At 52.4% G+C, this 62175-nt stretch overlaps 1 protein-coding gene and 1 pseudogene across 1 annotated transcript; both read right to left on the bottom strand.

Moving 5' to 3' along the window:
* Positions 1 to 3695: 3695 nt before the first annotated feature.
* LOC111153731 (transmembrane protein 123) lies at positions 3696 to 50901 on the bottom strand. Its single transcript, XM_022512920.1, has 5 exons — positions 50713 to 50901; positions 46321 to 46377; positions 7917 to 8183; positions 6797 to 6950; positions 3696 to 5392 (listed from the first exon to the last, which is right to left on the bottom strand). The coding sequence occupies exons 1-5, from the start codon at positions 50810 to 50812 to the stop codon at positions 5368 to 5370; spliced, it is 603 nt and encodes a 200-aa protein (XP_022368628.1). The 5' UTR covers positions 50813 to 50901; the 3' UTR covers positions 3696 to 5367.
* On the bottom strand, positions 28079 to 29416 carry LOC111153975 (annotated as a pseudogene).
* Positions 50902 to 62175: the final 11274 nt, after the last annotated feature.

The raw sequence follows: 62175 nt of genomic DNA, 5'->3' as shown, positions 1-62175 counted from the left end.
CTCTGCATTTCCAAGTCCGTAGGTAAATACCTGAGGGTTTTTCTCTGAAAACTCATGACAGCAGTTGCACAGTTCCACAGAGACTAAAGCCTTCTCTGTCCTCACCGGGCACGGAACCTGTATGGCACTTGCCGTGACCATGCGCACGGCCGTGTCCCCAGCGGAATTCTAGCTCTCCACGACGCTCTTCCGTTTGCAGGTGTCGGGATTGCTGGGGTCACCCGTGCTCTAGCCTGCTGCGAAGGGATTGGGGTGTGTTGTACAGAGACTAAAGGGGAGAAGGCACGAGGGCAGGCATGGAAAGGAGTGATGGGTTTGCAGGGCACAGCGGCGCCAGGAATACGCGTTGTCGCATGGGGAGCAGCTCCTGAACGAAAGCCCCCGAGCGCCGGCGTGGGGTGCGCAGGCTCTGCGGACAGATGCCAGTCCAGACAGCGGCGAGCTTCCCGGTCAGCGCTGTGGGGAGTTCTTCGCTTCACGTTAGGGAAGGGAGGAGTCAGTCATTTTGTTTTTAATTCATTAGTTAACACGATGGAGTATCAGCTTCTGGCGGACAGGACCGGGACTCCGTTCTTCCAGACACGTCCCGGGGCTCAGCACGACAGGCGCCCTCCTCCGTCCCCACCCCGGCCCACGTCCCCTCTGGTGACCGTCAGCGTGTTCTCTGTAGGTCAGTCAGTTTCTTGGTTTGCCTCTTGGTTTCTTTTCTTTTTTTTCCTTTGCTCGTGTGTTTTGTTTCCTAAATTCCACATGAGTGAAATCATACGGTACTTGTCTTTCTCTGACTTGACTTTGCCTGGGATAGACTCTCCAGCTCCGGCCGGCCGGCTGCGGGAGCTCGTGCTTTTTGATGGCGGATACTCCACCGTGTGCATACAGACCGCGTCTCTGCCCGCTTGTCTGTCGATGGACATTCGGGCGCTCTCCGTGATTTAGGTCTTGTTGATAATGCTGCTATAAACTCTGGGGTGCACATTTTTGAGTTAGGATTTTTATGTTCTTCAGGTAAATGCCCAATAGTGCAATTGCTGGGTCGTAGGGTAGTTCTATTTTCAACTTCTTGAGGAACCTCCATGCTGTTTTCCAGAGTGGCTGCACCAGCTTGCGTTCCTGCCAACAGTGTGGGAGGTTCCCCTTTCTCCGCATCCTCGCCAGCATCTGTCATTTCCCGACTTGTTAATTTTAGCCATCCTGACTGGTGTGAGGTGGGATCTCATTGTGGTTTTGATTGGTATTTCCCTGATGCCCAGTGATGTGGAGCACTTTTTCATGTGTCTGTTGGCCATCTGGATGTCTTCTTTGCAGAAATGTCTGTTCACGTCCTCTGCCCATTTTTTAATTGGATTATTCATTTTGGAGGGGGTTGAGTTTTGTAAGATCTTTACGGATTTTGGATACTAGCCCTTTATCTGATATGTCATTTGAGAATATCTTCTCCCATTCTGTCAGTCGTCTTTTGGTTTTGTTGACTGTTTCCTTTGCTGTGCAGAAGCTTTCTACCTCGATGAAGTCCCGATAGTTCATTTTGGCCCTTGTTCCCTTGCCTTTCGCGATGTTTCTAGGAAGAAGTTGCTGCGGCTGAGGTCGAAGAGGTTGCTGCCTGTGTTCTCTAGGACCGTGATGGATTCCTTTCTCACACTGAGGTCTTTCATTCATTTTGAGTCTATTCTCGTGTGTGGTGTAAGGAAATGGTCTACTTTCATTCTTCTGCCTGTGGCTGTCCCATGTTCCCACCACCATTTGTTGAAGAGACCATCTTTTTTTCCATTGGACATTCTTTCCTGGTTTGTAGAAAATCAGTTGACCGTAGAGCTGAGGGTCCATTTCCGGGCTCTCTGTTCTGTTCTGTTGATGTGCGTGTGTGCAGGTGGGCATTGGGGATTAAGTGGGACTAGTGTGTGCAGAGCTGGAGAACAGAGCTGTTGGTGAGCACTTTCCAGGCAGAGGGGGAAATATGAAGACAGACAAATGCGTGAAGCCTTTTTGGAAAGGGAAGGTGAGTAATGGGAAACAAGGTTGGAAAGGTAGGATGGGCACCAGGTTTCAGAGGACGACACATTATGGGCTTTGTTAGTGTAAACAGACCAGTCCATGAACACAGGATGCCTTCGCTCTCGTTAATATTTTCGGCATCTCTCATCAGTGTCTGGTGGTTTTCAGGGTAGAGCTCTTCAACATTGACATGTAACCCTGAGTATTTTGTTTCTGATGCTGTTGTAAATGGGATCTTTATCTTTCAGATACTTTGTTGTCTGTGTGTAGAAATGTCGCTGTTCTTGGAATGTTGATTTTGTGTCCTGTAACTTCATTGAGTTTATGCATCCGCTCTACCAGGTTTTGGTGGAGTCTTTGGGATTTTCTGTTTATGAAACATGTTGTGTGCCAAGAGAAACTGCCATGCCTGGACTTCTGGTGTGTGGTCGTGGTCACTCCACCTCCCTCGGGACCCTGACCTGTAGATTCTGAGGGCCGCTGGAGGCCTGTTCTACGGGGACGTCACTCTGTGGAAGGACACCACTTCCCTAAGGTTTTATCATGAACACATGTTGAATTTTGTCAGATGCTTTTGTGTCTCCAAGAACCAGGACGGAATGATCGCAGTCCGTTACTGCTGTGTATCCCATGGATTCATTTTCGCATGCCAGACCATCCCTGCATCCCAGGGACGGATCCCCAAGGAGTCTGGTGAGCCTGTGCATGGGCTGGCTTCTGTCAGTAGGAACAAATTTTGGCATTTATATTTGCGGGATTTACTTTCAAGTTTTCTGGTTTCTCCTTTTTTTTTTCCCCAAGATTTTATTTGACAGATCGCAAGTAGGCAGAGAGAGAGGAAAGCAGGCTCCCTGCTGAGCAGAGAGCCCGATGCGGGGCTTGATCCCAGGACCCTGAGATCATGACCTGAGCCAAGGGCAGAGGCTTAACCCACTGAGCCATCCAGGTACCCCCTGATGCTGGCTTTTTAAATTTTTTTTTTTAAGATTTTATTTATTTATTTGACAGAGATCACAAGTAGTCAGAGAGGCAGGCAGAGAGAGAGGGGGAAGCAGGCTCCCTGCTGAGCAGAGAGCCCGATGCGGGGCTCGATCCCAGGACCCTGGGATCATGACCCTAGCCGAAGGCAGAGGCTTTAACCCACTGAGCCACCCAGGCGCCCCTGATGCTGGCTTTTTAAAATGAGTTTCGGGTGGGTGAGGTCCCCGCTGTCTGTGTCAGTAGGGCCTGTGACTCCTGATCTCAGGACGTCATGAGTTCAAGCCCCATGTTGGGCCTAGAGAGTACTTTTTCAAAAAGTACTTTTACTCCTCACTGGTCTGTTGAATCTGTTTCTCGTGGACTCGGTCTCTGCAGAGCTCGTTTCAGCTGTGGCTGGGCTGTGGCCGCCAGACCGGCTCGGCCCCCTTGTCTGGGCAAGGATGGACCAGGCTCCGGCGCAGGTCAGGTTCTTCTCACATGAACGTACCCGTTTTTCTGATTCTTCCCAGCAGAAGCGGGAAGGGGCGTGAACAGCGCGTCCTGAGCGCGGCTTGTCAGACGTTGCTGTTCTGGACGTCTGGGGTGGCCCTGACACAATTTCCGCTGCTCCCAGGGGAGCCTGTTGACACTTCTGTGTCGCTGGAACCCTACAGTGTATGCCTCTTTACTTGAGGCTTTTCTCTGGAGTTTGAGGAAATGAAGTAAAACCACACACAAAAAGCTCTTAAATGAAAAAATTTTATTCTAAAAATAGATCTCAGTAACAGTGAAATACCAAAAGTTGGTTATTATAATAAAAAGAGAAAAGGAATCTGCTTTAAGGCTTTAAGTCTCCTGAAAAATACAAAAGTCTCACTAATATATCGCCAACTCTTATCTGTGGGGGAAATGCTCATTTTTTGAATTACCTTAAGTCCTAGATTGGATTCTACCAGCTCTTCAAGTGGATACATTCTCAAGGAAGCAAAGAGAAGTGCGCACCTGCTGAAGCAAACACACCGAGGACAGGAATTTAGGCTTAGGGCGTGGGGGCCACGTGGGAGCCGTGCTCCAGCTTCCCGACACGGAAGACAGTTTTTAGACCCAAAGGCAGCTGGAAAGGCATTTAATGGCATTTCTTCTAACAGGCAGAGTCAGGCCCGGCTTCCAGGTTCTGACGGACCCCAACCCCTGAAGCGGGAAGCACGCAGGAAACAGAAGGACGACTGGAAAGGCCCTCGTGGGACTCCAGACGGAAGCTTGTACTCGGGGCGTGAGCGGATTTCACAGCGAGAGCCGGCGGCGCTGTTGGGTCGCGAACGCAGTCCCCTCTCTGCAGCCGGGGCCGCCCCGTGCTTCCGTGTCTTCCCGCCGCAGCGCGTGCCTCGCAGACCCGCCCTGTCCCTCCCGTCTGTGGGCCATGATGCAGAGTAGAAATGGCGCTTTTATATGAAATTCATGGCATTCTCTGAAAGCCCAATGCTGGTCACAAGTTACATTTAAGCCCTGTTCGGTGTAGACGCAGGGTGATTTGGACATCTGAGCTATTTCTGAATTAGCAGACAAAAGAAATGCCATTTTAGTGAAGTCCAGCCTAGCCTGGTGGTCCTTTAGTAGGACTACCTACTTTTTTTTTTTTTTTGGCCAAGCTTGACCCTGAGTTTTGGCTGCTGTAATCTAAACCATAAAGCCGAACCCTTGGACCTCTGTGGACGGACACTGCTGTCAGCACAACCCAGCCGGGTGCCCTCCATGGGAGATGAGGGGCCTCAAGACTTGTAAGCTTCTGTTTTTAAAAACTGAAGACTCTAATCCCAGTACAAAGCTTTTTTTAGTATACTAATTTCCCCAAATCGGAGGAAAATCAGCAGTGCACAAGAACGCAGGATCGTCCTGCGGTAGGGGAGGGGCGCCCTCCCGGGGGTGGGAACGCAGCCATGAGCCCTGGCAGAAGGGGTGTCGTGAGCGGGGGGAGGGGGGGTGTCCAACTGCGTTACGGGGTCCAGCTACAGGAAGCAGCCCTGCCGTTTCCAGCAGGGACACTGTCGTCACAGCCGCTTTAAACCCTCGGTCACACTGCAGTTCCCGACTTCCACCAACCACCCGGAGCGCGGAGTACTGAGCCGGAAAAGCCGCGGCTTCCTCTGCTCTCTGCTCCGTGGCGTCGGTGTGAAAATCCTAAGGTCCGAATGGGGGGCTGCCCTTTCGGGAGGAGGTTGTTAGTCACGCCCCAGGGTGACCAGGGCTACGCTGCAGGGGAGGACTTGTCTCTATTTGTCAACATTAACTGCCCGTTCCAGACACATATGTAGAAACCCAAACCCTTTTTGCGATAGGTTGTACAGCAGGTGCATGGCCGTCCTCACAAGTGGGAGGGCTGTTCCCAGTCTTCTTTCCGTGGCTCCTTACATTTCCTTAAATGATGGCGTCGTGTTCGTCACTGTAAGACATGAGAAGTTGAAACTTTTGTATTTTCAGATTAATAATTTCAAGCTCTGGGATCAACACTGGCCTTTACAGAAACCTTGCTGACGCATCGCGCCCACCACATGCCGGAGGATCCGGGCGCACTTCCTCTCGGCCTCTGCTCTGCCCTCCCCAGCCGAGCACCCAGGAGCCCTTGAACCTTTGCTCCGTGGGAGGTGCGGTGCGAGCGACCCGCGTATCTTATGCAGGCAGCTGGCCGAGGACCCACCGGTGCGCGGGACGGCCCGGCTGCGCACAGGTGAGCACTGCTCTCTGCGGGCCCAGCACCACTGGCTTCCACCGCTTCTGCCCCGGACAGACCGCACCGCAGTGCATGAGAACCTCCCAGCTTCGGAGCCGCTCCTGCCGTTGCACCCCACAGACTAGCGCGCCCCCGAACTTCAGAGCAGCGTGTCTGCCCCGTCCACGTTCTTCCCGGGGCCTGCAGGGCAGAGTGCGTGGGGAGCACAGGGTGCTGCAGGGGCCACCCCGGGCAGGACTGGAGCTCAGAGAAGCTGAAGGGACCTGGTTCAGCGCTCTGTAGCCTCCCCTCCATCAGTAAACAGCAGTGCTGGAAAACACGAGTGGCCCTGGATTTACTCAGAATGTACCTTGTTCTAACTGGGGAAATTCACCAAGAGCATGAGATAAATTCCTCTAGAAACACAGAGGTATCCAACACGCTCAGTCCAGTCTGTTTCTTCCAGATGTGCAGGCAAAATGCACCGAGTTTGCCAAAGCCTCGTGTCTCTTGGTTCAGTGGTCAACCTGGGAGGCCCTTTCTTGCTCTCCTCTGTCCTGGGAACTCAAGACGCGTGCCCACGTCTCCAGGCCTCAGGGCACCTGGTGTCAGGTGACCCGTTGTCTCTCTTCATCCTGTCAGTTCCACACCCAGCAGAAGCGCAGCGTCCGTGCAGGGGATCTGTGCTATCGGTTCCTGCACCCCAGTAAGAATCAGCCCAGAAAGGACTTCTGAGAACTAGAGTAGCGAAGAGGTGACCCCCCTCACAGCTCCAGGCCTACGGAAGGGGCACGTGCCGTCCCCCGAGGGGGCCTTGCTGGTCAGGTGACATCTGCTCACTCACCATACTGAGTTACCGGAGAGACCGACAGGATTTCTTTCAAACCCTGTTTCTAGTGGGGCCGTGCCGCGGACGAGCAGACGTGCTCAGCACAGCCGGTCCAACGCCTCCGGGCCCGAGGGGCGTGACTACCTCTTCCCCGGCGTGGGCACGGGTGTCCGTTTGTACTTGCAAGTCGCCAACGACCTTTGGGCACAGGATTACTCGGAATGTGACTGCTAGCTCCGGGGCCGTGCTCTGGCATTTGGCCGTGGTATTTTAAGGAAATAGAGAAACACGTTCTGGCCAAGACTCACATGGTTCTGTAGCGAATGCCTCGTCTCGAATAGTACGTCCTGCACCCGACAAAGAGAAGCGACAGGACTCCCAGCGTCAACACGATACCGCCCAGGAAGCTGCCAATGTCGAACTTTGATCCTGGGTTTCCGATGGAATTCACAGTTGGTGTGACTGGAAGAAAACAAAAGACAGGCGTTAGTAGCCTTTAAACAACATTGTTAAACTGCCACTGCGAACTTCTAAGAAAAGTCGAAAGCCTGCTTTGTGCTGGGTGCTGGCTGGGCTCCGGGTGCCTCCAGCCGATGTAGCATCTCTCCCGGTCCCGCCCGTCCCTGCATCGGAGGGTTTTTGTGCTCCTGGACCCCGACCTTCCACCACAGCCCCCAAGGCAGTCCCAGGTGGGGAACTGGGTTCCTTTTTGGTGCCCCTAAGAGTCTGCCTGAACCACGGGCTCCACAGCAGTGATCCTGCGGCTGGATCCAGTCTCCGTGGTTCTGACCAGAACTTCTCCCGCATAAACTGGGGACTTAACTATTTTGGCTTTATCACATCACAGGCACTTGAGAACGTAGACTAGCAAGAACGCTGTGGAGTGGAGGCCAGAAAGCCCAAGGCGTGTGCTGGTAAATGCGGTCGCGAGCTGCTTGGTACGGCCACACTCTGCGTCCGTGAAGGTCAAGGTTTAGGTTCTGAATTCATGGTTTCCCAGGCGTTTTTGAGACAAACGCAAAGCATGAACAGTGCTGGCTGACCGCAGGGCCTGCCCCGGGATGACCTGGAGGGCCCGACGGTGGAGCTGAGCTGGAAGCACGGGAACCGTGGTGGGGCCGTAGAGCCTGGCGCCGCCGCTACCTGCTTCTGCTCTGTATCGAGGGACCCGGAGGGCCAGACAGGACACGTTTTCAAATCACATGACCGTTCCCTGCTAGGATGTGTCCCCCCACCGTCGTCATGCGGCCTGTGAAGTCGGAAACTCATCATCCATGGGGATGGGCCCAGCAGGACTGAAGCCACCAACGTGTGCAACAGGACAGCCCTGTCCGCACTTGCTCTTCGCAGGAGCGCGGATGACAGGAACGTGGCACGGGACCGCCACGCTCAGCAGACACGGGGGCCGGGGGCAGCTTTGATACGTACGTTTCACGGAGGAAGAAACGGACGTGACCGAACTGTTGTGGGCTGGGGTGGTCACTGAGGCTGGCGTTGTCTCCGTTGTGTTCTGGGAAACTGAGCCGGTGTGAGTCCTGTTGGTGGAGTCCGCAGGTGTGGTGATTTGAGCTGTTGCTGTGGATGTCGAGGCCATGACTGCCTCTGTCTTGGCGACTGAAGACCGTGGCGTCGTCAATGGTCTCATGGTACTGGTGGGCTGGCTTGTGAGGTTGGAGGTCACAGTGGTGACATTTTCTGCAAGACGATGGTGAGATGTTAGCTGTGGTGCAGAGGCTCAGGGAATCGGGACCCACGTCGTGGAGGACCCAGCTGCACGGAGACACCGAGTCCCCCCACCTCCCCAAAGCCAGCAGGTGCAACGGCCCAGTGTCGCAGGCGGGAAGCGACCCTGCGGGGTCCCAGCCTGTGCTGCCACGAAGCTGGGAGCTCGGAGACAGTTAATGATTCTGCACCACCTCTTTCCCTGGCGCTTCGTGCGAGTGAGCGTGAGCTGTGCGTTAAGCCCCTGCACGGGCTGTGGTGGGGAAGGTCAGGGCTACTTCCCGCCGTGCGCCGGGTTTTCGTAAAAAGGCGCCTGTCACTACTCCCCGGAATACCTAAGAAGAAAACTCGTTTCCCATTTGGAAAACGGCTTCCTCCTGGCCCTGTGTGTACGTCGGAGTGAGGCTGTGCCCGAAAGCCAGCTCGTTCCGCACGGAACCTTCCCCGGAGCGTCATGGCCTCTGTGTCGCAGCCACGGGCACTTCCGGCCCTGGACTTGGGCTGTGTGGGCGGCTTGTTTCCGCTTTTACTTTTCAGATTTCTAGTACTTTTTCTTAGCTTTGGGTCCCTACTGTGTGGTGTCACCCACAGAGCATTATCTAGTTTTTTACAAAGGCCAAAAGAATGCTTCTGTACTGTAGTTACCGCACAGAGAGGACACAAATGACCACCTGAACTCTGAATGCGCGCTCTAGAGAGACTACGCTTCACGTCGGCAACCTCCCCACTTTCACACGGGTGCGCACGCCGCTGCGGTGGGACAGAACACGGGAGCGGTGTGGTGTGGACACGGCATCTTCAGAACGATCTCTGCACGGTGAAACGAACGACACGGCTGCTTTTGGATGCAGCACACGGGCGCGCACACACGCACGCGCGCGCGCACACGGGTCCCCTTCTCTGCAGGGAGACGTTCTTCAGAGATATTGGACAGAGGCACGGAGGTAGAAGCAGGAGCTGCGGTAGGTTTACCCAAATAAGGAGAACCCAAGTGCGTTGGAGAAACAAGCTCAGCTTCCCACACATTGAGAAAACAGGCAGGCAAGTTGGGTACTAAACCGTGTCAGGACGTGTGGACGCGTGAACCGATTGGGAAGCTCCCACTGCGGTCAGCGCTCAGGCCCACAGAAGCGACGCGCTCGCCTGGGGTACGAGTGCCCGCCCGTCCCTCCTGGGAGGCCCCACTCACTGCAGGTAGGGGAGGCAGGTGCGGGGAGCATCAGCAGGCACAGAGCGAGGCGTGGTGCGGGCAGCGCTGTACCGTGTCTGAGGCTGCTCGATTCCTACGTCCAAAATTAAAATTCCAAAAGGGAGACCAGCTGTATCCATTAACACAGAAACATAACTAAGGTGTTTAAATAAGGTCTCGGGTACCCGGGATGGTATGTTTGTCCCAGTGCCTCGTGGGACACAGCTGAGCGGGGCTTGGAGCCCCGCGTCCCTGCTCTTGCCCAAGGCTGTGCCCGTGCTGCTCTGTTTGCATACACTCTCCCCCAGGTAGTCCGTCACCCCCGCTAATGACAAAAAGGGCATGGATCACAGTCACAAGGGCATCGGCAAGAACGGTCATTTCCGTCTCCTGCTGCTCAAAACCGGCCGAGCTTCTCACCCTGGCGCTTCTCACCGTGTGTGGCACAGAACGCACTCTCGGTCCCCCCGGCCCGCACACGCACAGACGATGCTAGGAGCGCGCGGTCCAGGCTCTGAACAGCGCACTTGCGTTGTTCCACTTTCATCTCCCTTCTCATCAAATGTCTGTTTTCCATTTTTTGGACCTCTTCGTTGTATTATTTAATAAAAATTAGTGCATACTGTTGAGAGAGAGAGATGCCAATGTAGGGGGGAGGGGCAGAGGGGGAAGGAGGGAGAGAATCCCAAGCAGACGTCCTGCTCCGTGTGTAGCCTGTCACAGGACTCGATCCCAGGACCCTGAGATCTTGACCTGAGCTGAAATCAAGAGTCAGAAGCTTAACTCGACTGAGCCACCTACGTGCCCCCCCCCCTCCAAATTATTGTATCTTGCTTTGCTTTTCAACAGATTAGCAGGTCACCAACTGCACGGCCTCCTGTTGCATTTTCACTGAACTGCACACAGGCCAGTGGGACTCGCTGGACCCGTCCAGCAACCAGAAGGCAGGTCCCGGCTCCCCATAGGACCCTCTGTGCCTTCCCCTTGCGGGTCCCCATCTCCGTGCTTCGCTCCTGCTCCTTCCTGGGCCTGTGGTGCTCCCTCAGTCTCGTGAAGCTCTGCTCCCGTTCAAGGCCCAGCCCAGGCAGCACGCCGACCGCACGGGAAACGCACGAACGGGCCGCTGACAAGATGCGGATTAGGAGACGGTAAGAAGCAGCCCCGAGCTGTGCGTTCGCAGGAGACCCGAACTTGACCAGTGCGGACAGTGAAAGCACAGAGGTTACCACAAGCCAGTAACCGAGTGGGGAACAGGCAGAAGTTCCGGCTCCATGTGGCCACCCAGCAGAGCCCGTCACCTCCTCCGGTGCACACCAAATCCGCACGGACCCACGGAACGACTTCCTCTGGAAAACCCCACAACTAGGTGACCAACTCCTCCACGTGGAGCAGAGACGAGCCGCGGGGCACCAGGTGGGAGAGGCTGAGACCCCAGCTTGCTGTGCCTCCCCTCCCCGCCCGGCACAGTGAGCCCCGTCCCAAGAGAACTCGCAACCCGTTCCCCGAACCCCACATCAGGTGCCCCACCCTGCACACCTGCCCGGGGAGCTGAGCCCAGAGGCCCTCTGGCCTTGAAAACCAGCAGGGCTCAGGCCCACCACACCCCCAGACACCTTTAAGGGGTTCACTTACTCAGTGTTGCTGGCCCAGGGACAAGCATGGAGGCAGCCGGGTGACAGATGCCCAGACTTTACGTCAAAGAGGCTCACCTGCTCATCCTCCAGTGTTGGCCCGGATGGCAGGCACGGACTTCCACACACATCGGGGGCCTGATGGGTCCTCTCTGGGGTGGAGATGGTCTCGCCCTCTGCCTCACTGCAGCCCCCCAGTATCTCCAGGACAAGAGCCCGCAGCCCGCCCCCCCTTTGCTGGCCTGGCTCTGGTGGCCGCGATCTGCATTCCTGGGTCCCACGGACTGTAACACCTGGGAAGGCAGTTCCAGGCCAAATGCCTCCCCAGGGCACTGGACACACAGCAGACTGAAACACACTCGTCCTTCCGTGAAAGCAGCCCATTCCCTCGGGCTCCGGCACCTTCACGCTCCGCCTGCCTCCCTCCAGGTCACTGGCGTCTCTTGGAAAGGAGCTTGAACACTTGCCTGGCCGCTGCATTTTTTAAAGCGCTGTGCAGCGGACGCCTCCAGCTCGCCTGGCTGGTGGCCAGCAGGACGTGTGCGTCAGTCCCCGTGTGTCTGGCCTGCTTCCAGTGCTGCTGCCTGAGCATGTGGCTGACAATCAGCCTGAGCCTCGGTTCTGGGACTGTCCTCCCACGGGCAGGGCTTGGCGCAGCCTCGGCTCCTGGGAGCCATGAGAAATAAAAGGACACTTCATGATCGCAAAGTTCTGAAAGACGAGCTAGGGTAGGACTGAGAGGTGAGGTTCATCTGCTACCAAAGCCACCCCCCTTCAAGAATGAGAGACACCTGCTTCATCTGTGTGAGCTAGCGGGTAGTGGAGAAACAGGAACACAGTCCAAAGTAAACCACAAAAACCTCAGAAAAAGTTCTTAATGAAATGGAAATAATTTACCTGATAAAGAGTTAAAAATAATGGTCAAAAAGATGCTCCCTGAACTTGGTAGAGGAATGGAGGAACACAGTGGGAACTTCGACTGAGAAAGAAAACAAAGTCCCACGGAGAAGCCACATTGCTGAAGAACACAGCAGCTGGTCGGAAAAGCACCAGAGGGGCCCCACAGCCAGCTGGTTTCCACAGAAGAAAAGATGAGCAGAACTCACCCAGTCACAGAAGCAAAAGGATAAAAGATTGAATAAAAGTGAAGACAGCTTAAGGGACTTACGGGGCAAGGTCAAGCAAAGCAATATGTCCACATTACAGGAGCCCCAGAAGAAAGAAAGAAAGGAGCAAAAAATCTGAAGAAATCGTGGCTGAAAAGTTTCCTAACCTGGGGAAGGACACAGACATCCAGGTCCAGGACGCACACAAAGTTCCAAATAAAAGGAAACCACAGAGATCCACGCCAAGACACATCCCAATTAAAACATGAAGCATTAAATAAAGGAGAGAATCTTAAGGGCACCAGGAGAAAAACCACCGGTTATGCACAAGGGAAGCCCCACAAGATGGTCAGATTTTCCAGCAGATGCTCTATGGGCCAGAAGAGAGTGGCAAAACACGTTCTAAGCGTGCAAAGAAAAAACTTCCAACCAAGAATACACAATCTGGCAAAGCTGTCGTTTGTTAATGAAGAATTTTCCAGAAAAGCAAAAGCTCAAGTCGTTTGTCCCAATCAAACCAGACTTACAAGAAACGTTAACAGGACTTTTAAAGCCAAAACAAAAAGGTGCTGGTTAGTGACAGGAAAACACATGGAAGAATAAAAGGACAGTTGAGACGGAGCTACTGTTGGGAAGGTGGTGGGTTCGTGGCTCACAAAGCCACACAAGGTTAAAAGTCAAAAGCACTAAAAGCAGGACCGTGGTAGCGAATCAAGGGATGTACAGTATGAAAGACGTAATGTGACAAAGTCCTAACACCTGGGGGAGGGAGAAGAGACGTAGGTGACCGTCCACTGAAGGAGGCCGCTGTAACTGGGAGCGGTTCTCCCGCAACCCAGTCGCCGCAGCAGCAGAGCGAGGCCCTGCGGGAGAAGCACAGGCGGGACGGGAAAGGTCGACGCACACGGCGGGAGAAGCGCCAGGCCGAAGGAAGACCGGGAGAAGGGAACAGAGGCACAGCACAGCAGCCGGGAGAGAACAGAACAAAACGGCAGTGAGGACATTCCTGCCAATAATTACTCTACATGCAAGCGGACTAAATTCTACAGAAGAAAGCGCGGCGGAACAGATAAGTAATGAGTCATCGACGCATCTGTGCGCGGCCTGCAAGACTTCAGCCCCAGAACAGACAGAAAAGAGCCCAGGCAGATGGAGGACCCGAGAAGGCTGCGGGAGCTGTACTTTCATCAGACAAAAGAGAGTTTGTTGTATTTTTTTTTTTTTTAAAGTAGGCTCCATATCCAGTGTGGGGCTTAAACTCATGACCCTGAAATGAAGAGTCACATTCTCTACCAACTGAGCCAGCCAGGCGCCCCCAAAATAGACTTTAAAACAAATAGTGAAATAAGACACAAAAAGGGCATTAAATAAAGAGGTCAATCCAGCAAGAGTATAAAACGTTTGTATATATTTATGCATCCAACACAGAGAACTGAAGTGTATAAAGCAAATATTAATAGATCAAAAGGGAGAAACAGAAAACAGTAATAGCAGGGTCTTTAAAACCGTGTTCGCATGAAGCTCGATCGCCAGAGGGGCACCTGGGCGGCTCGGTTGAGCGCCAGACTCTTGGTTTCGGCTCAGGTGATGATCTCCAGGTTATTTATGGGATTGAGCCCTGCCTTGGGCTCTGTGCTTAGTGGGGAGTCTACTGGAGATTCTCTTTCTCTCTCTCCCTCTCAGTCTCCCCTCTTTGCTCTAAGATAAATAACTAAATTAAAAAAAAAAAAAAGATCTTTAGAAAAGTAAAAAAACAATACTGACCTTAAACAATACATTAGACCAGACATACATTCCATCAGTTATTTCAGTGTGTATCAGATATCAAATATATATGTATTTGTTGTTATAATCACAGACATGCATAGAACGTTCCATCCTAAAGCAACAGAATACACATTATTCTCAAGTGCACATGGGATATTCTCTAGAATGTATATTATCTTGCCACAAAACTAGTCTTACCAAATTAGAAAAAAAATACCAAGTATATTTTCTAACCACAATGGTATGAAATGAAAAATCAAGTAAGAGAATTAAACTAGAAATTCACGAATATGCAAAGTTTAAACATGCTGTTTAACAACCAGTGGTTCAAAGAAAAAACCAAAAAGGGAAATCAAAATATACTTTGAGCCTTGAGATGAATGCAAGTACAACACACCACAACTCACAGGAATCAGCAAAAACAGCTCTAGGAGAAAAGTTGACAGAGATAAATGTCTACCTCAAGAGACAAGAAAGATCTCAAACAACCTCACTTTATACCTCAAGCAACTAGAGAAAAGACAAAGCCCAAAGTTGGTAGAAGAAAGGAAACAACAACGATCACAGTGAAAATAAAAATTAAAGAGACTGAAAAGATCAATGAAATAAAGAAATGTTCCTTTGAAGAGATGATCCAAATGGACAAACCTTTAGCTAGAATCCCTGAGGAGAAAAGGACTGAAACAGAATCAGAAATCACAGAGATGTTACAGTGGTCACCACAGAATTACAAGGGACCACAAGAAACGACCAGGAACGACCATATGCCGACAAACCGGAAAACCTACAAGAATGGATAAACTCCTAAAAACACAACTTTCCAAACTGACTCAGGAATAAGGGATCTGAACAGATCAGACCTGTCGCTACTGAGGAGACTGAGTCAGTAAACGAAAACCTCCAACGAACCGAAGTCCGGGACCAGACGTCTGCGCTGGTGAGTTCCGTTCGTAACAACCATCTTCCTCCAGCTCTTTTAGAAACACACGGGAAGGGAACACTTGTAAACAAATTTCACCAGGCCAGCGTTACCCTGATCAACAAACCGGATCAGGATGTCACAAGCAAAGAAATGTAACCCCCAACATCCTTGATGAACACAGGTGCAAACATTCCCAACCAAGTGATAACAGACCATATCCATCGATCTGCCAAAAGGATCCTGCATCATCATCAAGTGGGATTTATGCCAGGAAGGCAAAGATCGCTCAGCATCTCTAAGTCCATGTCATCCACCACACGAACAAAATCAGAGTTAGGAATCTTATGATCACCCCAACAAATGCAGAAAACGCACCTGATAAAAGTCAACATCAGTTCACAATAAAAACTCCCAACAAAGTAGCTATAGAGGGGATGTACCTCAGCACAATGGAGGCCGCATGGGACAGACACAGAGCAAACATCATCTCAATGGGGAAGAACCGAAAATTTTTCCTATAGGCTCAGGAGCAAGACAGGGACACCCCCTCTTGCCACCTCCCTTCAACACGGCATTAGCAGGCCTAGCAAGAGCAGTTAGGCAAGAAAAATGAAAGGCAAATTGGAAAGGAAAAAGCAAAACTGTCACCATCTGCAGATGACATGGTACTTACATTTGGAAAGCCCTAAAGATCCCACCAAAGTAACCGACAGAATAAATGGATTCAGTTAAGTTGCAAAAAGCAGACATCAGTATACAAAACTGTTATCCTTCTGAACACTCTTAAGGAGCCTGCAGAGTGCAGAGCTGAGAAACAACGGTATTTACAGCTGCACCAGGAAGAATAAGACACCGAGGAGTGAACTGAAGCGAGAAGGTGAGTGACCTTTATACTGAGAACCATAAAACACTGACGAAGAAGGTGAACAGGCCACAAACGGAAAACCAGTCCATGCTCATGTACTGGAAAACTAATATTGCTAAAAATCCATGCTACCCAAAGCTTTCTGTAATTCTGTTCAATCCCAATCAGCACTCGAGTGGCACGTCTCACAGACGGGAAATCCTGAAATTTGAATGGAACCACAAAACACCCTCGGGAGCCAAAGTGATCTTGACAAAAAGAGCAATGCTGCAAACATCATGCTCTCTAATTTCAAGTTCTATTACAAATCTGCACAAATCCAGGCAGCATGGCACTGGCGTAAAAACTGACACATAGATCAGGATAACAGCACAGACCGCCCCGAAATAAACCCAGGGACATATGGCCCATTAATTTATGATACAGGGTTCAAGAGCACACAGCGAGGAAAACCGTATCTTCCACAAATGGTGCTGGGCACGCTGAGCCACTGTCTTATACCGTATATAAAAATTCACTTGAGGTTGATTAACTTAAATGTTAAGACTCAAGTCATACAACTCCTAGCATGAAACACAGGCAGTGAGCTCTGTGACGTTAGTCACAGCTGTGGTTTTTCTGATTTGACACCAAGAGCAAAGGAAATAACCACCCCCCCCCGAAAATCAACAAATGCGACTACATCAAACCAAAAAGCCTCCGCACAGCAAAGGAAGCGGTCAACAAATGAAAAGGCAGCCTAGGGAGAGGGAGAAGAGATCTGCAAGCCGTCTAATAAGGGTTTATATTCAAATTACAGAAAGAAGTCATCCGACTCAACAGCGAAGGAAAAGAAACGATCCAGTTAAGAACACAGGTGGGGTGTCTGAAAAGACATTCCCCACAGACACACGAGAAATGCTTACCGCCACCCATCATCAGGGAAACACAAATCACAACCACGGTGAGATACACCTCACCCCGGTCAGAGCGGTGAAGAACAGCACCACAAGAGACGACAGGTGCTACTGAGGATGCGGAGAAAGGGGAGCCCTCGTGCGCTGAGGGTGGGAACGCGAGCTGGTGCGGCCACCAAATCTTTGAGATGCCTCAAGAAGTTAAATGTGGAAATATGGGATGATCCAGAAATTCCATTTCTAGTTGTTTATCCTAAGAAAACACAAACACCAACGTGACATGCACCCACACTGCCATGCTGATGGCCGCATTACTGACCGTGGCCACGGTATGGAGGCGACCCGCGTGCCCCTGGCTGATGAGTGGATACAAGTGATGTGCGCGCACGACGCAGCAGCCTCCGCCATCAGAAGCGAGTCCTGCCACTTGTGACAACATGGATGGGTCTTGAGGCTGTTCTGCTAAGTGAAATGAGTCCGAGAAAGACCAATACTGCATGATTTCACTCCTATGTGAAATTTTAAAACTCAAGCTCAAGACGTGATACGCTGGCGGCTGCAAGATCGGGGGGGGGGGGGGGGGGGGGGGGGGGGAGAGGTGAAGGGGGGGGGTCGGACGGTACAAACTCCGGGTTGGGGGGTGGCGCACACGCAGGGCCGCAGTTAGGATTTCCATACTGCGTCTCTGAAAGGTGTGGGAGTCAATGTTGACGTTTCTCTGGCGATGAGAACTGTTCACTGTGAATGGTGGCAAGTGTTGAGCAGAGTCACTGTGGTCATTTCACTGAACAAACATCAAATCCCCACATTGTACAGCTGCCACACGCTCACCAGTCACACTTCAAAACGCGTTGAGGACACAGCTCGCAGGCAGCGGTCTTGAAGATCGAAGCCCCCTAGCCGGAGAGGGTTTAAAAAAGACATTTCGTAAAAGGATCAGCCCAGGAGGAAGCTCTATTTCATATGTGACAGGAGAAACAAAAGCAAAATGAAAGACCAAATAGAAGCAATCCACAGAGCTGGGATTTTGGCAGCTTGAGGGAAAAGAGTGAGCAGGATAAAAAAAATGTCAGTAAGATTTTATAACATTAACACATTTGACTTAACAACATACATTTCTATCCAGCTAGAACTCATGTGCTTTTCAAGAGCATATGGTACATATGAACCTGAACTTCATCACAAAATGAGAGTCAATGACTTTCGAGGATTGAAAGAGTATGAATTTTGGCCATTGTGAATTTAAGCTAAAAATCAATGTTAAAAAAATACCCTGTTCTTAAAACATAAAAAAATAGGTACTTTTCAGTTACCCATAGATGAAATTTTGAAAATCACAGTATAAATTTTACGAGCTTTTGACACTGAGCCTGCCGTCTCCCAGCGTGTGGGCTCCGGGGAAGCCATGCTTGGAGAGGAGACCACCGCCTAGATGCACACCGCCGGCAGGGGTCTAGGTTCACCCGGACTTCGGAGCTCAGACCAGCTGAGGGGACGCAGCTCCCACAGAGGCTTTCCCGGGAGGAAATGCAAGAACTGAAGGCTGCAGAGCTGAAACGTACTTCCCGAGGCCTTCCGGAGGTAGGTGTCTCATGTCCCCGGAGCAAGAGCCCGGGGCCACCCGGCTTCGACGGAACTCCGCCGAGAGAAGCGGCTCAGAATGGTGCTTCCGGACACAAGTTTGAGTCTAAGATCGTGCATTCAGGTTTACGGCTTTTTCAGCTTTCCTATTCATTGCCTTTAATAATCAAAGTATAGGTCATGCTTAAAACACCCTGATCATTTACGCATTCCTACAGACTTTCAATCACCGACTGAGTCTGTGAACCTGGACTGACTCGCTGAACATGGCGCACCGTGCTGCGTGTCGGGCACTGAGATACAGTAACTGAATCTCCAGCTGGATCCAGCAGACAGACCCGCGATGAGAAACCAGCCTTTCATGGGGAGCCCTAAAAACGACGGAACGAGATGCTACCTGGTTAAAGCTGAATGTAGTTCAATTCAGCAAGTATTTGAGTCTGTAAGTTTTGCCTAATTATAAATATCCATGTCTACTGGTTGCCTGTTTTATAGAAGACAAGCTACACAGTACCAGTGGTAGAAGAAAAACCAATCTAAGGGCATTTCCATCGACCATGGGACATCGGGTGTATTTTCTGTGATTCAGACACAGCGTGGCTGATGTTTTACACCTCGGAGCACAGACGCAGGCAGAGCAGAACCAAGCCCCGGTGTGAAGGAAGGACGAGCATGGAGGAGGGACTTGCACACAAGTCTGGGGTTGGGAAGGGCGGAAGGAGGTCATTCCCGGGGGGAAGCTAGTCGTGAGGCGCATACAAGGGGACGCCGCAGAGGGTTGGGTGCACACTGACTCGCCGAGTACTAACTGAAAGGTAACACGAGCCCTGTGCGTCCCAGACAGGGCTGAGAACACGGGAACCTGGCTTCCCCAGTCCTCACGGGTGCTGGCTGGAGTGGGGGCGGGGGGGCGCCGGGACACTGAGCGCAACGTCGTGGATGGGAAAAGGGGACAGGACAGGCGGCTTGGGGTCGGCTTGCGGGAGGCCTGCTCTCCTTGCTGGAGGGTGGTTATGTCAAGAGCAGCATCAGGTCGTGCCGGGGGAGGCGAGGGCTGGGGTGGCACAGGGACCAGGACACCATTTCTCCCAGGTGCTGGGGCAGCAGCCGGGAGGCGGTGCCTCTCTGTGGGGCCCTGGAACCCCCGCCACCCTAGGGGCACGCCCGTGATCTGCTTCCCCGCCGGGCGCTGCGTGTTCCAGGCTTGAACTCCCCGGTCAGAGACCATGCAGACGCGGCCCTACAATCCCTGGCTGGAGGCCTCGATGGGCCTCCTCTGCGCTGGGAGTGAGGCCTTCCCAGCACACGGCCACTCAGCTGTGGGCGCACCATCCACGGGGAGACAGCGGCCTCGGGAGCCAGTAGCGTTTGCTGAGGCCCTTGTTGCCGTCACGAGAGGTGTCCAGATCCTGACAGCGTGAGCAATGGGGGAGACTGGAGCAGGGGCATTCATGGTTTTGCGCTGTCGGGCTAATTCTGTTAGAAAACACGGGTCTGGTCATTGTGCTTTCTCGCAGGCTAGTACCCGCAGGCGTGCGGCTTCTGGGATAACAGGACCCCCTCCCTGAGAGGAGCTGATGCCAAGGGTACGGGTGGGTCTCAGAGATGGGGACACCCTGCACAGCTGTGCTCAGCACTCTGGGGCAGCCTGGGTCCCCGGCGGGAGCGGCAGCCACCGCTGACAGCATGGGGACAAACAGCTCCCAACCCCGGACACACCGACCTCGTGGGATCACTCGGGTTTAAGCTGACTCCCCCGTGGCTGTGCGCTGGGGCGGAACCACGCAACAGCGACGAGAGGACGCAGCAGCCTCAGAGCCCCCAGCTGTCCTCCCAGGGGAAGGTGCGGTTGCAAGGCGAGGAGCGCAGAGGGGGCCGAGCCTGTGTTGGTCACAGGCTCCCGTGCGAGCACCCACCTCCTCCCTGTAAGCTCTGTGCGACGACAGACGTGGCAGCCACGCACCTCCCACAGCTGCAAGGTCACCGTAGCCCAGGTCCCCACCTGCCTGCCTGTGCGCGGCTCCCACAGCTTCCCTGCCGGCCGGCACGTGGACCACACTCTGTCTGCGCTGGACTCAGTCCCTCGCTGGGAAGGCCTGGGCCTCCGAGATGGGCACACAGTTGAGGTGCGACAGAGCCCGTGAACCGGGAGGCCCCATCGTTTAGAGAATGTACACGGCGGGCAGCGCGGCAGTCCAGAGACAAGCACCCGTCTTGCAGCGACAACTGGAGCCCCCCACAGGATCAGGGCTGGGGGGGTTCCTTGGGACACTCCGGTGGACACCCTGTGCAGGACTGAGGCACAGAGCAGGCTGCAGACCTGTGCCCCACTGCGCGCCCCCCGGATGCTACAGGTGTAGCCCAGGGCCCCCAGCGCCCCTTGGGGTGCCAGGCCAGCACCACCCGCCGCTCTCGCCAACACCCCGCACTTGCCACGGGGACCTCAGTATGCGGCTGGACCCAGAGACCCTCGGCTATAGGTCAGCTGACCAGTAATCGGAATCCCGTGTGTCCAGTCCTCTCTGCCGGTCAGAGTGACGTGCTGGAATGCGGTCCCACAGGAGACAGAACTGCACAGTGTGACGGTCACTGGAAGGTCATCTTTGAACTGTGCCCACCGCAGGGTTCGGGTCAAAGTGATGGCACTATCAGTCTGGCAAAATGCCATTCCCCACCCCCAAATGGAGGAAGGCAATGGCAACCCCGTCCTGAACGGGGGCGGGGGGCTCAGAGGTCGCACACAGACCTGGCCCCGCACACCGCCTCCCGCTGCAGGCAGAGGGACCCCCCTGGACTCCCAGGGAGCAGAGGGCCTGGCTCGGGTGGAGGGCTTCATCGGAGAGAACAGAAGTCCCTGCTGCAGACCAGAGGCATCTGGGGTAAGGATACGGGTCATCTGCCGGCCTTTGCCGCTGAGCAGGAAAACCATCCGCTCAGCCGTCAGCGCCTCCCTCTGGATTAGGTAGAAAAGGGGCAGTTTCTCCCTTAAGCCCAGAAACCCTGAGGCCAGAGCTACCCTTCCATGGACTTGCTCATTTTAGGTTTCCTCCCAGTGAAATGCTAAAACTAAGTTTCTGTCTGTAGTAACTTAGAAAATGTTTACTTTGGAAGAGAATAATCTTTATATATTTATAGAAATTTATATAGAAATAAATATATGAATAGGTAGTGTATGTGTATCGTATGTAAGTATGCAGGAAGACACTGGCTTATTAGCACCTGCGGCGGGACACTGTCCAGACCCCCTCCCTCCCCTGTCCTGCCCGCTCTCTGCCTGAGGGGATGGTGTCTGTCTGTCCCTGCACACCCCCTCCCTCCCCTGTCCTGCCCGCTCTCTGCCTGAGGAGACCCTGAGGAGCGGCACTAGGTCTGCTGGCTCCGTGGTTTCTGGGCTGGTCAGAAACCATCTGCTGATGCTTTCTACTGTCCCTTTACTTGTGGGGATGGCCCCGACCTGGACCGAGCTCTGAAGCGGTCTGCCCCAGGTGGACGTGCGGGATCAGGCCTCAGCGAGCACTGATTCTGAGCCAGACGCTGTTCTGCACGTCCCATAAATGCCAGCAACTGTCCTAACCCCCCAGGAGGCAGATGGCACAGTCAGCCCCTTTTGCAGAGGTCAGTGGAGGCCCACGGGCCCGGTAACAGGAGCTCGAAGGAGCACAGAAAGCCAGGATGGGAACCTGGCCAGCCTGGAGGAGGCGTCCCGCCCTCAGTACCCGTGTCTGGCCAGGGCTGTGGCAAGCTGGAAGCCGTGCTTGGGGCCACTGACCGTCCCCGGCCTGTGCAGCCTTCCTCGGTAACGGAGAGCAGGTGCTCAGTCGCCTGAGACGGAACGAGCAGCCTCAGAGTCGGGCCGCGCACTCAGCAAACCTCGGCTGGGCACGCGCTGCGCGCTGCCCACGCCGACAGCCGTGGGCGCTGTGGACACACACCGGACGGGCAGGGCCGCCCCCGCTCGGTGTCGGCTCCTCGGCATGGCCGGCCACGTGGGAAGGCGGGTCTTGGCGGCCCTGAAGGGCTGTGCGCTGCCGCCATCACCCTGTTTCGGAAGACGGACACTGGCCACGGAGCCTGCGCCGTGCGGCCCACGGCTGCCACAAGAGAACAAGGCTGCAGACAAGCTCCGTGCGCCGCCCAAGGACACGCGCACGCGAAGACGCGACCCGCTCGGATGTCCGCAGAGGGATGAGTCCAGACATGTGCGGTCCACAAGCTGTCCGCGGATCGTCCTAACTCGCCGTGAGAAGGCGATAGAAAATATTCAGTAAGAATGTTTTTTCTTGCAAGACCAAAAACTGTCTACTTTGCAGTGACTAAAAACACATCTATGTTCAAACGCTTGAAATGGCATCGGGACCCACGAGGTGGTGGCCGGCGGGAGCAGGGAGCCAATCCTGGCCGTCTGCCACGTGCAGTCCCGGTACGAGCTGCTGCCCATGGTCTGAGCCGCACCTCAGCAGCACCTTGTTGTCACCGAACAGCCGCCACGGGCTCTGGCGAAGAGCCCCGGATAGGGGTGTGTTCCCTGCCAGTGACAGGGGCGCAGACGCGAAGGCTGTGGGCAAGCCACATGTGGCAGCAGGAGGCAGCGAGCGAGCCATCAGCGGCCGTGGGACCCCAGCCGGGGCCCTGTCCGCTGGGCTGTGCTCCCTGCTCGCCGACGGGGCCCCTCTCCGCTCCCTTCACTGTCCCACCACCGACCGTCTTCACAAACAGAGACACATATTTGCTCTCACTACCGAGCAGTGAGGCTAAAGTAAGAACATTGCAGATTCCAGGAGGGGGGATTCATTCTCCTCTGCGGCCTCCATGTCATCTGGGGAGGCCAAGTTCCTGTCCAGCAGAGGTAGTGCCTTAGTCTGGGGTCCCCCTGGTTCTGGAGAGCACACGTCCCCTGGGATTGGCCACTCCGTTCCAGGTCTCTCATGAGCACGAGGTAGGGTTTTGAAAAGGTCCATTGCTCCTTCGCTCTGGCTGCTGTGCTCCTGGCGCACAGGAGTCGTGTGTAATTCTACTCAGGGTGAAGAGAGAGAGTCTCACCAAGGAAAAGAGACCAGTGACATTCACATCTTAAAGACTCTCAAGGGACACCTGGGGTTGACGCTCGGTGGTTGAACCTCTGCCTTCAGCTCAGGTCATGATCTCAGGGTCCTGGGATCGAAACCCGCGTCAGGCTCTGTGCTCAGCGGGGATTCTGCCTCTCCCTCTGCTGCTCCCCCTGCTTGTGTTCCTACTCTCATTATATGTCAAATAAATAAAATCTTAAAAAAAATACTTTCAAAATTCACCCTTGACTTACACTTGCATTGCTCCTTTTCCTACGGTTCCTACAGTACATGCTGAAGGAGCGTCATCGGCGTGCCTGCGCGTCTGTGTGTGTCAGGAACTCGTGCACAGCGAGCGTGGGAAGGTGGCGGCCCGAGGCGCTTCTGACTGCCCCCTCCCCCAGGGCAACCACTCAAGTAGTCACACAGCAGACACCACGGACAGGGTCTTGAACACCAGGCAGAGGCGGCCCCTGCCGAGACCACAGCAGACCCCACACAATGAGGGAGAGAAGTGCCCGCAGGCCAAGGGCATCCCCACCCCCACCCCGGGCCAGCACGGGCTCCTGCAGGCAGGGAGGAGCCCAGGCTGGATGTCCAGCTCCCCCGTTCTGCATGAGGCTTTACGGAAGCCCCCACTCAGGTGGCGCACGGCGGGGATCGTGGCAAGCGGATTTGCTACCCGCAGCGCCCGAGCAGCCGGGCCAGCCCGTAGCAACCCCCTTCTCCAGCGCCCGTGGGTGCCTGGCCTTGGGGCCGTGGGGGCGCACAGCTCTGTCTTCTCTGGATCTCAAACGAAGACCCTGGCTGGCCCGGCAGGGACATGGCGTCACACCCCAGGGAACTGCGGGAACAGCTGGCATCATAGCGACAGCAGACCAGGTGGCCGTCTGCAGGACAGAGCCCGCAGCCCGTTCCGCCAGCGCTCTGTGCGCACGGGCCTCCCGGCTCCGGAGCTGGCTGGCTGCCAGTGCAGGGACTAGCTGGCAGCCCCACCCACTCCGGTCACAGCCCCAGCCCAGGCGACTGGCCGAGGATGCAGAACAGAGCCCGCAGGAGGGGCTGGGCCATAGCCCAGCAATGGCCTTGCTTCCAGGGACACCCGTGGGAAGCTCAGCGCTGGTTTCCCCTGCCCGCAGAGCAGTCCCGCGGGGCCCAAGGTCATGGCCCTCCAGGCACAGCACTGCCTGACTGGGCACAGGCGTCCTGCTGCCCCACAGGGCAGAGAATCTGACTTTGAGCCCCAGCACCTCCAGGAAGGAAGCCGGACCAGAATCCCGAGTGTCCGGGCAGCCCCAGAGCCCATCCTGTGGCCCTGCCTGTGCTGGGAGCCAACAGAGGGCTGTCCATCTGTCCTCCACAGGGCACGTAGCCACCGTAGCCACAGCAGACCCTGACAGCAAGCCCAGAGGGCGCGGTCCAGGGCAGTCTCCCCCTGGGAAGGACCAGGCGAGGAGACCGCTTGCTTAAACGCGCAGAACCGACGTGACACAAACCTAGTGAGCATGTCACCAGAGGAAGCAAATGGAAAGCTTTCAAACTCCCCGAATCTGAGGACACAAATGGACATCCAGGTTCATGAGGCCCCAAGGAGCCCAAAAAGGTCAAAAACTGTACTAGGACTACTCGGCCGAGACACACTTTTACCAAGTTTCTTTCAAAGGTTTCTTCAATGCAACAAGGGAAAAGAGAAATTAGATACAGGGAATGCCCACAGGATTATACGCGGGTTCTCAACAAGGTTCCAGGCCAGTAGGGAAGGGGATGATAAATTCAAAATATTAAGGGGAAAAAAAGCTGCCTGTCTCTGTTAAATAAACAAAATCTTTAAAGAAAAGAAAAAAGCTCTAAAGCAAGAACTCTACGCTTAGCAGAGCAGCCCTTCTGAAGTAAAGGGGAGGTAAGATTTCCAGAACAAACAGAAGCTCGGGGAATTTGTCACTACAAAGTGCCACAGGGAGTCTCAGTAGAATTTAAGATGTTAGTTATCACAAAAACATAAAAAGGTAGCATAAAACTTGCTGATGATGGTGTATATTTCTAGAATTTGACAAGATATGCAGCCCACTGTGGGCTGTGTGCGGCCGGTTTCTTACTGTGGGGACAGTGGCGCACAGTTCATCAGAGCTTTGCTCTACAAGTTCAGGGCAGATCTGTCACTTTCACTTTCATGTTACACCATGAAAAAAATATGCAACCTAACATTAATAGCCTAAAATGTAAGGGGGAACAGAAGTAAACTTGTCAAGTTTAGGAATTCTATCGAAACTGTAATCAGTTTAAAACAGGATGTCAAATTTTAAGATATTTTACATAAACCTCATAATCACAAGATAAAATCTATAATTACACAAAAGACAATGACGACGAAAACAAAAAAAAGACCATGACGAAGAAGTCAAAGCGTACGGACATCAAACAACAGCACAATACAAAAGGAGGATATGAAAAAAGTAACGACGGGTCGGCACAACGGCCAGAACTCAACGGGAAGGCGCAAGTGGAGCCCCACACGCCAGTGATTGAGACTTTAACGCAAACGCAAAAAATCCTGCCATCAGAAGACTCAGAACGGCTGAGTGGATAAAAAACAAGATCCGTGACGCGCTGCCTACCAGAGATTCACGTCAGCCGTGACGACACACACACCGCAAGTGAGCGGGTGGGAGAAGTTATTTCGAGCCAACGGTATTCCCAAGGATCAGCGGTAGCTACATTTCCGTGAGACAAAAATACACTTTAACCCGAAAGCGGTAAAAACACACAAAGAGGGCCATTATGTAATGGTAAAGGAATCACTCCATCAAAAAGATGTAACAATTGTAATTATTTACATACCAAGCATTGGAGCACTTGAAAATATAAAGCAGAAACTATCAGGAAAAAGGAGAAACAGCAGTCCCACAGGTGGGCATTCTGATTCCCTGCCTCTCGCCAGGGGATCCCATCACACACAGGCGGACCCACAGACACGAACAGAGCAGTCCGTCCATCGACAAAATGCACATTCTTCTCCAAAGCGTGTGCAACATTCTCTAGCACAGACCGTATGTTAGCCCACAAAACAAGTCATATAGTAAATTCACGAAGACACATCCTACAAGCACCTACTCTTACCACAAAGCGATGAAACTACAAATAAGGAACAGGAGTAAAACTGGAAAACTCACTAATACACGAAATTAAACACTCGCCTGAACAACTAACAGATCAAAGCAGAAATTAAAGGGGAAGTAAATAAAAAATGGAACATATATAAAATCAACTTATGGGATACAACAAAAGCAGTTCAAAGAGCAAGGTTTATACCAATAAATGTTGACATTAAGAAACAAAGAAACAAAAATCTCAAATAGACAACCTAACCCTGTCCCTTAACAAATTAGTAAAACAAGAACAAACTGAACCCTAAGTTGGCAGAATGAAGGAAATTAAGTTTAGAGCAGAAATAAACGAAATACACAACATGAAAACAAGGACATTGACAAAACCAAGAGCTTGTTCTTGGGAGAGATAAGCTTCACAATCCTTTAGCTAGTCTAAACCAAGGAACTAGCACACCCACGCCAACAGTATAAGTTAATAAAAAAGACTGTAAAATGGACTCTAGGGAAACCTGAAGGATCCTAAGAAGCTGCTCTCGACACGTACACGCCCACGAACTGGGAAACACACAAGAAGCGGAAAAATGCTAAGAACCTCCGAATGAGCTAGCAAGACTGATCAGGAAGTAATGGTAAATCCCAGCAGAACAAGTGCTTCGAAACAGACTCAGTCATCAAAAATGTCCCGACACAGAAACGTCCACGACCAGATGGCTGCGCTGGTGAATTTTACATGTAAAGAATTTAACACCAATCCTTCTTAAACTACCCCCTCCACCGAAAAAAATCAAAGCAAGGGGAACACTCCCAAACTCATTTTCTAAGGACATCATTATGCGGATACCAAAGCCAGAAAGGACACTCAGAAAACTACAGACCGATATCCCTGATGAATATGAAGACAAAAATTCTCCGTAAAATGCCGGCAAACCAATTTCAGCAGCAACGATTAAAAAGACAATTCACCAGGATCAAGTAGGAATTATTCCAATGGTGCAATGCTAGTTTAACATCTGGAAATCAATGTGATATACCACATAAATAAAATTAAAAGAGGATCTTTTTTTTTTTTTTAATTTATTTGACAGATCACAAGTAGGCAGAGAGGCAGGCAGAGAGAGACAGGAGGAGGCAGGCTCCCTGCCAAGCAGAGAGCCCGATGCGGGACTCGATACCAGGACCCTGAGATCATGACCTGAGCCGAAGGCAGAGGCTTCAACCACTGACCCACCCAGGCGCCCTAAAAGAGGATCTTAATAGATGTAGAAAGATCTTTTTTCCCCTCTCCTTACAAAAGTGTTGGTTTCTGCACACTGCACTGATTCACCCTCCCCAGATACACGGCTTCCGACAGCGGCTCTGGGCACATGGAGATGAAGTCTGAGTCCTGAGGGCGGTATCTGGTCAGTGTAGAGTTCAAACGGTATCTGGGCTATACCTTCAAGCCAAGGGGCACACAGGAAGAGTATGCAAGGCCCACATCAAATTATGGCAGGTCTTCACGCTTGCTATCCTATCACACGTTTATAAATACGAAGAACTAGTCATTTGGGAGCTGTGCGGTCAAGGGGACACCCAGCACTACTCCACTGTGTAAAGTCAAGCCGCCATCCTGTGGCTCCCTAGCTCTCCCTGGTTATGACCCCAAGCACTTAGAAAGGAAGGCTGAAGTAGGCTGGGAGAGGATTACCAGAATGTTTGGGCACCTTCATTCCTGAATATCCAGTAGCGGGGCTCACCTCCACGGTTACTTCCTGCAGAAAGCACACAGGGCAACCCGTCAGAGACTGCTCCTCACAGCTGAGATGCTCCCAGAAGTTCCAGGGGCCGGGCGGGCTGCAGGAAACCACCCAGGACTAAGTAGACTCCGTAAGCCCAGCCTCAGCGCTAAGTCCTGTGCTGGCTCCGGGCACATCTCAGTTCTTCAAGTCCACTTTGCTCCGGTTCAGCAGCGACAGACATGTACTCGAACTCACCTGGTCTGAAGTCAGAGGTCTCCGCCAGCCCACAGGGCTCCTTCCAGTCGATGGCAGGGGAGAGTGAATGTGGCCGGCGGTGCACTGTGCCTTGGCAACACTCAGGGAGGTGGGGTCCGTGTCTGCGCCGTCAGCACTGCGCCTGCGTCCTTCAGTTCAGGGCAGAGACAGAAGACCAGCTGGCGGGCCGCAGCCTCCCGGCGGGTCTGAACATCTACCAGCGCAGTGCAGCGGAGGTCAGCACCTGTCCATTGTCCTACAAAGAACTAATAACCTTCCCTCCTTGGTAGTGCACAGAGAAATGCTGGACAGGACTGAGCCCGGGACCAGATCAAGCCAAACTTGTCTTTAGGAATAACTGCACAGACCGTGTCTTTTGCTGCAAAATACTGCAGCCAAATCTGCCTTTTTTCTTCTGTTTTGTCTTTCACCATCTCAGTGTCAACGATGGAACCGAGAATCCTGTCCTCAGTGAATCCTCTGCTCGCAGGCGGTGTCCCCAGGGCGTCTGTCTTCTGTTCAACACACCTGATAGCGTCACCTTGCCTGGAGTGCCCCACGGGCTGCTTCAGAAACTCAATGTGCTTTTCCAGTCGCGATTCAAAAGTGGCTGGGGCAGACCTGCACAGCTGCGGGATCTTGGCCGGGTAGCGGTCGTAAAAGGGGTTGGCCTTGAGCTTGGCCCTGACCCCGCTGCCGCAAGCGCCCTGCTGTGGGCCCGCCTGAGCCGTGGTGCACTGGGAACATGCGCGGCAGTGCGGGGGACACGAGCCCCAGGCCTAGGGCACGGGTGCACGTGGCGCATGGTCCCCGGTATAGACCGACCACCTGCAACACGGCCGGGCCCGTGCTACCTGCCACCGCCACGGCAGCCACGGCCGCCCCTGGCTGCTCCTCCTCCAGCGCGTCCCAAATGTAGAAATATCTTTTGACGAAAATGATAAATGGGCACCCGTTTACAACAAAAACTCAACAGAGATGTAAAGGGAACATAATCAACAAAAGAAAGATCACATAAGACAAACACACAGCTTACATCACATTCAACCATGAAAAGCTGGAAGGTTCTCCTCTAAGACCAGGAACAAGAGGAGGAACCCACTCTCGCCACTGCTACTCGACATGGTGTTAAAAGTGCTTGTCAGGAATCAGGTAAGAAAAGGAAATAAAAGCATCAGATTTGGAAAAGAGTAAGTATAACTGTTTGGCCGGTGCCATGATTTTAAATATAGAAAATCTGAAGTATATTATGCATGAAATTTATAGATCTACTCCACACACTAGTAAAGCTGCAGAATAAAGTTAATGTCCAAAAAGTAGTGACACTCCTGTATGCTGAAGAATTATCTAAAGTATAAAGAACACAGTCCCATTTATAATAGCATCAAAAATAATGCAATACTTAGGAATAAATTTAATCGAAGAATGTAAGGACCTTACACTGACTCCAAGACACTGAAGAAGCACGCTGAGGGCACAAGCCGTCGGCCAGGGTCCCGAGTTTATGGGCTGCAGGAGGGTTTGAAGATGTCAGTGGCCCCGAGCCATCTATGGCTTCAGATTCAGCCAGGTCAAGAGGCCAGTGGCATTTTGTTAATGACACAGAACAGCCTGCAGTGACACGGATACAGACACACAGAGGACCCCAGCGGGCCAGAGCAATGCTAAGAAAGAGAAGATGGGAGGCCGCCCACTTCCACGTTCTGAGCCTTATTATAAAGCTAGAGGTGACCAAGGGTAGGAACTGGCACAAGAAACAGACACATACACCAACGGAACAGCATCGAGGGCCAGACACAAACCAACACGCACAGTCAGCTGTTATTTGACAGAAGAGAAAAGACGGCCCTTCAAGAAAGGGCCTGGGAAAATGGCATAGTCAGTCACATGTTAAAGACCGAACCTAGGGGCACCTGGGTGGCTCAGTGGGTTAAGCCTCTGCCTTCGGCTCAGGTCATGATCTCAGGGTCCTGGGTTCAAGTCCCACATCGGGCTCTCTGCTCAGAGGGGAGTCTGCTTCCTCCCTCTCTCTGCCTGCCTCTCTGCCTACTTGTGATCTCTGTCAAATAAATAAATAAAATCTTAAAAAAAATTAAAAAAATTTAAAGAAAGACTGAACTTAGACCCTGACCTGGACATACTTACACAATTCGTGTGGCCTGGATCAAAGGCTTAAACGCAATACCAAAAACCTTAAGACTCCTAGAAAGAAACGGGAGGCGGGTAGGAGAGAGCTCCTTGGCATCAGTCTGGGAAAGGATTCTTAGGATAGGACATCCAATGCATGAACAAAAAAATAAAAACCAGAACTCCATCAAACTAAAAACCTGCACAACAAAGTAAACAATCAACAGAATGAAAAAAAAAAAAAAAAACCACTTATATAATGGGAAAAAAATGTCTGCAAACCAAATATGTGATAAGGGCTTAATATTTAAAAATAAAGAATATGTAGGGACTCCAATCAAGATGGCAGACCAGGGCTGCTGAGCTCACCGCCGCCACAGACCACGGCCACAACTAGATATGGAGCGACTCTCTGAGAACAACCCAAAGAGAAGCAGAACAGTTCACAGCCAAAGACTGTGGAAAACAAAATAAAATTTAAACCTAAAAAGGTAAACGGGGCATAGCCACAGTCTGGTGGGAATCCACAGCCCACAAACAGTAGGGAAGTCACAGACGCAGGGGTTCCTCCTGAGGACAAGGGTTCAAGCCTGGGACTGGGCATCCCCGGCCCTGGGGACCTGCATCAGGAGGCGGCAGCCCTGCCTCGTCTGGCTCTGCAGTACGGAGGGCTTTTCTCTGGGAGAGGAGGAGGGTCCCCCTCCGAAGGGGCCTTCCGTGCTGGGAGACTGGGCACAGAAGCAACGCTCTGAGAAGCCCTGGGCCATATGCGAAGGAGCTCTGCGGCCTGATTTTCGAGTGTGTAACGGAGAAGCAGACATCTTTATGGAAGTTTTTCTGGGAGCAAAATGGCTACAGACGACATTTGCTTGACCTCCTTCTGCCTGGCTGGCCACACACTGGGGGGTGCCGGTGTCGACCCTCTCCAACCACCCTGTGAGCACTGCCTCTGCAACCCCACTGCTCCCCCGGGGACCTCACCCCAGCTTCCCACCAGGCAGGAACCCCTGCAAGCCGGCCCCACACCACCACACTTGGCGGGCAACCCTGGCTGGGACAGGTGCCCCACCATCCCCACTGAGTGGCCTCAGACAGGACCAGCGCCCCATCAGAGTGCCCCCGACCTGCCACACACGGCAGGACGCCTCAGGCCCAGCCACGCTCCAAGGTAGCTCCCGCCTGGGGGTGGAGGGACCCTGCTGACCAGTTCACGGGCACAGTCCCTGCCGGCCACAACAGGGGCAGCGCGTGAAGCCCACACAGGGCACATCCCCGAGTGCCTGATTTAACAGCCTGAGACACTGTGTTTCTGGGCCTTGAAGGGGCCTTCCATGTAAGGCTGCTCCCTCAAGGTCAGGAGACGTACTAATCCGCCTGCCACACGCGATAAACACAAAGTCAGGCAGTCAGGACAGACAGGAATGTGTTCTAAGCGAAAGAACAAAGCAAACCTCAGGAAAAATAACTAACGGAAACAGATAAGCCGTCCACCCGAGAAAGCTCCGAGTGAGAGTCTGGTGATCCTCAATCACCAGAATCAGAAGAATGGATGAGCACACGGAGAACCTTGTCAAGAGACAAAGAAACAGAAACGATAAGAACGCTCAGAGCCCAACGCTCCAATACCCGAAATGAAAACACACCGGAAGCAACCGGCGGCAAAGCGGAGGGCGCAGAAGGACGGAGCAGCGACCTGGAGCACGGGTGCTGGAAATCAGCCGAGATTCACAGCAAAAGGGGTTTTACAAACGGGGATACCTGGAGGGACTTCTAGTAACTTCTGGCACAACATCAAGCACACTGACATTGGCATTATAGGGGTCCCAGAAGGAGAAGAGGGAAAAGGGAGAAAACGTATTTGAGGAAATAATAACATTTTCTGTCCTGGGGAAGGAAAGAGACATCCAGGCCAGGAAGCACAGAAAGTCCCAAACAAGATAAACCCGAGTCCACACCAAGACACAAAATTAAAATGTCAAGAGACAAAGATAGAGAAATCTTCACAGTAGCAGGAGTAAAGGCACTAGTCACATGAAAGGGATTAGTCCAGAGACCATCTGGTGATTTTTCAGCACAAACTTTTCAGAACAAAAGGGAGAGGAATATATTCAAAGTGGTATAAGAAAAAATACCTACAGCCAAGAACACAGCACCCAGCAAGATCCTCATTCAGAACTGAAGGAGAGATGATGAGTTTCCCATAGGAAGAAAACCTTCTTTAAAGAGTTCATGACCACTAAACCAATCTTACAAGAAATGTTGAAGCGACTTTCTAAAGCAGAAATGGAAAGGCCATGACTAGAGAAAAATTAAGAACAGAAACCTCACTGGCAAAAGCACACATCTAATGAAGGTAGTGAATCAACTGCTTATAAAGTCAGTAGGAATGTTAAAGAAAAGGAGTAAAAATAAAAGTACAGTGGTTAGAAGGCATACAAGACCAAACATGTACATAAAATGTGGAGGGGGAGGGGCGCCTGGGTGGCTCAGTGGGTTAAAGCCTCTGCCTTCGGCTCAGGGCATGATCCCGGGGTCCTGGGATCAAGCCCCGCATCGCATCGGGCTCTCTGCTCAGCGGGGAGCCTGCTTCCCCCTCCCTCTCTCTCTCTGCCTGCCTCTCTGCCTACTTGTGATCTCTGTCAGATAAATAAATAAAATCTTTAAAAAAAAAAAAAAGAAAAGAAAAGAGAACCTTCTGAAAAGGATTACCTATTCTAGACGCCAATAAAAAGATTGCGATTCATGGGAGGTGGTCAAAACATCAACATTAAAAAGGGTTTCACAGCAGAGGATTCCCACCCTCTGGGAAGACTCCGAGGGGTCAGGAGCTGGGGGCGGGAGGTGGCTGCAGACAGGGTGGGCACAGCAAGGGCGCTCGAGTTAGAAGTAGGGTCTGGATGCGGGGCAAACTCGGAGGGAGGAGGGGCTGCCTCTTAGCAAAGGAAGTGGTTTCCTGACATGGAACCGACTCGTGGTGAAGATGCCGTGAAGACTGCTGAATGACAACAAAGTATTACAGAGTATGACCTTCAGAATAATTCAGAGTATCACATAAACTTGGTTGATAAAGCAACAGAAAGTTTTGGAAAGACTGCCTCCAGTTTTAAGAAGTATACTGTGTGTTAAAAGCTATCTAAGAGCACTGCACAATAACACAGAAATTGTTCATGGAAAAAAAGTCAAACAATGTGGCAAAACTTCTTATTTTAATAAATCCATAGCCATCCCAGTGTTCAGCAGCCCAGTGCTGTTCGGTGCCCTCAGCACTGTGGGGGGACCCCTGCCCGCAGGGAGCTCAGGACCCATGGCCAGCTCAGATGATAGTATTTTTTAACCAATAAGCCTTTTAAAATTAAGATATGTAGGGTTTTTTTTAAGACATAATGCTATGATACATATTAATGGACTATAGTGTAAACATAACTTTGAAATGCACAGGGAAACCAAAAAATTAATTTAACTTGCTTTTTGTGGTGGTCTGGAACTTTGAAACCGCTGTATCTTCGAGATATGTCTATTCACAAAAACTAAAGAAAAAGAAATACAAACACTGAAGAAAGTCATGAGATCACAAGGGAAGAGCAAGAGAAGGAAGGAACAGAGAACTACAGAAATCAGGAAGCCGTCAAGCAAACGGCACGAAGTGCACACACATCCGTGGTTTCCTCACGTGGGAATGCGCTACAGGCTCAAGTCCAAAGACAGGGTGACTGGAGGGCTGAGGAGAGACCCACCCACTTCAGACTTCAACACACACACACACACACACACACACACACACACACACACACACACTGAAGTATGGGGATGGAAAAAATCCATTCCCTGCACATGGAAATAAAAAGCAAACTCAGGAAGCAATATGCACATCACACAAAACAGACTTTGAAAGAAAAGTAACAAAAGAAAGGTGCTACATGATGACAAGGGCATCAATTTCACACGGGTTGGAACAGTTTTGCCCCCCTTAGGAGCTCCCAAATAAAGGAGAAATTGGTGACAACAGCAGGGGACTTCAACCCCCCCCCAAGACCCCGCCATCAATCATCCAGACAGACCCTCAGCAAGGAAACAGGCACTTTGAGGGTGTGGAGCTGAGCATGGAACAGATGTGGAACCCACCAGCCACACACAACAGAGCACCTGCGGGACACTGTGCAGACCAGAGCGCCTGGGGGCCACACAAAAAGTGTCGCTGGGTTTAAGACCAATCCCTTCAAGCACTGTTTCCAAACACAAGACTATGAAACCAGGAGTCGGTTATAAGAAAAACACTGGAAACAACAAAGGTAGAGGCTCAGCGACACGTTGCTACAACCAGTGTGTCACAGGAGAAATCCAAGATGCCATCAAAAGACACCTTAAGACCAATGGAAAGGAAAACATCCCCAAAACTGTGGCACAGCCAAAGCTGTTCTGAGGGAAGCTTACAGTGAGATGGGCCGACCTCAAGATGCAAGAGAAATTTCAAATCAGCATGGTTACCTAAAGAAGCTGAAAAACAAAATAGACCAATAAAAAAAAAAATCATTGAAACCAAGATCAATTCTTCAAAAACCTAAATAAATTTGGAAAAGCTTTAGCCAGATTCACCAAGGAAAAGGGAGAAGTCAAAATCAGAACATCAGGACAAGTGACAACGGACAGCATGAAAACACAAGGGGTAACAGGAGACCACTCTGAATAATTACGCCGGCAAACTGGACGACCCAGATGAAATGGATGAATGCCCAGAAACGTATGATCTTCCAAGAGGGAGCCAAGAAAAAATGGAAAATTTGAACACACCAATTACTAGAAAAGAAAGCTGAATTGGCAACAAAAAACTCCCAACACACAAGTCCAGGACCAGACGGAGTCACGGGGGGTTCCACACACCTGTGAAGAGGAGGTAATACCCACCGCACTCCACTACTCCAAAAAAAACCGAAAAGGAAGGAACAATTGTAAATTCAGCCCATGAGGCCAGCACTACCCTGAAACCCAAACCAAAGACAGTGATAAACAAGAGAACTCCAGGCCAGCGTCTCCGATGGACATGGGTCAGAAACCCTCAACAACACGTCAGCAAACAGCATGCACGATACAGGACAAGGGTCATTAGTCCCAATGAAGTAGGACTTATTCCAGGAACGCACGCATGCCCATCTACACGTCAATGTGATGCATACAGTAACGAAACACGGGCTGAAAATGTCCTCAACAGATACAGGAGAAGCACTGAACAAAAACCAACGTCCACTCATGATCAAAACGCTCAACAAAGCGGTAATGGGGGAGCACACGTCAGCCTAACACTGGCTGCACGGGCCGAGCCACAGCGAACGCCGCGCTGCTTTTTCTTTGAGATCTGGAACAGGTAAAGACGTCCCTTCTCAGGGCTGGTATTCCGCAGTACGGGAAGTCCTAGCCACAGCAATGAGGCAAGAAAGAAAAGGCATCCAAAGTGGAAGGAAGAAGTCAGCCTCTCGCTATGTGCACGTGACATGACGCTGTAGATAGAAAATCCTAAAGAATCTACCCAAGAACTAGTAAAATAAATGCATTTAACAGTTACAGGATACAAAATTTATATTTCTGAATTGGTTGCATTTCTACACACTAGTTGTAAACAAATCAGATAAAACAATCCTATTTATATTAAAAGAATAAACTATCACTTAAACCAAGTCATGGTACTCCGAAAACATCCCAACGCTGATGAAAGAAAACTGAAGATGACACAAGCAAACGGAAAGACCCACCACACTCACGGGACAGAAGAATTTATGTAGGCTGACCTCACAGTAAAGCACTTCGCTTTACTATGCTTCACAGATAATGAATTTGTTTCTTTTCCCCCCACAAAGCGAGGGTTGTGACAATACTACTTCATCAAGCAATTCCTCTGGTGCCATTTTTCACCAGCATTTGCCCACTTCATGCCCGTCACATTTTGGTTATTCTCACAATAGTTACAATATTCTCATTTTATTTGTATGGTGATCTGCGATCAGTGATAAAAACTTCCAGAAAACTCATACTGTTTACCATTTTTTTGGGTAATATTTTTAAATTAAGGCATGTACATTTTTTTAAAAGATTATTTATTTATTTATTTAACAGAGAGAATTCACAAGTAGGCAGAGAGGTAGAGAGAGAGGAGGAAGCAGGCTTCCTGCTGAGCAGAGAGCCCGATGCGGGGCTCGATCCCAGGACCCCGAGATCATGACCTGAGCCGAAGGCAGAGGCTTTGACCCACTGAGCCAGCCAGGTGCCCCAGGCATGTACATTTTAAAGACATAATCCTATTGCACACCTAACAGACTATAGTATTGTGTAAACATAACTTTTTTTTTTTTTTTAAAGATTTTTATTTATTTATTTGACAGACAGAGATCACAAGTAGGCAGAGAGGCAGGCAGAGAGAGAGGAAGAAGCAGGCTCCTTGCAGAGCAGAGAGCCCGATGCGGGGCTCGATCCCAGGACTCTGGGAATCATGACCTGAGCCAAAGGCAGAGGCTTTAACCCACTGAGCCAACCAGGCGCCCCTGTGTAAACATAACTTTACATGCACTGGGAAACCATCAAATTCATGACTTCCTTTATTGCAGTAGTCTGGGTTCACTTGCATTGTTAAGATAGTCATAGTGACTGAAGCAAAGTGCAGATTCAAAGCAATCTTTATCAAATACCAATAACATTTTCCACAGAACTACAATAATCCTACAATTCATAGGGAACCACAAAAACCCTGAAAAGCCAAAGCAACCCTAAGAACAACAAAGCTAGAGGCATCACACTCGGATTTCAATCTATACTACAAAGCTATAGCAACAAAGCAGTATGACAGTGTATAAAGACAAACATATAAATCCGTGGAACCCAACACAGAACCCAGAAAAAAAACCCATGCTTAAATGGTCACTTAATCTAAGATAAAGTAGGCAAGAATATACAATGGGGAAAAGACAGATCTTCAATAAATGATACTGGGAAAACTGGACAGCTATGTGGAAAAGAATGAAACTAGGCCTCTTTCTTACACCACACACAAAAATAAACACAAACGGGCTGAAAGATCTAAATATAAGGCCTGTGATCAGAAAACTCTCAAGAGAAAAGAGAGGCATAAACTTGTGGATAGCAGTCTTAGTAGTATTTTCTGTACTTGTCTCCTCAGGCAGGGATAAAAAGGGCAAAAATTAACAACTGTGACTACATCAAACAAAAGCTTTGGACAGCAAAGAAAACCATCAACAAAACAAGAATAAACCTACTGAATGGGAGAAGACATTTACAAATGATATATCTGACAAGGGATTAATATCCAACATATATAAAGAATTCCTACAACTCAACAAAAAACACAATCTGAATAAAAAATGGGCAGAAGACCTGAATACACTTTTCGCCTCAAGGAAGACATACAAATGGCCAAAACACACATGAAAAGATGCTCAACATCACTCATCATCAGGGGAACGCAATCAGAGCCACATGAGCTACCCCTCATATTTGTCAGGAGGGCTTTCACCAAAAAGAAATAAAAAGTGTTGGTGGGGATATGGAGATAAGACCTTATGCACTGTTAGTAGGAACAGAAATTGGTGCAGCCACTACAGGGGACAGTATGGAGGTTCCTCCGTACATTAAAAGTAAAACTACCATACGATTTAGCAATTCCGCTTACAGGTATTTATCTGAAGAAAATGCAAACTATGATTCAAAAAAGTACTGCACTTCTGTGTTTACTGCAGCGTCCTTCCCAACACTGACAGGTCAACGGATAAAGAGCATGTAATGAGCACCGACTGTACAATGGACTACTACCTCCCCATAAAGAATGAGCTCCTGCTTCTGCAACCGCATGGATGGACTGAGTGGTAGTTTGCTAAATGAAACAAGTCACAGAGAAACGAAATACCTTGTGATCTCACTTATACGTGGAATCTAAAAAACAAACAAAAGAGACTCAAATACAAGAACAAACTCGTGGCCTGCAGCAGGATGGCGGATGGGAAGATGGGTAGAACAGGTGCAGGGGATTAAGAGGTGCCAACTTCCAGATACAAAATAAAGAACTCACAGGGATTTAAAGCACAGCACAGGGACAACAGTCCATAACGTAATAACTCTGATGACAGATGGTGACCAGACTTACTGTGGTGAGCAATTTGTAATGTGTATAAATGTCAAGGTGCTATGTTGTGCACTCAAAGCCAAGTCTATGTGTCAACTCTAGTTTTAAAAAGATAAAGAACTCCTACAACTCCACAGCAAAATGCAATTAATCCAATTAAAATGAGCCGAGGACCTAAACAGACATTTTTCCAAAACAGACATACAAATAAATGGTAAAACAGTACATTAAAAGCTGCTCATCATTACTCAGTAAAAGTAAAATGCATATCAAAACCATGAGGGGTGTCCTCTCATGCTTGTCCGAATGGGTAAGATCAGAAAGACAAACCGTAAACACTGGCGAGGACGTGGAGCAAAGGGAAATCTTGAGCACTGCTGGCAGAACTGTGGAGACAATGGGTCAGAGATTCCTCAAGAAAAGGAAGCCTAGAAATACCATGAGCTCCAACAACTCCATTGCTGGGTGTTCATCCAATGCAAGATCATGGCTGCCCCCCTGTGTTTCAGCAGCATGCTCTGCGATGGCCAGACGGACATGGAACGGACGGACGTGGAAATGACCCGCGCACCCATCAGTGCAGGAGTGGGTTAGGAAGTTTCCATATTCACACAAGGGAGTATCATTCAACCTCCAAAAAGGACAAAATCTCACCACTTTCAACAACATGAACGACCCTTGAGGGCATCATGTTAAGCAAATTAAGTCAGACACAAACACATACTCCATGATCTCACTTACCCGTGGAATTTAAAACAAGGAAACCAACCAAGTTCACAGAAAAAGAAATCAGCTTTGCGGTCATGGGGGCAGGCATGGGGGAGGGAAGTGCGTGAAGGGGCACACAAGGAACAAAGGTCCAGGGGGCAGTACTAGGGGGCGATGCCCAACGTGGGACCTGTGGTGACCACCGCTGCAGGACACACAGGAAAATTCAGAGTAAATCTTCCAAGGTCTCATCCCAAGAACCAAAAAAGGATTTCTTTTTGTTTTCTGTCTTGAGTCTTTTTTCCTATCTCTAAGATGACGAGCATTAACTAAACTTACTGAGGCCATCACTTCACAGTGTAACTCAGATCGTTACGCTCATACCTTAAACTTACATGACGCTGTATGTCAATTATTCATTAAAGCCGCAAAAAAATGAACTTTTAAGTGTAACATCAGCATTACGATTGTTTCAAAGAGGGTCCTAGGTCTGTGTGAAACAGGTGATCTCGGTAAGCACGCTGTGATGGGAAAAGCCGTCACGGCAGTCCCTGGACAAAGCTTTAAGCCTGCTCTCTCTGGACAAAGTCATAAATGATTCACATTAATGATTCCATTATTTGTCAAATCCTTGCTATTTCCTCTTTTATAATCATACTATCAGGTAAACATAATTATTAAACGAATTAACTCAGGATGACAGTGTGCTTTAATAGGAAATTTTCACAATGGACACAAGAACAATAATGAAGAACACATGTGTTAAGGTCGATGTAAATAAAACCAAAAAACCCTAACGACCAGGCTTCCACTGTTCCACACAGCTGCTCGTGTAACTCGTTCTCCTAGCTACACAACTTAAGGAATCTGTCCATTTTTGTAAAGTTAGTCGCCATCCTTTTCTGGTCACTAGAGACCTCTTATCAAACTTAAACACTATTAAAATAATGAGATCCTCCAACCACCAGCCTCACTGGTAGCTCGTTTCCCCATGACCTCATGGGGCCGGGGGTGGGGGCAGCCCAGCGTGAGCATCACTGATTTCCTGCCTAGGCCCACCACTCAAGACTTTATACTTCTTTTCCAAAGAGGCTAAAAACATGTTGTGTTTGCTACATATGTTTGTAAAAGCTAACCTCCATCGCATTCCACCCACTCAGCACACCCCTGCTTGGAAGCACCTACATGTGCCTCCAGCCTCCAAACTCTGGCCACCAGCCTCCAGCCACCGGCCACCCACCTCCAGCCACCCCGGCCTCCAGCCTCTGGCCACCAGCCACCAGCCTCCAACCTCCAGCCTCTGGCCACCAGCCTCCAGCCATCAGCCACCAACCACTAGCCACCCACCTCCAGCCTCCAGCCACCCACCACCAGTCACCCGCCACCGGCCACCCCACCTCCCCCGTCACTGGCCTCCAGCCACCCACCTCCAGCCTCCAGCTATCAGCCTCCAGGCAGCTGCCTCCAGCCTCCAGCCATCAACCACAAGCCTCCAGCCTCCAACCACCTGCCTCCAGCCACTCACCTTGAGCCACCAGCCTCCAGTCACTGGCCACCAACCTCCAGCCACCAGCTACCTGCCGCTAACCTCCAGCCACCAGCCTCCAGCTTCCAACCAACAGCCACCAGACACCCGCCTCCAGCAACCGTCCACCCACCTCCAGCCACCAGCCTCCAACCTCCCACTGGACACCAGGCACCAACCTCCAGCCTCAAGCCTCTAGTCATTGGCCTCCAGCCTCTGGCCACCAGCCATCGGCCTCCAGCCCACCTCGAGGTCAGCGGCTCTCAGCCTTAGCTCCATACCGAAGCCCAAGACACATTCCAATCTCCCTCTTCACCACTCAGATTTTAGGTGGGACCCAAACCAGTATTTTTTTACCTTCCAGGCAATTCTAATGTGCTAAGGAGCTTGAAAAACATGGCTTTAAGTTTCTTCTTCCAGTTTTAGGGTTGCATAATTTTACAAATAAAAACGGGATGGTGGGCCAAATACATGATCACTTCTAAGACTTAACCCTCAAGGAACCTCTTCAAATCAGGGTCACCGACCGAGTTCAACAGCTCCCACACGCCCCCCCATCTGCCTCCCATGCAAGGAAGCACAGTACAGGGGCCCCCCTTCACTCCCGACTTGACCTCACTGCCGTTCCTGGCCCTTACTCTCTCCGTCTTCCCTCCAGAGGCTCTCTCTCCGCCCTCTGCCTCCTCTGCCTATCCTATGGTGGCTTCCTTCTGCATTGCTATCAAACCCAAGCTCCGTGAGCAGCTCCAGCAAACTTGTTCCCTCCCCTCCCAAACCCCATTCCCCACATCCCCTTCACGATGCTTCCTCATGTCCGGGCAGAGCTCAGGTGTTCCTGCCTTGCCACGAGGTCACCGGTCTGACCCCGGAACCTCCGACTCAGCAGGAAGACTGAGCACCGCAGGGCGCTGGTGAGCCAGGCCACGCCCCTGCTGTCCTCTAGTATCTGAAAGGCCTGTCCAACCCCTTTCCTGCACATCCCATCAGGTCCTGCTGGGAGACTTGATGAGAACATAAGCAAAGAAAACAGCGTTGTGCTGGAATGCAGTGGTACAACCCTGGCCACGCTCCCCTTAGCACGGAAGCCCCACTCAGCCCAGCTGTGAAGGGAAGGATCATCACAGGCGGAGCGCAGGTGTGGGTTAGCCTGACCAAGGAGCGCCCCGCTAATCCCACAGGTGCGGCTGCCCTGGGAAGCATGAAAACTGGTTTCCTCCTCCCAGAGCACGTTCCTCCTTCTTGTTTCAGCAAAAATCTATGTCCGGTCTTGCGCTGAGCCCTGGGGACGAGGTGGAGAGTCAAGTCACCACCACCCCTAAGAGGTCCACTTACACCCTCGACAGCTGGGTCCTCTGAGGGCCTGGAACTGCAGGCTGGAGACGACTCATCCTCCCTGATGAGGAAGGGACGCTTACCAAAATGGGAAAGCTGAATGGGTGTTACCCTGGTAAGGCAGGAGGGAAGAGCTCTTCTGGGAGCCAGAACAGCACGTGCAAAGGCACAGTGGCAGCGAAGGTGCACGTAGGGGGGATTAAAGAACCTGTCATGGTGGCAGAGGGCAAGGAGGAACGCATTCACTTTCTAGCTCGTGCCAGCGGCCATTCGGCGGCAGGTGCTTTACACGCTGCCTCCCGTATCCCACGAGACACCTGCATTTTACCAGCTTTTTGTTTTACTAGAAGGAACTGAGCACCAAGAGGGTGAATAACTTGCCCGAGGTCAGTTAAAAGCAAAGCGGTAATGTTTCCATCCTCCCTGAAATGGAACAGGGTACACGTCCTGGGCGGGTGGGGACTCATGAAAAACTACCGGATCGAATCTTAGAACAAAGAAACAAACAAACTCAGTGCGGACTGAAGGCAGCCAAAGCAGTTCTCGCCAGACAGTAACAGACCGAGGCTGTCCCCGCCGCGAGCGCAGGGCAATGCTCCGCAGGTCAGCGTCGGCGCGCTTCCAGGAGCCGGTGCCCAGGCGGCCGGGCGAGCCCAGCAGCAGCGGGAACACTGGCGGGTAACCGGAGCGGGGAGAGGAGCACGTGCTTCCCGCAGCCCGCACAGCAGCTAACCGCGCTCTCAGGCCCAGACGCGCTCCTAGGACGCCGAGCGCCCTGGACCGCGGGCGCAGGAGCGGCGCGGACCACCCCCCACACGACACGGGGCTCCCCGCCCTCAACGAGGAGCAACCCGAACCCGCGGCGCGATTCGGCTTCACGCCGCACCGGGCTTCCCGGCCCCCACCTGCCCGGCACGACGCCGGGAGCGCCCACAGCGCCACGCAGTTCCTGGGACCCCGGCACGCGCGAGGCCTGCGGACTTACCCACCTGGAGACGCGCGAGGCCCCGCAGACAGAGACTGCGCCGCGACCACCGCCCCAGGCGCGGCGGGGACTCTCCGCCCGGCGCTGTGGGCGCTGGAGCAGCTCGGGAGGCCGCCGCCCCCGTCAGAGGAAGCCGCGGGATCGCGGCGCGGCGGGGGCGGAGCTTCCGGGTGCCCCCCCCCCCCCCCCCCCGCGTCTCTCCGGCTCCCCCACCCGGACGCTCTCCCGCCTGTGGCTTTTCCCGAGGGTTCGTCCCATAGCCGTGCTTCCATCGTCCGCCGCGGCCTGTCCCCCGCAGCTGGGGGGTGCGGAAAGCGCCGACCGGTTAGCGCGGGGTCGTGCGGGGTCACACGCGGTAGCACGTGGCCTTACGCGCGGGGTCACACGCGGTCGTATGTGGTCGCACGTGCTCTTACGCGCGGGGTCACACGCGGTCGTATGTGGTCGTACGTGCTCTTGCGCACGGGGTCATACGCACGGGGTCATACGCGGTCCTACGGGGCCGCCCCGCCCCGCCCGCTCCTCAGACTTCGCTAGTGCAGCCGCACGCACGTGGGTCGCTCTCCCCGCTGAGGAAACCCGGGGGCAGGAGCTGCGGGTCGGGCTCCGGGGACCAAGACCGCAGGCACGAGGCCAGCTGGGAGCCTGCCACGACCCGGCACGTAGCTCCCCCAAGTGCCGGCATCGCACGCACGCGTGTGCGGACCGGACCACGCGCCGCAGACGCCCGCACGGCCGCGCTCCGGCCACCGCCCGCTGATGCCTGCTGGGACGAATCCCGCCCCGGAACAGAGCTTCCACCGGGAAGGGGGCCCGGACCTCTCGGGCTCCTCCTCTCGGGGGACGTCAGGGACAAGTGGCCAAGGAGCAGGCCCGTCCTGCGGGACAGCGAGCTGGCGTCCGGCCACTGACGGAAACGCTGTCCATTCCGAACCACGTCACGTTCCCCGCAGCTCCACCCAGACCCCGTACGAACAATAACCCGGGACCTCCGTGCACCGCGGACCCCAAGCCAGAAGCCCTCCGCCTGTATCTAAAACGGGGAAGTTTTCTCTCTGAGCTGAAAATGTGCACGTGACCTAACACATTTTTCAAAAACCCTCCCATAACTACCCGACAGTAATCATTATTAGACATTTCGGGTAATCCGTGGTCTTTTTGTCCACCCCACAAATGAAAACCTTCTGCAGAATTACTAAAATTCAATAAAACCCTGCGCAAAGAATGTCAAAGCTATGGCTATCCTCGGTGGCTCCTGCCTCTAAGGAAATACAACGTTCCCATGTAAGGGACAGAGGCCTCAACTCCAGCTTCTCGGACCTCAGCTATCCGTCCCCCTCCACGAACAAGGACCGCCACAGAACAGCTGTAGTAAAGGATCACCCTGGAGCACGGACCGTGCTGTCTGCAGACCCCGTGCAGCGGCTCTTGGTAAGGTGAGGCGGGGCTTACAACAGACACATTTGGTTCCACGGTCCAGGTCAGCCGCGCATGTGTGGTCCGTCCTGTGTACCAGGCACAGTGCTGGGGTGAGTAAATCACGGAAGCCACCCCCAAAGAACTCAGATGAGGCTAAAACCCCGGCAGAGAAGGGAGAAACACAGATCCCAACGCGGCCAGCCATCTGGAAGCAACAAGCGCTGTCCTACTGGCCGTTCCCATGAAAAATGTTCTTTTCCTTCTGGAACTGATGCCAAATGAATTGTGTTAGGTCAGCAGCAGCAGAGAAATTGGTAATGTCATCACAAAAGACAAAATACTAAGCATCCCATCCCACAAAAATACACAAATTCAGCATGGTACACAAGGCTTTCCAAGACCAAAGAGGGTACGGGAAGAATACTGTGATGGCTCTGGGAAGTGTTCCCCACCAGGCAACACACAGTGTGTAACAGCTGATGTCTTCACAAAGACGCTGGGGGGCAATGCCTTCCTTGTTCCCCATGACTCTCCCTGTGCAATCACCCCGCAGACCCCAGAGGGGCCCTCAGCGTACCCCGCTGATCTTTCACAACGGTTCACCATCGTGAGCGGTGGTATTTCAAAGAGGAGACCACACCGCAGTTTCAGGAAATGTGGGGAAGGGGCACAGGTTTAGAATCCGAGGAAGGGAGTTTCAAATCCTGAATGTGCTGTGTGACCTTGGGCAGGCGAGGTAACCCGTCTGGGTTTCAGCTCCCTCTTGTGTGACACCACCCCCAGCTCCGCACTGTGCAATGAACAAATGTACGGGAAGTTTCTTCAACGTTGTAGGCTCTCGGGAAAAGGCACTTAATAAGCTAATAAGATATTTTTACAAACCCTCCTACATGTGCCCAGCCATCACCATGATTATGTTCTGCGGCAACCTCTCTCGTCTCTTCTCCCCAGATGGAAACTCCCCCACGGAATGACTGAAGCTGAACTGGAAGAACTTTCTGTGTTGGGCCAGAAGCCAGTAGGAAAGGCAGAGGTGCAGAGTGCAGAGACCTCCGCAGCCAGGCCCAGCAGGGTGCTGACACACGGCTGCCAGCCCACCGGTCACATCCTGGGTATTTTCCCATGGAAATAAAACTGAAAACCCCACCACAAGGGCTAGAGGCCAGGGTCTGGCCGATTTTGTGCTCCCAGCACCTACACCGTCAGGGCTGCCCGCGCCACTCCATGGGCGCCGCCCGGCAGGCAGGCAGAGGGATAGGTCTGGGTGCTCTGGTCTGGCTCACCGCTCGGTCCGCTCTGGGCGATCGGCGCCTGGAGGACAGGGACCTGGCCCCGGCTGACCAGACCCGGGGTGGTGGGCACTTCCCGCATCCTCCCACGCCAGAGGCCTCGGAGACTCCCGACCGCAGGCACCGCAGGCACCAGGGAGGGCTCTCCACCCATTTGGCAGGGGCCCGGACCCTGGGCGTCCGAAGGCGGCTGACCAGCGTGGAATGGCCTGTCCCATTGGCCCAATGGGCGGACGCGACGACTCCTGTGTTCAACCCGCACAGAGCCTTCAGCCGGGACCCAGCTCCGTGGCTGAGCCCTAGAGCGTGGGGTGCCAGACTGGAGGGCTGAGCGTGTCTGCACCCCGTGGGGCTACAGGGGCGGCTCCAGCCCCTGGCTCTGGTCTGCTGACGCCTGCAGGGGCAGCCCCGACAGGAGCCACCAGGACTCGGGAGCCTGCGGCTGGCGGGTCACCCAGCTGGGGTCCCGCTTCGCACCCGCCTGCCTGTACCTCCTTCTGCGTGGCCGGTTCCAGACTCACCTGGGGGGTTCGCGCTGTGGTTTCCTGAAGGCACCAAGTTCTTTGTCTTTACAGATTCTGTAAGCATATAAAAACAAAACGTCCCGTGAGGAAAAAGCATTTAATGTTTATCTAAGAACACCGGCGACAGGTTGTGGGGACCTGCAGGAGGCACACAGTCCCTGGGAGGCTCTCCTGTGCCGCGGGTATGTAGCACACCTGACTGGCCGGGACACCTGGGGTCATGTTACTGGGGTCCTCAGCACAGAAAACACTGGGCTCCGGTGACAAACACTTACATCTTCCTCCCCAGGCCCCACTTCCTGCAGAGGTCATTCCCTTACAGGACACAGGGACTGGTGACAGAGAAGCCCCTTTCTGCCCCTCTGAAGGGACTGCGCCACCGGCAAGGGGCCCTTTGGACACAAGGGCACCCTTGGGTCTCACAGCACGAAGACCCCTAACTTCAAGCCATGGAGAGAAGACCAAGTGGGTCGGGTTTTCTCTTTCTTCCCACCTCCCCTCGGGCAACCACCAGTTTGCCCCCTGTATTTTAGAGTTTGTCTTCTTTCCTTTGTTCATTTGTTAAATTCCACAGACAACTAAATCATACGGCATTTGTCTTTCTCTGACTGACTTCTTTCGCGTAGCATAATACAGCATAGGTCCGTGTGTGTTGTTGGAAACAGCAAGACCACGTTCATTTTGGGGCTCAGTGACATTCAGCTACCCACCCCCGTCCTTATCCGCTCATCTACCGAGGGACATCCGCGCTGCTTCCATGCCTGAGCTGCCGTAAATAATGCTGAAGTAAACACAGGGCTGCATCTATCAAGTAACCGTCTTCATCCTCTCTGAACACCCATCCGGAGGTGGGGCTGCTGGTCACAGGGCAGCTCTAGTTTCAGCTTCTGGAGGACCCTCCACGCTGCTACCCACAGCGGCTGCACCAGCCCGCCCTCCAGCCTCCCGCCAGCAGCACCCCAGGCCTCCCCTTGCTCCGCATCCCCGCCAACACCTGTCGTTCCTTCTTCCTTCTCAGTGTCCTAACAAGCATGACGTGGTATTTCCTCGTGGTTTTCATTTGCGTTTCCCTGATGATGAGGGATGTCGAGCGTCTTTCATGTGTCTGCTGTTTGTACGTCCTCTTCGGAGAAGTGTCTGTTCCGGTCCTTCCAGCTGTGTGTAGCGTGGGTATCAACCACCTGCCAGTGGTAGGAAGAGCGTCCCCATGCCAGGCCTCCCGGGGGCTTGTCACTTCACAGCTCATCCACCGCAGCCAACAATTCCGGGACATAAATGCCATTCCGCAGTGACAGGAAGTGAGGCCCGGAGAAGGCCACCTGGCTAGGAAAGTCGCAGAGCCTGGATTTGGACCGGGCTGTGGGACTGCAAAGCCCATTCGCGGGGGTGTCAAAAGAACGCGCTGATCTTCTACTACAAATCGGCTTCTCCCCAGGCGTCTCCGTTGCTGGGTTACCAGTTGTCCAGCCCCCACACCAAGAGGTCACCCTCAATTCCTCCCTCTTCCCCATGCCCTCCTCTAAGCCATTAGCAGGTAACTTCAGTTTCACCCCCCAGAGAAGAACTCCAGGCACTTAGGTCACTACCAACAGGCCGCTGCCTTCTGCCCGGAACACAGCACAAGCCCCCCTTCTGTCTCCCTGCTGTTGTCAGTCCTATAACGTGTCATGTCCCAGCAACCTTTTGGTTTGAAAAAGGAGGCAAAAGCAGATGATCTTTGTGGCTCTAGGACTTTTCTCCACTGTCGAATCAGTTACTAATGCCGCACCCGCTGTGGGCAGGCGGTGGCTCTGTATCCTAGGAGACAAGGAATACCACGGCATCTAACTACAAAGAGGCTGATGCTTTACTTGACGGAGACCAAGTATTAACACAGAACAATGTGCCAAATGGAAGAAAAAGTTACATCCATGACGCGGCACGGACTCAGTAAGGATTAATTTACTCTCCTAACAGGCTGCCCATTATGGTGGCTGTGGGCGCTGAGAACTCACTTTAGAAAGTCCCTGTTATTTGGAGTCCCCCCGACCCCACCCCCATCCCCACCCCAGGCTTGAACTATGGCTGGGCCTGGCTGGGCTTGGCTCGCCCGCGAGTTGACAGATGTGATCAAGAGAGCCGGCAGTGGCCTTCTCCTGGGAACCTATCTGAACTCCGGAATACCGCATTTCTGAAGCCACTTTGGACTTTTGTGCTACAGGCTCAGGAGAGTGTCTGCTTTCCACTAAGGCTGTCCAAGGTGGGTTTGTCACTTGCCACCAGGAGTCCTGATGAACAGCCTTCCCCCAGCCATGCACTGCCACTATCTATCTTGTCTGCTGCTTTGCTAACTTGCTCGTGGCCTCCCCACTCCTCCAACTGAGGGTGTTTATGAAAGTACCCAGCTGACCGTGCAGGGTATTTTTAAGATAGAACGTCCCCTCTTTTTTCTTCTCCTACGTTATCACAGGCAACAGCAGATCGTACGTGTAAGCATCATCTGTGTGAACGGCCACCACCACCTGAAGTGACTTAGTGGCAAAATGGTGCATTAAGCTTTGGGATCTTAATCTCTGAAATCAAACAGGTATTAGCTGTTTTACTTTGAATAAATTCGGCAATTTCTAAGCCTCAGCTTTTTTCCATTTATAAAATGGGAATAATACTGTGAGGCTCCAATGTGATGACATACGGACCTCACTCAGCATGGGGAGGACCCAGGAAAAGTGCCTAGTAAAAAACACTGTAGAAGCTTGGGGCGCCTGGGTGGCTTGGTGGGTTAAGCCTCTGCCTTTGGCCCAGGTCATGATCCCGGGGTCCTGGGATCGAGCCCCACGTCTGGCTCTCTGTTCGGCGGGGAGCCTGCTTCCCTGCCTGCCTCTCTGCCTACTTGTGATTTCTGTCTGTCAAATAAATGAATAAAATCTTTAAAAAAACAAAACAAAAAAAACAATGTAGAAGCTCTAGGATGATTGTTAAAAGTTACTGGATTTCATAGTGACACTTACTTATTTTGAGAAACTCTCTACAGAACCTTTTACTCTAGTTTCAAAGTGACATTAGAGTCTGTAGAAACGGTTTCCAGCTCATGTTTGTTATACTCGTTCATGAAATGAAGGCTTTCCTGTAGTAGAACCTTCATGCCAAGATTCCATACAGCACTAACCTCTAGTGAGACTTTAAGTAACAAACAGAACAAACGGTGAGTATTAAAATAGGGCCAAAAAAAAAAAATCTTTATTAGGGCCAAAAAAAAAAAAAAAAAAGGTAAAGCAAGGATGCTTAGTTTCTCTAATCAGTAATTCATCAGAGAAACAATAAAAAGGTTTACTTTCACAAATAACATTAAAAAAAGGAGACTTTCTATATAAAAAACTTATTTAGTATAAAATAGGCACCAAAATAAACTGATTCTGTCCAGACCGTTCACCTTACACTGAAACACCTCATGATATTGAAAATATGATACATGTGATTTACTGATCATTGTTTCCTTAAATAGTCTCAGGTCTGCAAAGCCGGCTTGTGACATGCACAATTCAGCAAAGCAAAAAAATCAGCAAAACAATAAAAAATTATTATTGTCTAACTCACCCAGATTATTCTAACAAAGCAGGTGTTGTGCCTGCACTGGCGTCTTTATCTTCCCCTGGGTAAAACGGATCTCGGGCCAAACATACACCCGATGGACAGAGCTCAAACTGCGGAGAACGTGGGTCACTTGTAACCCTCGTTCACGGGCCATCACCCGTCGGCCCCAGAGCTGCCATAGCCCACAGAGGAAACAGGGAATGAACAGCAAACCCCGGCTTCGCTGCTTCTCTCCTGGAGGCCTTTCAAAGTCCCCGGCGCCCCCACCGCGCCCCCCAGAACCACGGCGTCGCGGTGCTGAAGGCGGGGCCCGAGCCTTGAGCGCGCACAAACGGCAGAAGCGGCCCAAGGGCTGCACGGCAGGTGCGCGCTGGGGCAGGTGCCACCGCGGGGGGGGGGGAGCACCCCCAGGACCGTCCCGGGAGCAGCGCGCTCTCCGCACAGCGCCACCCCCTTCAGCGTCCAGGGGCCTCAGGGCCAGAGAGCGTTCGTCCGAGACCCCCGTGTCGGGCGCGGGTGCGCGGGGGTCCACCCCGCTAGTTTACAGAAGGGGGCGTGGGGACACCGACGTCGGGGGGGGAACCACGAGCCCCCGGGTCACTCCACAGGTGACGCGCGCCCCTCCGGACCGGCGAGCGCCGCTGGAGGGGACAGCCCCGGGGCCGGGCAGGGGCGGGGGCAGGCCCGAGCCCCCGTTTCCCCGGCCCCCGCCGGCCGCCTCCGAGCCCGCCCCACGCGCGCGGCCTGAGAGGCGCACAACTTTCCGCGCTCCCGGCGCCCACGGGGGGGGCCCGCGCTGGCGCCCCCGCCGCCACCCACCGTCCAGGTCCGCGCTGTCCACGGCGGCCTTCAGCAGCGCCAGCACCAGCAGCGCGCCCAGGATCAGCGCGGCCCAGGCTCCGCGCGCGCCGACTCCCATTGTTCCGAGGGCAGGACGCGCTGGCCTCGCGCTCCCCGACCGAGCGTCCGCGGCGCCACAGAGCGGGCCCTCTGCGCACGGGCGCCCGCTGCGCGCCGCCTCCCGCCGCCCGCCCCCCGAATGCCCAAATAGGGCGCGGAAGCCCGGCTGGGGCTCGGGCCGGGGCGGGGCCGCGGCGGCGGGGGCGGGGCTTGGCGGGGCGGGCTGGGGGCGGGGCCGCGGGGCCCTGCAGGCCGACTCCGGTCCCCCAGCCGCTCGCGCGGTTTCCTTTCTTCTCGGAAGTGGCCGTCCTGCAGTCGCGGAGCCGGGCCCCGCTGGGCCTCTGGGGACCCGGGGCGGGCTGGGCTTCGCGGGGTCCGGAAGGAAGTCTTTGATCGGCGCGGGTGCGGCCCGGGCGGGAAGGAGCGGAACTCGCGTGGGCGGGCCCCGCGCAGGGGTCGTGAGCCCAGGACGGTCCCCTCGGGTGACCCGGCTGAGCGGGGGCGGGGCTGCACCTAGTCCGCGTTCAGATGCGCGCGGGAGACGGCGGTCCGCCCTCCGCCGCGTGGCTCCCGGGGAAGACCTGCCTTACCCCGGATCGGACAAGTCCCAGAGGAGTTTGCTTTTAGGAGAAAAGCCTGGGAGGTCTCTTCCTGCAAGTGTGGAGGGGGACTGCGGGGAAGAGGGGACGCTCTTCCCTCCACCCGGTACAGTTGTATAGCAGCGACCTCCCCGCGGGCGGGGGCACCTGCACCGCACGCTGTACTCACCGTCTTGCCCTGCTCCCTGGACATCGGGGCAACGCAGTCTGTGCCTAAGCAGAGGAGCGCAGGGGGACGCAGGCGTGGGTGGCAATATGGCATGGAGGCCAGTGGGACAAATCGAACCTCGTCCCTTGTCTCCCGGTGTCTGCTGTCCCGGTTCAGACGGAATAAGCTGTTCTGCAGGGTTTTTAGTCCGGGCCCTCTCAAGCCCTCGAAGCCAGTGCTACTCCCTTGTCCTGACTTGAAATGCTTCCTAAGTGTGCAGGTTGTGCTGGCTAAGAACCCAGAGTGGTGCAGGAGAGGCCCCAAGAGTGCTGCTTAGGGCGGGAGACCTCCTCCAAGATGGGAGACAGAAGGATCCAGGGCTCTTGAAATCTCTGTGAGTCCCCAGCCTGCGACCCTCTGCACATTGCTGATCTTTGACGTCTGACCCAGATTCCGTGACGTAAAGTCCACATCACTGCAGTTAAAATTCTGAAATCTGTGTTAGAGCGGATAGGACTTTTGATCTCAGTTAAGTCCATCAGTATGGACATGACTGATCATAAAGATTAAATGGGGCAATCTGTCCTACATTTACAGATTTCCATCTGTTGATTCAAGCAAGCCAGCAAACACTGCCCTGGCATCCACCGTGGACAAAATGCAAAACACTGCACATTTAGGGTTTGGTTACTCTGATCAACTGGGGAATCTGGTTTAGGAATAAACTGCTCTGGTGACTGTCAAGCCCGTCAGCCAAGCATTTCACAACCCAGGTTCAACCTGCCTTTCCAGCCTCGGATCAGCCGCCCATGGACAAGGGTACTTTCTGGTTCCCGGACATTTGTGTACGTTGTTCTCTTTCTGGAACGCCAGCCTACTCTTTCGGTCACCTACTCAAATGCTGCCTTTAAGGCTCAGCGTATGTGTACCTAGGAGTTAAGGTTGAAATACAAGTTTCCTCCAAAGAGAAATGAGAAGGTCTGGAAGACAAGATGTCCCCTTGACGTTTTCTCCTGCGACCGACCTTGACATTGACACCCTTCAATCTTGTCTGTCGTCTGATTTCTGCACCAACAGCTTTGCCCAGAACTGTAGGGATGGGCACACAGTTTCCTCCAGTCTGAGGAGGGGGCGGTGGGAGGGACAAGAAACTGTGTCCTTCCCGCCCTCTTACAAAGTGCTGGGGAGATGTGGACTCCCTGGGGAACATTTAGCCCAGGGTTACCTCAGGCTCTGCCTGCATCACTGGACCAGCACTTGACTTGGGTGCCATGAGAAGTTAAAAGGACAGGACAGGAGCCCTTGGCAGTCGGGCTCTCCCCTACTCTTCCAGCCTGATGTCTGGATCCATCTCTGTTACCGTGCCAGACTCCTCGAAGTTCTGCAAAAATTCCAGAGTCTTCCATGCTGCTGTGTGTTTGCTCCTGCTCTCCCTTTTGCCAGGATGCCTCCTGACCTCCTCTCCTGGGCAGTTCTCGCTCATCTCTCAAGATTCCCTCCTATCTCACCCTCTCCCCAGACGTCAGGAAGATTTAAGCACCCTGATCCCCTCCTCATACTTCGATCTCAGCAGCCAGCCAGCAGGATCTTTCTAGAAAGTAAGTCACATCATGCTGTTCCCCTGCCACTTTCCAGGGTCTAGAATCATGGCCCTACACAACATTGTCCCTGAGGCTCTCCCGGCCCTGTTTTCTACCTTCTCCCCTTCACTTACTCAGGTGCAGCCTACCTTTGTGTTTGTTTGAAATGACATGTCAGGTGCCAGCCTTTGTGCTGGCTGCCCCTCATGCCATTTGGGTGTCTGCTCATTTCAGAAAAGCTTTTCTTGGATGCCCTACCTCACAGTCTATGTGTCTTTGCAGCCTCTAACACTATCCATCATTTTGCTCATGTATATGCTCACTGTTGGTCTCTCCCTCAAGGAAGCAAATTTCATAGGACCAGAGACGACCTCTGAAAGGACGTACCTGACTTTGCTCCTATCATGTATTGCCATAGTACAGGGGACACTGGTCATACTTATGGCCACTTGTCACCTTTTGATTAGCTCACCTTCCTTTAGATGTCACATCCCCAGCCTTCTTGGCAGCTGAGCTCCAGAATGTGACCCGGGTTCTGCCAATCTGGCTCGTCCCTGGGAAACTTGGATGCGGGTTTGAGCAGCCTGAGGAAGCAGGCTCTGTCCGGAGCTGTCCCGCCGCTGGTGTGAACGGCAGCACTCAGGGCAATGGCAGTTTCTCGGTGGAGGTGACATTGAGTTTCTGAGGCCGACGTGGCACTGGCCAGGAGCCGCAGTGTGGATGGTTCTGTCACCGGACTAGTTTTGCAGGCTTTGGGGCTCAGCCTCAGTCCTGATTCTCTCCACCTTCTCACGATCCCGAGAGCTTCCCAGTATCTTCAGCATCTTCCTTCCCTGCTGCATCCACAACACTCAGCTTTTCTTCTCCCAGTGAAGGATCCTGACTGTGTACAGTTGGATATGTCTTCTCTCCCAAGGAGGCTATCCTCTCCCTTAGATGTCCTGTCAAGTACTGAGTGCTTTCAACACGATGGACAATGTCCGGGCAGAGGGGACACTCAGTGGCCGACAGGCTCTGTCTAGCTGCTGATGCGGACTGTACGTGCTACAATGTGATCATGGAAACACACACGTGGGAGCAAGGCTCTGTGTCCATATCTGTACCTGAGAGCCCAACCCACTTCCCACCATACCGACAGCATTCAGCTTGTATGTGTGGGACGAAGGTTGGGTGGACCTGAACAGAGCAAAGTTTGGGTCTTCTTGTCCCTCAGGGATTCTGTATTTCCCATACATCTGTGTCTTAGACTGAAGGTCACCTAAGCATGAAGCAGAGACTGGGACCATCATTCGTTCGATCAGCCAATGCCAAACTTCACTGGACACAGGTCATACACCAGGCACAGTGCTAGGTGCTGGGAAATGGTGAATAACACAGATCCACGTGCCGCGGCACATGGTAGACCCAGTGAGTGGTTTAACGGCAAGCAGGTTTCGAGATTGGGATGGCAGGAGCTGCTTCTCTTACGACTGTGTAGAAGCTAAGAGATTTCGGGTTTACCACTGAAACTTGCTTATATCCCACTCGAAGTTCCCATTCTTCGAAAGAAAAAGGCGATCAAGGACTGCTCATCTGGTTAGGTGTTCACAGGTGATTGTCCTCTAGCGACGTATCCGCAGTCTGTAGATAAATCAGTGTCTGCGTGAGGAATGCGTCAGAATTGGCCGGACTTTGGGATGGTGAGGGAGCACAAACGAGAGAAGGCAGTAGTTGGGGCCTGGGTGGCTCAGTCGTTAAGTGTCTGCCTTTGGCTCAGTCATGATCCCAGGGTCCTGGGATTGAGCCCCACGTCGGGCTCCCTGCTCTGCAAGCCTGCTTCTCCCTCTGCCTGCTGTTCCCCCTTCTATGCTCTGTCAAGTAGTAGATAAGATCTTAAAAAAAAGAGAGAGAGAGAGAGAAAGCTGTGGAAGGACCTAACAAAAGAGTATGAGTCGGTCTGTGACCATGTCCTTTTCCTGCTGATTTCCTGTCAACTTCCATTTCCCCAGACCGACAGCAGGCTGAGCACCGTGATTAAGGCCTCGCGGTGAAGGCTGATTCACGGGGTCCCCTCCTTCTCCGCACCTCTGTTTTCTCTCTCTGTGCTTGGCAGCCCCTGCTCTTCTCATGCCTTCTTCTTCCCTCTGCTTTCCGTTTTTCCTTCTTGTGTCTTCCCTCAGAGGACCACTCATCCCAAAAGATGTCCTGGGTACCAGTTTGGTACTCAGCGCTCCTCAGGACTCTCATGTTCAGGCAAGAACAACTGCAGAAATGCAACACGCCAGACTCCAGTAAAGGTGAGAAGATCTGACCCGCAGAGAGCAATGAGCTCCCACACTGCTGAGTCTCCTCTCCCAACAAGGTCAGGTTAGAGTTCCCGGGGACGACAGTTCTTAAGGAACGGCTTCTCCAAAGGGGGCTGGGAAGCCATGTCTGAATCCAGAGGATCTGGTTAGGGGAGAGGTGGTGGTGCCGAGTTTCCCAGGCGCGACCCGGGTGGGAATACATTGTGCCAGGAGGACGGGAGGAAGGTGGGATCCGGGCTCAGAGGCCCCCGGTGGTGGGCCCAGGAAAGCCCCAGGGGGCGCTTGCACGTTGTCCTGGCTTGTCCATCAGCTCCAGCTCGGACTCTCCGCTCTTCTCAGGACGAGGCCCCAAGGATTCAGCTCACCTTCCGTTAAAGTCACTGGCTGCCACCTACCCCATTCTTCATGGCCCTTACATCTTCAAGCCTTCGCCTGAATGGAGCTCCAAGTCCCCCCCCCCCCCCTCCTCCTAGCGCCCCCGGCCCCAAACCCTTTTCTAAGGGGGGGCTTTCGGGGCAAATCAAAAGAAAAAAACTGAAAAAAGCCTTTTGAAAAAAATAAAAAAAAAAAAAAAAAAAAAAATCTGAAATAAAGTTCTTACAGTCTTGATCCCTGCTCCATACTCCCTGCCTCCCGTCTGGGGGATGGAGGAGTAGGGCTCACCATCCATTCACGCAGCAAAGGTTGGAGCCTTGGAAAACACACAGCCCACAAGGAAGAGCCGGGAGTCAGGGCTGTGCTGGGGAAGCGTGGCGGTGTGATGCAGAACGTCCTGATGGCGAGTTCGGAGTCAGCAGTCAGGGAAGTCTTCTCCAAGGTCGCGGGGAGGCTTCATGACACAAGTCCTACACGGAGCCTTGCGCAGGACAAACCGGGGGAAGTACAGCTCCACCAAGAGCGCTGTGCGGGGGGAACTAGAAAGGAGGCCGCTGCGTCTGCAGCTTCGTGAGGAAGGACAGGGAGGTACAGGTTGAGGTTTGGGGGTTTTCAGGTGAGGAGTGTGGGTTTTAATTTAAACACGAGGGAAGGCCATTCGAGAACTGGCAAAGAGACGTGCTGTGATTTCTGTGCTTGGAGAGGGTCGTACCGGCTGCTCTACAGGAACGAGAGTAGAAGCGGGGGGTCTGGTTAGGCGGCTACCATGTGGCGTCTTGAACTGGGCTGGGAGGGTGACAAGAGAAGCAGCAGCAAACGGGCCTGGGGTGTAGACTGGGAGTGGAGTCAGCGGAACGTGGTGATTGAGGGAAAGAGAAACTAAGGTTGACGCCCAGGTTTGCGGTGGCAGCAACAGGCTGGGCGGGAGCTCCACGCCCTCCCTGTTCTGGAGTACTCACACGCGCTGTCCCTCTGTCCCTCTGTCATTTCTGGGTCCCTCATAATGGCCTGACTCCAGAATGCACGCAGAACTCCACAGAGACGGGAGCCGGCCACAGCTGGAACCACGCCACACCGTGTTCCACGTGGCGGGGCATCTGCCGGTGACGACCTGGGTCAGCGGGGTCCCTGAGCAGCTCTGGGGGTTCCCCAAGTCCCTCTCAGCCCGGAGTAGTGCACTGTGGGTATCAGCTGGACTGGGACAGACAGGAAATAAGAAACATTGTTGAAGAGACCAAACTGGTTTTTAGAGGATCGTGGAGTGTTGGGAAATAAAACAAATTCCAACAAAAGACCCCTCCGTGTCGACCCGGAAGAGGAAGAGAGCGCGGCCTCGGTAGTGGGTAAGCGTTATCAGCGATAACATGGGCATAAGCTAGAAATGACTACAAAGTCTGGAGGGACGCTCGCACGAGTTTATACAGAACGCGGAAGAGAGAAAAATGAAATTATGTCTGTGGGAGACAAGAGGGTGTGCCTTGTGATGGTCTCATTAGACCATGAAACGCAGACTCTGAGCGGACTTCAGAGCAAGGGTTTACAGTTTCCAGAGCCAGGAGACACAAGACTTTGCTTGGTGAGATCCAAAGTTCAGACCATTTCGATCCGGTCCACCGTGTCCTCAAGGTGGACACCCTGAAGAGGGGGCAGCCATAGGCAGTGACCTTCTTCCACAAAGAAAATTCATCATCTTACCTTTACAACTGGCCATATAATTTTTTCCAAAGATCTTTCATGGAGCCCACCCCAAATAAATAATGTTGGAGAATTCTATTGTGTAATGAGAATAAAAGTAAGGATAATACATTACAGGCATTTGTAATTTCTCCCAGCCCCTCTCCCACAGCCCCGCTCAGTCCTAACTCCTGTGTCTCCTTCCAAGAGAAGGGCTGAGTCTGCCACTTCCACTCCCGGGTTCTCATTATGCAGAATCAACGGCCCAGGAGAGGGGGACTGAGCCGAAGAAGCAAGAATGCACGCCAGGAGGACGCAGAGGGCTGCCATTCATTGGCTAGAAGGAAGGAGCCGTATAAATCGAAGGAAGGGAAAGAAAAGCAAGACCAAGAACCACAGGGGTTGGAGTTCAGAAAGAATTTTTGGCAATAATTTTGATACTGGGGCTTCGAGTCCCCTGTGAACTTGAGACTTGAAGAGAGAGAGATGTGGCCTGGGGGGAGAAGAACTGAATATCTATTTTCCCTTATTCTATTTTTTAAGCTTGCCTCCCCCAAATTGTAATAATTCTCTTTCACTTTAAGAGTCTGCAATTCCAGGGGCACCTGGGTGGCTCAGTGGGTTAAGCAACTGCCTTCACCTCAGGTCATGATCCCAGAGTCTCAGGATCGAGTCCCTGCTTCTCCCTCTGGCCTTCCCCCTCTCGTGCTCTCTCTCATTCTCTCTCTCTCTGAAAGAAATAAATAAAATTTAAAAAAAGAGCCTGCAATTCCAATTATATACATCAAACAAAAACTCTATTCTTAGAAAAAAAAAGCTTGGCAAAAAAAGTAGTCAGGCTTTAATAGTTATTTTTCTGATAGTTCTCTAGGTAACTTTTTTTTTTCTTTCCACTTTTGTGAATTTGCCAGTTTTTCTAAAATCTTTATGGCATTTAAAGTAATATTTTTAAGCCCTTATTTTAGAATGTAAGTGTAACAATGATTAAAAAAAAAATGTGTATGACTACAGGCAAAAGACGAGCATGATTTAATCTTCTCTTGGAGCTTAGACCCGAGGAAGAAAAGAATGAAACAAAATTCTCTCTATGATGGAGGAGCAAAATCCAGAACTTTCTCAGGTCCTTTCCCCCAGATCCAGCAGGGAGTCTCTCGCCAATGGTTCAGTCTTTGTGCGGATATGGCTGCCGTTTGCCTGGCCATCTGACCTCTGTGTTGGTGGAGTCAGCTTTGGAGGCGGGATGGTATTGGGACTCAAGATACTTGCTTGTGATATCCGCTCTGCAGTTGACTTTCTGGGGATAGGGTCAAGTTACCTAACCGGCTTTACCCTTGACTTCTTAACCTCAAAAATAAGGGATTTACATGCGTTGCTGGTGGGAACGTAAAATGGTGCTAACTGTACGGGAAACAGGTTGGGTGTTCCTCAGCGGTAAATATGGAATCATCCCAGTTCCCAACAATCGTACTCCTAGGTATACACTCAAGGAATGAAACATGGACCCGGCCATTTCTAAGTCAATATTCATAGCGTTTTTCACAGCGTTGAAAAGTGGAAACAACCCGTCGACACAGATAGAGACACACTGAAGTGGTAGAAACACAGAAACTGTGGGACACCAACAAGCCACAGCCCAGATACCTACAACTCAACTATCTTCTGACACCATCCACCTGGAGAGGGGAAAGGGGTTCAGTCCCCGCCAAACACACACTTCAGAGGCCCCTGCCAGTCACCCAGATTGGCTGGGTCTCCCTCTGACTGGTATAAATCAGAGATTCCCGATGGCCTGATCTTGGGTTTGATTAATTTGCTAGTGTGGCTCACGGAACTCAAGAGAAACATTTCCCTCGGAGACTTCTGGCTCATTATGAAAGGGTGGAGTGCAGGATCCGTAGGAATGGGGGAAGGGTGTGGAGCTTCACCCTCTCCCAGGCACCCTGTCCCATCCCCCAGGTCTCCACGGGGTCACGCTGCACGCTCTCCAAGCCCTGTCCTCTTGGGTCATTTATGCACACTCCATTACGTGGGCACGGTTGACTGCATCACAGGCCTGGCCGGCATTTTCCCCTATGGCCCCTCTCTCCTACCCGAGGTCAGGGGGTGGGGTCTGCAAGTTCCAGCCCCAGATCAACCGGTTGGTTCCCCCGGAAACCGGAAACCGGAAACCAGTTCTCCCCTCGGGTGACCGAGGGACTTTCCAAAACTGCCTCATTAACATACCAAAAGACACCTGGAACTTTCTCACAGCTTGGGAGATTCTGAGGGTTTAGAAGCTCCTGTGCTGCAAAGGGAAATGAAGACCAGATATACGTTTCTTACAAACCGTGATACCGGGCACCTGGCTGGCTCCGTCGGTGGAGCGTGTGGCTCTTGATCTCGGGGTCATGGGTTCAAGCCCCACATTGGGCAAGGAGCTTCCTTTAAACAGTATCACGATCCACAGCGCAGAGTGGAACATTCTTCAGCCAGCGAAGGGGCTGGAGCTCTGATGCACGCTGTGATGTGGACGGACCCTGGAAACGGCGTGCTAAGGGAAATAAGCCGGGACTAACGGCAAACGGCTGGCCATTCCCCTCGGTCGGGGAAGCCAGCTTAGGGGTAGGGACAGGCAGACAGACAGAACAGGCTACAGGTTCTGGGGAGCAGGGGGTCGATGGAGTGGGAGCTACTGTGTAATGAGTACAGAGTTCCCGCTGGGGTAATAAAAAATTGTTGGAAATAGCTAGTACTGGTGGTTTGTACGACACCGTGAGTGTATTTAATGCCACCGCATTGTACACGTAAAATTATCATTTTTTTCTTAAAGATTTTGTTTCTTTGAAAGAGAGCACGAATTGGGTAAGGCAAGCAGGTTCCCCGCCCGATGCGGGGCTCGATCCCAGGACCCCAAGATGATGCGCTGAGCTAAAGTCAGACGCCTGGCCCACTGAGCCACCCAGGTGCCCCTAATGAGATGTGTCTAACCTGTCATTGAGCTCTGACGTTCTGGAATACCACAGCCGAAGGGCTGAAGAAAGAAGAGCGAAGTGACGTGGGTCAGGAAGGCTGTGCTGGGATTAGTCCCCTGAACCCCGGGGAGGACAGTAAAACCCAAACGTGGCGAGCGGGAAGCCGCTCCCAAGTCCTGCTGGCGATGCGCTTCCTCTGGCATTTGCAGTTCACCAGCACAGCACTCGAGACGGTAGATAACTGCCCGTTACACTGTAAACCAGGGGGATTGCAGTGAAGCGTTCTGCTGTCTGCTTTCTCTCCAAACACTGAAAGATCCCGCGTAAGGGCTCCAGCCTGTCCGAGGGGGACACGGGGAAGAGCTGCCCCGTGTGGGTGGGACGCGCCTCCCCCAGCCCCACGCCTGCCGTCTGCCTCCAGCAGGCCTCGCCAACCTCCGACTTGGTTCCTTGCCCTCCTGTCCTGAGGCATTTGAACTTGTGGCCCCTCGCATACGTCAGAGGTCGGGTGAATTGTTTCTGAGAGCCCTTTGCTTTGCCGATTTTTAAAAAGCCAAGTGTCAGAGAAATTTCTTCTTCTTTGAGTTCCTCTCTCACCTCATCTACGACGCAGGAGGAGCTGTTCCTGGGGGACCACACAGGATTTCAGGTTCCTGTAAGGGACCCAAATATATGTGAATCCTTTTCGGGCCTAGAGTTCTAGAGAATAAAGAGATTATTCACGTGTGCAGTCTCTGAGGTTTGATCTGCGCTTCTGCGAATATTCAAACATTTTATCACAACTTTGAGAAGACTCTGCTTTTAATTGGGCTTATTTTCTATTTCAAAAACAGGCATAAGTATTACAGGAAGGTTGAAACAAGATTTAAACAATACACAGAAGTGCGTAAAAATTCCTTCCTGTCTTACTCTGGTAACCACAGCTGCCAGGTGACTTTCTTTCCAGATCTCTGTTTTTGTGTGTTTGTGTTTGTTTTTGTTTTTGCACACATAGTTATGTAGAAATTTGCACGTGCATTGATATGACTGTGAAAACACAGAACATGGGTCCTTTTGTCCACAAAAAAGGAATTACACTCTCGTTACTCTTCTGCGATTTGCTTTTTAAATTTGACAGTATTTTGTGGTCATTTTCCCGTATCTACACAAAGAGATATGCTTCATTCTTTGTGGTAACTCTGAAGCGTCAGAGCGTGGATGTCATTTACTTAAACATAATTGTTTTGCAAGATACATAGGTCATCTCTGATTTCTACTGATATAAACTCATGGCCCTGTGAACAGCCTTCAGCCAAAATCCCGGCAACACGGAAAAAGTAATTTTGAGGCGTATACTCTCAGAAACGCGATGGTTTCCATACGTATTCTAAACAGTCAGATCGGTCTTGTAACGCGCACCTGGACATCTCCTGCGCCACAGGCTGTTTGCTGACACTGCACAGGACCTCTCAGTCTTCTGCCAGAGCAACAGTCCAATGCGGGAGGCTCGTCTTGTTCAATTTGCATTTCCTTCTCGATTAACTGAGATGGTTCACACCTTCGGTTATTTTACGGGGCGTTTTAATTCCTCTTCTGAGAACTATTTGTTTATATATTTGGTTGCTTAACTCCTTCGTGAACTGTGTCCCTGAGAGTATTTCTACATACTGAGAGTCGTTTCAGAACCCGGCTCCCAGTCGAGAGTGCGGACTCTGCCGCCTTCCTCTCGCAGCTCGAGCACATCGGAGTCGACCATGAGACAACGAACTTCCGCTCTTTTCCCAGAGCCAC

This window comes from Enhydra lutris, unplaced genomic scaffold, assembly GCF_002288905.1.
Source record: "Enhydra lutris kenyoni isolate GAN:26980312 unplaced genomic scaffold, ASM228890v2 scaffoldscaffold34, whole genome shotgun sequence".
NCBI lineage: Eukaryota > Metazoa > Chordata > Mammalia > Carnivora > Mustelidae > Enhydra > Enhydra lutris.
This window is presented reverse-complemented; position numbering and strand designations above follow the sequence as displayed.

What these genes read in the sequence shown, in the direction of transcription:
- LOC111153731 (XM_022512920.1), bottom strand. Translation starts at nt 50,812, where the DNA reads ATGGGAGTCGGCGCGCGCGGAGCCTGGGCCGCGCTGATCCTGGGCGCG. An exon ending in GGACAGCGCGGACCTGGACG is followed by an intron (nt 46,378 to 50,712) that starts GTGGGTGGCGGC and finishes ATATGCTTACAG; the next exon opens with AATCTGTAAAGACAAAGAAC. An exon ending in CGTTTCTTCCTCCGTGAAAC is followed by an intron (nt 6,951 to 7,916) that starts GTACGTATCAAA and finishes GTTTTCTTCCAG; the next exon opens with TCACACCAACTGTGAATTCC.